The 62,963-nt window shown below is 36.5% G+C and overlaps 4 protein-coding genes, 2 long non-coding RNA genes, 2 other non-coding genes and 1 pseudogene across 14 annotated transcripts; 2 read left to right on the forward strand and 7 right to left on the reverse strand.

Moving 5' to 3' along the window:
• Window positions 1-901: 901 nt before the first annotated feature.
• Window positions 902-2,130, reverse strand: LOC103328384 (transcription factor bHLH162-like). The gene is made up of 3 exons (XM_008230776.3): window positions 1,859-2,130; window positions 1,267-1,611; window positions 902-1,172 (listed from the first exon to the last, which is right to left on the reverse strand). Exons 1-3 carry the CDS (start codon window positions 2,036-2,038, stop codon window positions 1,023-1,025), a joined length of 675 nt encoding a protein of 224 aa, XP_008228998.2. The 5' UTR covers window positions 2,039-2,130; the 3' UTR covers window positions 902-1,022.
• An 11,864-nt stretch (window positions 2,131-13,994) lies between these two features.
• On the forward strand, window positions 13,995-14,101 carry LOC148917676 (small nucleolar RNA R71). The gene has a single exon (XR_016126501.1). It is a non-coding gene; the product is annotated as a small nucleolar RNA R71 (small nucleolar RNA).
• A 7,836-nt stretch (window positions 14,102-21,937) lies between these two features.
• LOC148917677 (uncharacterized) lies at window positions 21,938-23,715 on the forward strand. Its single transcript, XR_016126283.1, has 2 exons — window positions 21,938-22,195; window positions 23,408-23,715. It is a non-coding gene; the product is annotated as an uncharacterized LOC148917677 (long non-coding RNA).
• Window positions 23,716-24,301: 586 nt separating this feature from the next.
• On the reverse strand, window positions 24,302-25,832 carry LOC103328386 (uncharacterized). The gene is made up of 3 exons (XM_008230777.3): window positions 25,517-25,832; window positions 25,169-25,397; window positions 24,302-24,930 (listed from the first exon to the last, which is right to left on the reverse strand). Exons 1-3 carry the CDS (start codon window positions 25,739-25,741, stop codon window positions 24,512-24,514), a joined length of 873 nt encoding a protein of 290 aa, XP_008228999.2. The 5' UTR covers window positions 25,742-25,832; the 3' UTR covers window positions 24,302-24,511.
• Window positions 25,833-29,414: 3,582 nt separating this feature from the next.
• On the reverse strand, window positions 29,415-34,784 carry LOC103328387 (uncharacterized). 7 transcript variants are annotated; one of them, XR_016126356.1, is made up of 7 exons: window positions 34,620-34,774; window positions 34,331-34,514; window positions 33,606-33,728; window positions 32,169-32,825; window positions 31,827-31,979; window positions 30,679-30,787; window positions 29,415-29,820 (listed from the first exon to the last, which is right to left on the reverse strand). It is a non-coding gene; the product is annotated as an uncharacterized LOC103328387 (long non-coding RNA). The 7 variants fall into 7 exon arrangements; XR_016126357.1 differs by lacking the exon at window positions 29,415-29,820 and having other exon boundaries at window positions 30,327-30,787; window positions 32,169-32,386; window positions 32,660-32,825; window positions 34,620-34,782; XR_016126358.1 differs by lacking the exon at window positions 29,415-29,820 and having other exon boundaries at window positions 30,327-30,790; window positions 34,620-34,784.
• Window positions 34,785-34,792: 8 nt separating this feature from the next.
• TRNAG-GCC (transfer RNA glycine (anticodon GCC)) lies at window positions 34,793-34,863 on the reverse strand. The gene has a single exon. It is a non-coding gene; the product is annotated as a tRNA-Gly (tRNA).
• Window positions 34,864-35,808: 945 nt separating this feature from the next.
• Window positions 35,809-38,237, reverse strand: LOC103328420 (putative L-type lectin-domain containing receptor kinase VII.2). The gene has a single exon (XM_008230809.3). The coding sequence runs from the start codon at window positions 38,005-38,007 to the stop codon at window positions 35,920-35,922; it is 2,088 nt and encodes a 695-aa protein (XP_008229031.2). The 5' UTR covers window positions 38,008-38,237; the 3' UTR covers window positions 35,809-35,919.
• Window positions 38,238-39,422: 1,185 nt separating this feature from the next.
• Window positions 39,423-45,367, reverse strand: LOC103328388 (putative serine/threonine-protein kinase At1g54610). Its single transcript, XM_008230778.3, is given in 9 exon segments — window positions 39,423-39,859; window positions 39,964-40,437; window positions 41,765-41,873; window positions 41,948-42,048; window positions 42,279-42,506; window positions 43,175-43,264; window positions 43,266-43,493; window positions 43,746-44,030; window positions 44,251-45,367. Coding segments are annotated over 9 exon segments (2,124 nt in total). The 5' UTR covers window positions 44,671-45,367; the 3' UTR covers window positions 39,423-39,670.
• Window positions 45,368-50,463: 5,096 nt separating this feature from the next.
• Window positions 50,464-52,261, reverse strand: LOC103328421 (uncharacterized; annotated as a pseudogene).
• Window positions 52,262-62,963: the final 10,702 nt, after the last annotated feature.

A 62,963-nucleotide genomic window follows, 5' to 3' on the forward strand; every position in this document is an offset into this window, starting at 1 on the left:
ATCAGCCATGTTTTTTTTGTTGCAAGTGTAAGACCCCTATTTTGGGTATAATGCAATCATATTTGACTGAAAAACACTCAAATGTTCATTGTGAAATAGCAATCAGATTTATCAATCATAAGAGAAAGATATTAAATTCTTGATTTTTTATTTTTTTCATTTTATAGAAAGATACTTCATTAGAAAAGCCCCAGAAAGGCCAAAGGAGGAAACAAGACAGCAATAAACGATCATGCATAAATACAAAACACAAACACCAGGCGATAGCAACTAAAGCCGAAGCCAAAGAAAACCATAAGTAAAAATACATGACACCAGCAAAGCCCTCCAACCATCGAAACAAGAACCGTTTGGTTTTACACTTTTGAACTTCATTTTCAAAGCAGCCACTATCTCTTTCAATTGCTATAGTTGCTATAGTTGCTGAGTAGTGGTGCATGTGAGGTGGAGAATGGTGGAGGGAGTTGAGAAAGGAGGAAGAGAAATTGGTTATTTGGAAGATTGAATCTATAGGGAGAGAGAAAGGAGATGGAGGAGATAGAGATTAGGTTAGGTGCTAGGAATTTGGGATAGTGAAGGAGGGAGGATTTTGAGATTTTGGTTGCCCATTTTCGCAACCCGGGGAAGAGGTAGAGACCAGCTTTTAGCATGAGGTTTTGGTCGGACAAAATTGCCCCTTCACGTGAGTGGCATGTGGTTGCTTTGTTAAATAAATTGATAGAAATTTTGTCTTGTTCTTGAATTGCTACAAATATAAAACTATAGAATCAAAAGTGACGGAATTGAACTACACTGTCAAAAAACAGTGACTTTTGACCTAGATTATTTGTTAGCATGCAAGTTTTTTAATTATTTTTTTCCGTTTTGGTAGAGTTAAAAGTGTGATTTTGGATCTTCAATCTCCACTGTGGAAAATAGTCACCGCTAATTTGATTATTCAAAAAGTACATATCTGTGTGATTTTCTAATAACTATTCAATCTGGGAAATACAACTGTTGATTATAGCTAGCAGTACCAATATTCAGAACTGATCCCATATTGTCTCAGGATAGATTTCGAAGTCCCAAAGGTACTCTCGCTGCAGTTCTTCATCGCTGGTGGATCCATCCACAAATCTTCTCAATTTCTCAGTTATTTTTGCAGCCCCAAAATCAAGCATAGACTTGCCCATCTACACAAAATAAAACCCAAATGCATAATTCTAGTAAATATCAAAACAAAACCCAATTGATATCAAATTTCTTGATAAATTTCCATTGCTCTACCTCTGCACGTATAACGTGAAATATTGAGTCTCCCATAGTTGATAAGCTCGCATGCACAACATCTGCTTGTTCTTCGTGAAGTATACGAATTATTTCTGTGAGCATGAACTGGTGATTGTCTAGCCCACTGATCAATACTACCTCCAGTGTGGACCCTATCTCATGGATTTCGATTTGCGGTGGTTTTGAGCTCCTCATGCTATCAAAGTTCGTGCATGCAGTGTGTGATCTTTTTCTATTTCCCCTTAAGCTATCCCTCTTCTCCTTGGACTTCTGCAGCTTTGACTCTAGGCTTTTTATGTAGTTTATGGCTTCATCTATTTGATCAGGCAGACTTAGTGGCTCCTATATTTAATTGGTGTCAGAACAAATTAAAGCATTATTTACTATAAAATAGTTCGACAAGAGAATATATGTAGTGATACGTATTGTATATATACTCAAGTAAGAACCAAAATCTCAACTTGTTACTAGCTATAAGAGAACATATATGCGGTACATACGTTGTAGCTAGTTTTCGAAGTTAGTGTACACGTATGTGCCATAAGATCGTAATCTAGAGGTATATACATAGAGGGAGTGAGAGAGTGACCTGGGAATTTTGGCGAGGGAGGAGAGAGTTGAGCTTGGAGTAGAGGACTTTCATTTGGTTTCTCCTGTTTTTCTCTATCACCCTCCTTTCTACCTTGGTCGAAGAAGACTGACTTCCTTGATTATGATCCATTGGAATTTGATGATCTCTCTCTTCCAAGTTGGCAACAAATGATCCCATGAAACTGAATTTCCCAAGTTTTTGTAGTTTGAATTGCTTTTGCTTTGAGCAATAAGCACATGTATTTATATTCTAACAAGTCTCTTCTACCTAGTCTCTAGTGATGATAAAAGTGCAAAAAGGGAAGAAGTCTTCAAGTGATGAGAAAACAGAGGGAAATTAATGAGTAGGGTCCGAGTGTGAGCTGCTCGTCGTCATCCAAACTTAGATCAGCAATATGACCAGAAAGCCGTCAAATTTGAAAAAAATCAGCGTTTGTAACAGTTGGCACGTGGATTTATTTAGCTTTCTCTTTTCTTGGAAATTAGGTCCCTCCATAAAGCCAATTTAAAGTCAGAGAGGCATGTACACACTATGATATGACGTAGCTTTTTCTTCTGTTGGTTTGTAAAAATATCAGTGGCCATATGCGGCAGTTTTTTCTCTGTTACGCGGTGTGCGTGGTATTTTTCACGTTCTTAATTCTTACATGAGTCCGAGTCAAAACCCATCCACCCCTCGCTAAAAGAAAAAGAAAAAGTTAAAAACTCGTGACTCAACCAGCATTCCTATTGTTGAAGTTTTCAAGTGACGTTTTCTTCCTTATCCATTGTTTCCAGCTAGTGGTTTACGTTTGAACTCGGATGGATAATGAAAGGGAGGAATTTAATTTCGTAATCTCTTCGAAATTATGAACTGGAGCATCTTTAAGGGAAATGTTAACTTCCGTTCACAACTAATAGCTTGCGAGTTAAAAGATATTCCGTTTAGAACTATTCGTTAAAAGATACAAACTATCACAAAATTTCTTTGAGCAAGTACTAGGAAATGAAATTCCTTTATATACTTTTAAAATTTCCCCAAGACCATAACTCTATCTCTAGAAACCCAAAATGAGCCTAGTTTATTCTTCTCCGATTTTACTGATGACTTCTTTACCGCGTCACATGATAGTAGTTGCATTATGATGAAGCCCAGGATTGTCTACCCTCTCCCAATCTTTCCAATCCTTCCTACCATCCTCCTCAACCATAGCATCCCCTCTGTGAAAAGCACTTGGAGCAGCTGAATAATAAGACAAAGAATAAGAAAATTCAAGGAGATCAGACAGAGACAGATTCCAATAATCCCATGAACAATTATAAATAGAAAGAGGTGAAATATCTAAAATTTGATTCTCTCTCTCTCTCTCTCTTGGGTGCTTGCTCTAAATTCTTATGGATGGTCAAATACGTTCTTTGTGAAATGAACGAAAATGAAAAGTTTGTGTTTTGTAGGACAAGCCTAACAAGTTTGTAATTGTCCACTGTTCCAATGGTAAGACAAAGCAATTTTGCTTTGTTGTATTGAAAGATGTTGAACATTTCTAATTTGAGTGAGCAATTTGTGTATTTGCATAATTTTCATTTATACCCAGTTATTAAATCTAATTCTGTATGTATTTGTGCGAGTTTGGTTGAAAATTTTAATTTTAGTGACCTCATTGTGTTTGCATCACGTGAGTGAGAGAGACAGAAAGAGAGAGATGAGGAAGTGGCAGTGGTGGAGAAAGAGAGAGGTGTGTTGTTGATTTGGGCGGTGGAGAGAGTGGCATTGGTTTTTGGCAATCCTTATAAATTTTTTTGAAAAAGAAAATACATTGGACACAAATGAATGGTTTGTATGCGTGTACAAAAGTCAAATCAAAAGTAACAATCGATGTTATCAGATATATGCCATATCTATACCCAAAAGTCTTGAGTTTAAGATACAAAAAGTAAACTCATGCCCTATAAACAATGGAAACTTCCTATAAGAAACTAACTATTTTAAAAGTGACTTCATTGTAACTATCAATATAGAACACAGATAATTGTGTCTTTTGCATCAAAGAGCACAAATAACAACTTGTGCTCAAAACTAGATATCGTACTAGTGAACGCTCTGAAAAAAATAAATAAAAATTTTAAAGATTGTATGTATTTGTAAATTTTGCATGCATGATCTTAGGTCATCATATAGTCACCGCTTCTTTTGATAATCAATTCATGCACATGGGGTAATGGGTCCAATCAGACCCACCCGGCGCCAGGTGACACTGACAAAACCAGATACATTTTGCCTCACAAATATGTGGTCTAGTTTGGCCCTTCATATTATTGATGAGAGGATAAAGCTTCCGGGGCCTTCGCTGTCTGAGAGAAGTGGATTTTAGTGGTGTGTTTAAATGGGGAATGGGAATGGAAAATGTGAATGGGACTGTGTAGATCCCGGCGGGTCCAATGAAAAAGACTTTGACTTTCTAAGTCTTCAAGTCTTTCCATTAAGGACTTTCTAATGTTACTGTTTACGTATTTTTAGTCACCCATGGCCAGCAAGTCAACAAAAATCGATTAGGGTTGTTAGGCTTCTCAATGGAAATATTTTTGCTCATCATTTTAACCCAAAGTGTATTCTCACAACTATTTTTAATATTTGACATGTGTTTATGGGTATAACTATGGTTAACTTTTTACGTTATATTTATAGAATCATAGTTATGCATATAAACACGTGTCAAGTGTTGAGAATAGTGATAAAAAACACCTTAGGTTAAAGTGATGAGTAATAATGCTTTCGATTCTCGATACCTAAAATTTTCTGGATATGACAATATGGTGTTTAGTTGTCAGTGATAATATTATCAACCCAATGCAATCTTTATGTAAGTTTCTATATATGCACGTCATGCAATAGACCATTGATATATTTATTTATCCCTAATTTTATGTTTGTTAGTACATATTCGTTTCATTTATTTGAGCTCATTAGGTTATTTTTCATATTTTCCCTATTTTTGTAGGTCTACGAGTCAAGTCTGTGGAAACATTGCAAATAACTAATTTAAGTCAAGAGTCAACTGGGAACGCATACATCTTTTCAAAGAGATTCATCTATTTTTCTTATCTATTGGATTTATATTTCATTTAAAAAATGATTTTTTTGTACCATTTTTATTTCATTTATGTGCTGTCATGATCCGCCCCCAATGCAGACAAGGCTCTACTATGGTATAGTCACATACCAGACAAACAAAAAATGGTATAGTCACATATACTTCAAAAGTTGTTTTTTCATTTTTAGTCAGTAGGTCGGAAGGGGGAGGGGGAAGTAATACATATGGGGCTTCTCTTGATGTCACCTCTATGGTTCGAATCTGTGCCATGGGGAAGAGGGCAGCACCTCAACCAGTCAGCCCTTTGCACAGATACTTCAAAAGTTAAGACAATGCAAAAACTGATAAGAGCTTTTATGGTGTTCATATACTATTACAAAATTCAAAATATTATCCACAATATTTCATTCTATATCAGCGATATTTTTCATTTATTATGGTCTTTTATAGCCAAATAAATCCATGTAGAAATTAAAAATATTTTTTCAAATTTAGAAGAAAATATAAGGGTTCATGTGATATTCCGTTCCTATATTAATATTTAATTCCTAAAATTTTCAAATAAAAGATGATTTTGCCCCGAGAGTATTTTAATGTGTTTAAAAATTGAATTTTTGTTTGGGAAAGAAGTTGAGAATTTGAATAGCATTGTTGCGTGAGTACATCGATACGAGTTCGTAGACACATAGTGGGCTCAAATCGGAGTTTTAACGAAGAAATTATGGTCAACGGAAGTGTAATAGCACAACTGTAAGTATTTCAAAGTCAGATTAAAAAAAAGATTCCTTCTCTCTCTCTCCCCTGTTTTAGCCGCACGATGTCATCATCTTCCGACGACGATTGAGGCGTCATCCGTTCACCGTTGGCCACAAGACCACTTGCATTAAAACCGGCTCGACTCCCTCTACCTGTTCCTCCCCTTCTCCGACGATCTCACCGCTTCTTCGCCAAGCTCGATAAATTTCCGATTTTCTCAAAACTTTCCGTCATCGTTTTCAATGATTCCAGCCACCAAATTTGTAGTTCCAGGTATGCTTTCTCATCCTTTCAACATGACTTAGCTAATGGTTTGGTTGGTTAGGATTGATTTTGAAGCTTTGGAACTCGAATTACGAATCAAAGTTTTGACCCATTTTCTGCTCGAAATTCCGGCAAGTTTCGGCCACTTTTTGGCCGTGGCCCAAGAACAAAAGTTGTTCCACTAGTTGTCTTCTTTACGTAGGTATAGGTATTGTTGGGTGTTTTGAGAATTTTCAGGTTGCCCGAATTTTCTCAAGTCACCCACGCTCTGTGGTTGCATGTTGCGGCGCGTGGGCTAATTTTGGGTGGCCCATTTGGTCCTAAGATGATCCTCATGTCGTCCCGAGTAAGACGGTATGCTCGGATTCAAATTTGGTTATCGTTTGACGGTCGAATGGATTTTTACATATTAGGCGACATCCGGGTTCGATATGTTCGGACCGTTGGATTGACTCTATTTCCAAGTATGTTGATCCATAAACCTCTAGGATCGTGTAGGAACTTATGGATCTAGAATCGGAGTCCCGAATGCTCCGATTCAATGATTGAAAGATTATATAAAATGATGACCTTCCTATCGTGAGAGATCCGATTGCTCGATCGAGACCAAACTTACAGAACATGTTTAGTAGACTTGGCTAAACTTGTAGGAACTTTCGGATTGGAAATCGGAGGTCGTGGGCCCTGCGGGCCCAATTGACCAATATGGGAAGTTTGATCCCTCGGTTGACCAAAAGTCTTCCTATGTAGTTTTATCATTCGAGAAGTATTACAACGATCTTATAAACGAAGCTTGACTATTATGTGAGTTATTTTGATTATGTTGGGATTATGAGTTTATGTTATAGTATTTTAGGGTATTCTTGGATATTATTTTGATATTTGAAGTTTATGCAATATTGAAAGTTATGGGATATATGAGTATGGGATACTGTTGATGGGTTGTGAAAGTGAGTCTCGGGACTCGGGACTCGGCTTTGATTATTGGGAAATGAGTGGACATATGTTTTTAAGTGTACTTCATTCTTCAAATATGGAATTTCTTACATAAATGGGTTTTAATTGAAAATTAATTTAATTTGGGTTAATAAGAATTATGAGATTTCTAAGGGTTATTATTTAACACTATTTAATATTATTATTATTATTATCATTATTATCATTATTATTAAAGTATATGACTGAGTGATATTGAGTTGTTTATGAAAGTTTGTTGTTTTAATTATAGAATATAGTATTTTATGGGAATTATATGTAAATAAGTTTTGATTATTATTTGAATTATTTTGGGGTCTTGACGGGTTTATGAAATTATGTTATGAGATTATTGGACTTTAATTTGATATTGAGGTTTGTGAATATTTATGGATTTTTATGAACTTTATGCTTGAGAAGGGATTTTGGCTACCCATTTAAAAACTAATTTTTCAAAAGTTGAGAAAAGCTTTGGAAAGTGGATTTGTGGAATAAGAGGAATTTTATGATAAGTTTCGGAATATGGTTTTCAAACCCACCACAGGAGTACCCCCTAGTTGCCTTTGGAAAATTTTTGTCATTTATGATAATGCCTCATAAGTCTTGGGGACGCTTGAATCATGTGGTGCGAGGATATGTGTTCTCAGGCTGACTACATGTCCCCCAAATTCTACGAGGATGTTGGTTCTCGGGCTGACCATATATCCCCCGAGTTATGTGAGGTTGTAACATACATGGTACTTGGAATTGACGGAATATTATTTGAAATTAATGGAATATTAATGGAATTGACGAATTATGAATGGGGGTACACCTAGGTGGAGAGTAACTGAGTTTTGAGATATTTTAAACTAAAAAAATTGATGATTCTATCTTGGTACTTATTGGTAGAAGGTTTAAGACATGTTTTCCGAATTTATGAGACAAAGATTAAGAGTTTTCTAAGTTTTAAGGATTTTATATAATTCCAACCACTTTCTTAAGTGATGAATTTGTTTTTACACGTAGGCAACCTATGATAACCTAGGTGCAGCCGCAAAATTAATTGTTGAATTATGCTTGGAATTGGTTTAGTTCAAACCGAGCAAATTTTGGATTACTGTAATTCTTGTTTATAACAAGGTGAATGTTAGTGTTTTGATTATGTTGTTCAGGCTTGAGTTCCATTTGAATCACTGTTCAATTGTGTATGGACAAAATTCTTGTATGTTGAAACGATTGGGACTATAGAATTGTGTTTTCGATAGGTGAAAATTTATTCGAAATCAACATTTTTCATGGGAGACTTTGCCGGTTTTCCGGAAGAAGTCAAATCCTAAAGCAGTCTTTAAAAAGTGTAGGCCAACAAAATCCACACTACAAAAATTTTGCAATGGTTTTCTTTACAGAAAAATGACCGCCACATGCTTTATTATGACAAAAAGAAATTACTGCATGGATTTCATTATCAGGTACACACATCCTAATGACTTGATCATGGCAATATTTAAACAGATAGGGGTCATCCCAAAAGAAATTTTTAACCTCTGTAAGAAATTTCCTCTTCTCTTGAGCAATCCAAACAGATGGAATCTTACCTATACCAAGAAAATTAACAATGTTAGCAAATCAAGGTAATTCCGAAATAGCAAATAGTTGCTCATTTGGAAAAGAATCATTAATTGGCAATGTTCCAAAGAAATCCTCAAAACTCAATCTAGACAAGTGATCAACCACTATACTTTCTACTCCCTTTTTGTCTTTGGTTGTGATGTCAAATTCTTGAAGTAGTAGGATCCATCTAATTGGTCGAGCTTTAACATCTTTTTTTTCGAAAAGGTACTGTAAAGCTGCATGGTCAGTGAAAATAACAATAGGTGATCCAACTATATAAGCATGAAACTTATTGTTTCCCTCTTTTCGACTAGGGCAGCCGACGGAAGGAACTTTTGGTCCTTCTTCTTTTGAGTGCGAGGCATTGCCACCATCAAGCCCTAAATTTGATCTTGAATAGGAATGTGAGTAGATGGATATGTTGCGTCCGAGATCTGACTTTAATCAAACGAGGAACCTCCTCACGGCCTAAGTTCTTTCACTACCTTGGGGGTCAAGGCTTTATGTGAGTAGCGACCAAATGATGTGGAGTGGGTGGAGGTGAAGATTGAAGGTGAAATGTAATGAAAACAAAGAACACGCGCATAAAGTAAAAGGTGCTTGAATTTAAATATAATTTAAAGACAAATGCGTAAAGTAAAGTGCGAAAGATAAATAACGTAAAGACGAGAATTAAAGTGCGACAAAATAAATCAAAGCAACAAGTAAAGAAAGAACGAAATGAAAGCAATAAGAAACGATAAAGTAAAATGAACTTGAAATTAAACTTAATTGAAGTGTGATAAGAATGAAGAGTAAAGCAATTGAAATAAACTTGAATTTAAATGACAAGAAAATAATAAATTGAACAAGAATTTAAACTTACACTAAGAAAAGGAAAAACTCGCTACACTAGGTGCATGAAAAGTAAAATCCTAAGTCTAGGAAAAGAAAAGTACGAGACTAAAAAATAGGTTTGTCTGTCTGATGTTGTGTGTCTTATGCCTTCGTTTGGTGAGGTTTATATAGGGCATCCATCAACCCATGGCTGGCCATTGAATGGCCAAATGTCAACTCTTTTAAAACTCTTTCCTTTTGAAGCCCCTTGAATTCGTGGGATCACATTGGTGGAAATATTCTGATTGCTTGATTCTCTCATGTTTTGGAATACATTGAACTATCATCAATCTCCTTGATTTGTTTCCTTGTGAGGCCTCTGTCACATGCACATTGACCTCCGAAAATCTTGGGTGTAAATCTGTGGCTTGGGCCTTGACCTTCGAGATTTCATCTTGACATTTGGTGGAACCTCATGCCCCTTGAGTTTTTATAATTCTAAAGTTGGCTAATCATCCACCAAGGTGGGTGGTATGGGAACTCCAAATATTTGGATATTGGGCTTGGCCCTACTTGGACTATATTTGAGTTCTCAAATATTCGAATATTGGGAACTCGGCAGACATACCTCCCACCGAAACTCCCTCAGCGAAAATACCTCCCATCAAACTTCAACTCCTTTGGCCCAACTTTGCTTGCCCAAGTGTTGAGAGGAGGGCGCCAAGGTGCACAAGGAGAAAATTCTCCTCAGCCCAACTTTTTGTAAGAGAAGTGGCCAACCAAGGTGTTTAAGGAATTCCCAGCACAACTTTTTGAAAAGGAAGCATTTGGCCACTTTTGCAAGGATACGTCCGGCTACTTTTGCAAGGATATGCCCGACCATATTTTTGAGAAGACACCATGGTCCTTTGAAGAAAACACATCGGCCGCATTTTTGAGAAGGTACTTCGGCCTTTGAAAAAAAACACATTGGCCACCTTTTTGAGAAGGCATTGTCGGCCACTAGGAATTCTTCGGCCGCTAGGAATTCATGGACCGCTAGGAATTGCCGACCGCTAGGAATTCTCGGCCGCTAAGAATTCTCAGCCGCTTAGGAATTCTTCTAGCTAGGAATTGTCGGCCGCTAGGAATCCGCTAGGAATTTTTCACATGAAATATGGCGCTTGCATTTTGGAACCTGCCCAACTTGATCGGACCCAGCTCCTCCTGCCATGCCCTACCGCATTTCTTTGCCCAGCTCTGCGATTGAGAGCCCAGTCGCGACTCTACTAAAACTTGGCGCGTCTTCCAGCTGGTATGACCGCACTCTCCAACCAAGCTCAAACTCAGCCTGGCCCATTCTTTCAGCCATGTAGGCTTGCCCATTCTCCTAGCTACGTTGCCCGGCTGCATATTAGCAATTCAATATCCAGCCGTCTATTCTCCAAATCTTGAGCCATTCCGACCGCAATATACTATAGCCCGGCCGCTCGCAAATGACAAGGAGTAGAAGAATAATTCATCTAAGCATTGTTCAAGGTTCTGCTTGCATAATGGATGACGTGTGGCTTCTTTTCCTTTCTTTGCCCCAACACAGCCTCAACCACATAATCACTGGCATCACACGTAATTTCAAAAGGTGAAGTCCAGTCAGGTGGTTGCATAATTGGAGCAGATGTGAGCATTTCAATTAATTTCTCAAAAGCCTTTTGACATGAATTAGACCACTCAAATTTACTATCTTTTAATAGGAGATTACACAAGGGTCTAGATATTTGACTAAAATTCTGAATAAATCTCCTATAAAAACTAGCATGACCTAAAAATGATCTGACACCTTTAACAGTTTTTGGAACTGGCAATTTTGAAATCAATTCAATTTTTGCTTTATCCACTTCAATTGCTTTAGATGAAACAATATGACCAAGAACAATTCCAGAAGAAACCATAAAATGGCATTTCTCCCAATTTAAAACAAAGTTTTTCTCATGGCATCAAACCAATACTTTTTCCAAATTACTCAAGCAATTATCAAAAGAATCACCAAAAACAGATATATCATCCATGAAAACTTCAAGAAATTTCTCAACCATATCATTGAAAATACTGATCATGCATCTTTGAAAAGCAATAGGAGCATTACATAGTCCAAAAGGCATTCTACGAAAAGCAAAAGTACCAAAAGGACATGTAAAAGTAGTTTTTTCTTGATCTTCAATGGCAATTTCAATTTGATAATAACATGTGTATCCATCTAAGAAGCAATAAAATTCATGACCGTCTACCCTTTTTAAGATTTGATCAATAAAAGGCAAAGGGAAATGGTCTTTTCTAGTTGCAAAATTTGGCCTTCTATAATCAATGCACATGCACCAACTTGAAACAACTCTAGTAGGTATCAATTCATTTTTATCATTTTCAACTACAGTTATGCCAGATAATTTCTTAGGTGCAACTTGAGTAGGACTTAACATTTACCATTAGAGATGGAATAAATAATACATGCATCTATTAATTTCAACACCTCAGTTTTAACAACATCTTTCATGATTGGGTTTAACCTATGTTGTGCCTCCCTAGATGATTTGGCTTCATCCTCTAAAAATATTTTATGAGTACAAACAAGAGGACTAATGCCCTTAATGTCAACAAGAGACCAACCAATGGCAAATCTGTGAGAATTCAACACATTAAGTAACTTACCTTCTTGCAAAGAGTTAAGTTCAGAAGATATTACCATTGGAAAAGTGTTGTTGGACCCCAAGAATGCATGTTTAAGTCCCGTGGGTAATGCTTCAATTCTAGCTTAGGAACTTCCACATTTGATGGCAATGTATTTTCCTTCCGAGGTGGAAGCGTCTCAAACCTTGGCCTCCATTTATCAACCTGCAAGGAATTTAACAACGAATTAAGATCAGCAATTTCTGGATCCTCAAGTAATTCAGATTCTTTAGAATTCAATAAAAGAGCCTCTAAAGGTTCAGAAATACTAGTCTTCTCAAATTGATCCTGCATAAAGGCTTCAATCAAGTTCACCACTGCACATTCATCATCTTCATAAGGCCACCTAAAAACATTAAAAATGTTAATTTCCAATGTCATATTACCAAAACTAAGTTTCATTACCCCACTTCTACAACTAATGTGTACGTCACATGTAGCAAGGAAGGGACATCCTAAAATGACAAGAATTTCATTTTCAGAATGCAAAACAGGTTGTGTATATCAAAAACAACAAAGTCAACAGGATAGTAAAATTTGTCCACTTGGACCGAATACATCCTCAATTACCCCTCTCGACATAAGTACAGAACGATCAGCCAGTTGTAACTTCATTGTTGTGGGCTTCAATTCACCAAGACCTAACTGCAAATATACTAAATATGGCAATAAATTTACACTAGCCCCCAAATCAAGCAAAGCACAATTTATGTAATTTTTTCCAATTACACATGAAAGAGTGGGACTTCTTGGATCTTTGTATTTGGGAGGGACCTTATGTTGCAATAATGCACTCACATGTTCGGTCAAAAATGCAGTTTTCTTCACCTGATGCTTTCTTTTAAATGTGCACATATCTTTTAAAAATTTAGCATGAGAAGGGATCTGTTTAATAGCATCTAACAGAGGAATATTAACTTTGACTTCTTTAAAGACATCCAAAATTTCAGAATTTTGATTCAATTTCTTTGGAGGATTTAAAGCTTGGGGAAAAGGAGCAGGAAAATGATATTCTTTTGATTCACTCAATTTGGACTTGTTTAGTTCATCATTATTCCTAGACTTTTCAACTTCCTTTGGTGAAGGTGGGTTATCAATTATTTTACCACTTCTAAGAGTAATGACAGACTTAGCATGTTCAATTGAGGTTTCACATGAATTAACATCCTTTGGATTTGGTTGAGTTTGAGAAGGAAATTTTCCTTTTTCATTTATTGCAAAAGAATTTGTCAATTTAGAAATTTGGCTTTTAATTTCTTTATTTTCTTCAACCAATTGACCAAACAAGGTATCATACCTTTGATTTTACTTCTGTTGTTCCTGCATAAATGCTTGAAGAGTATCGGTCAAAGAAGGTCTAGCATTAAATGCATTAGTTGCACATGAAAATGATGATTGAAAGAATTTCTATCACTTACTTGAGGTTGTGGCTCATTGCTCCAACGAAAATTTGGATGATTCCTTGTTGCTGGATTGTAAGTGTTGGAAGAAGAAGAATATTGTTGTTTAAAGTTTCCAACAACAACACAACGCTTCTCATAAGCTCCTTTCATTTCCTCAAAAATTGGGCAATTTTTAACAGTATGACTAATTACATAACAAGAATTACATACTTGATCAACATTAGCTTGATAAACAAGTTGAGGCAAATTTGATTTTTCCATTTTCAAAGCAGCTATCTCTTTAGTCAAAACCTCAAATTTTAATTTCCAATCATCTTCTTCTTTTAATTGATAAATTCCTTTATTAGTAGAAGATATGGCAATTCTAGACCGATCAGTGGTCTCAACTGGACTGGGGACAGTCCATTGATGAGGTTTTTTAGTAATTTCATCCAAAAATTCTAGGGCATCATCAGGGTCTTTTTGCATAAAATTTTGATTACACATACACTCAACAAATTGGTGATCATGAGGGAGAAGTCCCTCATAGATATAACTAGCAAGACATCATTTTTCAAAGCCATGGTGTGGGCACAAATTCAAAAGCACTTTAAAATTTTCCCAAGTTTGATATAAAGTTTTATTTTCCTTCAGAGAGAAATTGGAGATTCATTTCTTAAGAGCAATTGTCTTGTGATTAGGAAAATATTTGTTAAAAAATGCTTGGGTCATCTCCGCCTAAGAACCTATGGACCTAGCCCTTAATGAATATAACCAACTTTTCGCTTTCTCTTTTAAAGAAAATGGAAAAAACTTTAACCTTATGAAATTAATCCTATCAAGTTGTGTTCACTCGTTTTGTTTTTGTTCCTGTGATGGTAGGGTAAAGTTTCCATTGCCTTGAAAACCATTAACTGGTCAACAAGTCAACTTTCTTTAGTGTGCGAGCGTGCCACTGCTAGTAATAACAATTCTAACAAGACTTCTTAAAATAGATAACTTGCGCCCCAAGTTACTAATTTCTTAAACAAAAGATTGTGAATTTGGGTGAGGAATATCTCTCAAGTAAGTTCTTTTCCTGCCTCAGACTGATGAGGACTTCACAATTTATCTCAAGACAAGATTGGTAGTTCGGCCGAATAAATGATAATAAAATGGATTGTTTAGGCAGAACTACGCTTTTACAAAACTAGAAAGGGAAAAATCAACTCTAGAAAGACAAAAAGGTGGTTGAAATTTCATTTCGCCTAAGCTTCTAATCCGGGCTGCATATGTCTGGATCGAAGCAGCTTCAATCGCTAAGCTTCACTGTAAATCGATACCAAAGTTTGATTTTGGCATAGCTTCAATCTATTTCGAGCCCGAAGGCTTTTTGAACGGGCAGTAATCGCAACTTCTTTGGTCTAAATGGGGCGTATGGTTGGACTTGAGGGTTACCGAGCTGCACTATGGTACCTATTCTGCTTGGTCGTGGCTCTCCATAAACTTTATTGAGGTTTTCATATTTGTGAAAACTCGAACTCTTCTTGTTTTGGCTTTTGCTAAACCAAATTTGTAATGAGAGAAGTCTCGTTTTGAATGACTTATTTCTCTAAGTCTAACCTGGAAGTTTCTTGATCTATAACTGGCTTCTTTTATAGCTCAAATGAGCTTTTGGTTGCTTTAGTTTGCTTTGAAGGTTCTTGATTAGGTGATCATTTTGAGTTTTTGCCTTTGGTTGATTTTTGATTGTTTCATTGATTGATGATTTTTTGTTGTCCCTTTGCCCTGTTCACTCCCTCTTATATTTATAAGAAATGCTTAGGAATAGGGTAATTCTTTTCATAATGGGCGGAAAAATTTCTCAAAAGATCTCTTAATTTTAAATACAAAGAAAAAGGGATTTTATCAGTTCTGGCAGATAGGCTTTCAACGGTCAGCTCCTATGACAATCACTTCCATGTATTTTGAAAGAGAACCTAACCCCTTTCTAATCCTAACTGCCCCTTGTGAGAGCTCAAATCGTGATGGTTAGTTTGATTTTCCAGTTTTGAACAACTCCATGTTCTTCTGCTTATCTCTGTTTTGAGAACATAGCCTGCTTATCTTTTTGGGAGAATCACCCTCTTTGGAGTAGAAGAAATATCTTTGAATATATATATATATATATAAATTGATCTTCTGTTTTGGCAGAGTTTTTCAGAGATGTCATCTTTCTGTACCTATCCCAATTTTAGCTCTCTTATCACTTTCAGTTGATATTGTTGACTTTCAAAGTTTTTAGATAGTCACGTGGGCTTCTGGTGGGCTCCCTTGAGAATAGTTCCTTCAAAAAGATCTGTTGATTTGCTCCTGGGCCTTTGAGAGAGATGGTAGTAGATTTTGGCCCAATCTAATTCTTTGATTTGCCTAAAATGTAATTGCCATTTATTTTGGCATTTTTTACATTTCTGCCACTACTGAAAAGACGTGGGTTGGACTCACTCCTGATATGATAATTTGAAGCCCCGCTCTTTTATTCTTTTTGTTTCATGGGCCTTTCTGAGAAGTGGGCCGGTCGTGAGATTTCTTTTGGCCCAAACAAGTTGACCATTGTAAAAAGTGCCAGTAGCCTCTTCAAATTCCCTAACATGCACGTAGGATTTTCACTTTCCATACCATGAAAAATTGGTAGCAATTGAATCATTCCATGTTTGAAATCATAATTTGGCACATTAGGTGGAAACATGATGCATGAAGGATTTGGTGCACGAATATGATGCAATAATGTCTCTAAAGTTCTAGGTGCAACTACTTCTTCTCTTATTTCATTATTTACAATCTGAGCATTAACCTCTCATTCATTATTCACAATTTCTGTCATGCTTTCAGATTTGTCAGATGTTTCAATTGAAGAAGTTGAAGCAAAATGTTCTAAATTAACATTTTCAATCTTTTTAACAAATCTACCTAGATGATCTCTAGGTTGCATAAAGAAAATAAATAAATAAACAAAAAAAAATTATATATATATATATTAACAATGAGATGCGTTTCGACCAGATGTGAAGAATTTCAGATAAGCAGAAACCTCCGACCACGGGATCTCTGTACTCTTTGACAAGCCGCTCCCCGACAACAGCGCCAATAATTGATTTGTACCACTTTGCAAAACCCAAGCGAAGGTGTTGTATAGCAGTGTAGCTCGGAAGTCCAAATGTCGTATCCACAGAGAGCGGTGTAAAGAAAATAACAGAGTTGAAAAAGAACAATTGTGATTGAGAAGTAGATTTAAGCAGGATTTGATTTAAAGAAAATTTAATTGATTAAAACACTAAGGCATTGGGGTTCCACTTTTAACATAAGCATGCAACTCTTATTAATTTGATCTACAAAATATTTTTCATTGTAGTTGTTCAAAATAATTAATAATTAAAGCTCTTTTTAATTTCCTTTAGTAATATTCTAAGCATAACTTGTACCATTGGCAACAAACTATCAAAAAATAATCTTCGTCGAAATTCTATTAATCTTAGTAATTATCTCCTCTTTTAAAAGCATGAAAGTTTTTACTGCACAATGCAAAAAACATGATTAAACCCATGAAATAGATTTTCAAACATTCATCAATTAATTAAAAAGAAAAACTACAAATTCATATTAAAGCTTAAATTTGGATCAAACTAATAAAAATTACATACTCATATTAAAAGCTTTCTCCCTAGCCTTAGCTAGGAAGTTAGTTTCCCATAAAATAAAACTAAAAGAATTGGAGGAAGGAGAGTGAGCTCAAGAGAAGATTGTGAGCTTGTTGTGTGTTTTCAAGCTTGAAGACTTCTCTATTTATAGGGCTAAGAAGGAGAAACATCATGATGGATTCCAACACCACCATTCCTATTTTATTGCAATACCTAACTCCCACTTCATCTTGCCTATGAATTGACATTGAATTTGAGCTTCTTTGGAGTGGATGACACTCACAAGCATATGAATTCAATTTCTTCTTGTTTGCTTCCATCCCATACTTCTTTTCCTTTCTTTTGGCATGAGTGTGGCACTTCATGCATTCTTTTCAATTCTTTTCTTATTGTGCTATTGCACTTCTTTCTTCATCATCATTGCTTCATGGATATGTTGAAGTTCTTTAATTGGCCACTAGTACATTATTTTTGGGTGACACACTTCTTGGCATGCAAATTGAGTTGGTTTTCACAACACACAAGCCTACATAGGAAGTCATTGATGAAAGTTAATAACATTAAACCAATTTGACCAAGTAAAAATAATAACATTATTTAATTACCCATTATAATTGCTTTTAAAATTAAATGTTAAGGGAAATAAAAATGTATTATTGTAATATAATCACATAGCCAAGACCCAAGACTCACTTTCACAACCCATCGATCAAGTATCCCATGCTTATCCATTCCATAACTTCAATTATCAAACTAATATCCAAGAATTCCATATGATGCAAAAAACAAAACAAAAAATAAAATAAAAAACAATCTCATAATCCAAACATAATCAACATAACTCAAATAACAATCAAGACTCGTTAATAGGTCGTTCTAGTACTCTTCGAAGGGCGAAACTACCTCGGAAGACTCACGGTCAACCGAGGGGTCAAACTGCCCAAACTTGGTTAACCATGCCCACAGGGCCCACGACCTCCGATTTTTGATCCGAAAGTTCTTACAAATTCAATAGAGTTTATACATGTCCTACAAGTTTGGTCTAAATCGAATAGTCGGATCACTCACGGTCGCACGATCGGATGATTACCGTTTAACCTAATATTTGAATTATTAAACCGAAGCATCTTGGGCTCCGATTCATGATCTGCAAATTCCTACACGATCCTAGAAGTGCCTAGATCAACATGTCTGAAAATGGAGTTGATCCAACAGTCCGAACATATCGAACCCGAATAACACCTAATATGCGTAATCTAATCGACAGTCAAACGGTAACCAAATTCAAATCCAAGCATACCGTTGTGCTCGAGACGACATGGGGATAATTTTAGGACCTAATAGCCCGCCACAAAGTGGCCCACGCACCGCCACACGCACTGGTAGCTTGTGGATGCCCAGAGTAAACTCCCGCAATCAAAAATTTCCAAACCACTGGTCAACACCTATACCTACATGATTAGAACAATGAGTGTAGCAACTTTTGTTCTTGGACCATGGCCAAAAAGTGACCGGAGATAGCCGAATCAAAGCTGAAAATGCACGATTTTCATCGAACTTCCCGACCTCGATACGGTGGTGACACCACCAAATCTTTTGCACAACCTAGGAAAAAGTAAGAGGAGGGGAGGGCTACCTATTGCAAGTGACGGAGCAACTCAAGGTGGCTGAACGCCGCTCGACGATGGTTGTTTCAGATTTTTCCTCTCAAACCGCCAAATGCCGGGTTTTTGGTTGGAGAAAATGGATGGGCTGGGTAGAGAGAGAGAGAGAGAGAGAGAGAGAGAGAGTTTGCAAGTTGTGGCACCGTAATTGGTGGCGGACAACAGAGATTTCGTTGTTTGAAAAACCGGTTGGCGTTGGAGGAGGGAGAAACAATGAGGAGGGAGAAGGAGAGAGCGAGAACCCACTTCAAAATATTTACGATTGTGCCATTATGCTTCCGTTGATCGTAACTTTTTCGTTACAATTTCGATTTGAGCCCACTACGTGTCTAAATACTTATCTTGACGCGATCTACATCATGGTGCCATTTATTTCCCAAAAATCCTTCCAGATTAAAAAGTAACCAAAATAACCCTACCCATGCGGGAAAAATTGTAATTTCATAATTAAATTAATTAAATTAAACGAATAATTAAAATTGGGTCGGGATGTTACAGAGAAGTTGGGAGAGAACTCTTTGGGAAGAGGAGGGAATAATTTGTGTGGGAGTCACCAAATGGAGTCTAACCAATGGGAGAAACAAAAGCAACAGGCGTGGGAGGGTCTAACCTTGGGTTTTTTTAAAATTTTATTTCTCCAAAAATTTCGATTGTGCCACTACACTTCCGTTGACTATAACTTCCTCGTTAAAACTCCTATTTGAGCTCACTATGTGTCTACTAACTCGTGAGAGCGAGGTCTATGCAATGGTGCAAATAAAATCAAAACTTTATTTGTGACTGAAGTGTAATTCGTGCATGCGAGTATGGTGTATAGGTTTGGTAACCCAATTACAAAGCATGAGCAGTAAAGCAACCCAAGCCAAGAAAAAATGTGATGACTAGTCGGGTTTTGTGTGTGTTTGTAATTTTGAAACAAATACAATAATAGTTTACAAGTATTAGGAAATTCACAGTTAATCAAACAAAATTATAAGGGTTATTGCCCAAAACGGTCCCCCAACGTTTTCTCCAGTCTCATTTTGGTCCAGAACTAAATTTTTCATTTAAGTAGTCCTTCAACTCTTCATTTAGTATCAAATTGGTCCTACCATCAAAGTTTGTCAATTTTGTTGTTAAATTGAGGGGTAAAACCGTCCATATAAATTAAAATCTTAATAAAGTAATTTTTTTGTTGGAAAAGAAAAAGTGTAATTAAAAATTAAAGAAAAATCTTGCAACATCTACTTGGACTCAACTCCAAGCGGCCAGCACTTGCTCCTAACCCCACTGCCCATACACTCCTCACATACCCATTCCTCTAAATTCACAGCTTGGCAGCCGCACATTCCAGTGCAAGTGAGCTGAAAGCTGTGCTCGCAACTGTCGCAGCCAACCACATGGCCATGAACCTCAGGCCTGCAGCAGAAGGGGCAATCACAGCAGCCATACAATCACATACCTAAGTATGTAGATGAAAGTGAATTTAAGATGAGTGATGGTGGATAGATAAAAAGACTTTCTCGAAAATCACTAATTTTAATACTCCCCTTTAAAGCGATTTTCTAGAAATCAATCCAAGCTGAGCACGAAAGCCTTTAAAAGGACGTTTGGAGAGTGACTTTGTAAAAATATCAGCAATAGTTCTGTCAGCCACGGTTTCCAGAATGAAATGATGCTAGATTTCAATGTTCTTCGTCCTCGCATTGATTATACTTTTTAATTTGATGGTATGTCGTGTTTTAATGAGAAAACAAAAAATCTTATCACTTTGAAATCCCCTCACTTCAAAATCTTATCACTTTGAAGTCCCCTTACTTCAAAGTCCTTCATCCAAACACACCATTTAATTGCTGATTGACAGTCTTATTGAAAAGACCAAGCAATGATTAAAATTGAAGATCTTGTTTATTTTTTTCATTCGACGTTTAGTGGAACTAGCTATATAAAAAATTAGTACAAAGGCAGTGGTGAAACTACATACATGGCTACCGTGGGCTACCCATGTAGGTTCTTGAAGAAGAAGAAAAAACCTATATTGCCCATCAATTTGTTGTTCCCACTTCTGGTTAATGCTCTAGTTTTGTGGTCTTTTTGGCGGTTTGCCCACTATTTCTAAGAAGGCATCTTTCTAGAAGGAAAAAAAACTACAACACATTAATAGGGAATATTAAACTTAATTATTTATATTTTTCCTTTGTATTTGTGAAGCTTATTTTGCAGATGCCAGGAAATTTTAACGCATTTAAATGTGCAAAGGTCAGATTTAATTCTTATTATACTAGGTCGTTATATATCTACTATAATAACCTCAAAATTGGGATTTCCGTTGACTTCTGTGGAAAATTCTGACGGAGGTGATTGACACCACCTACCTAGATTGGAAACCTGACACCTCACAAGCCTAACCCAACAAGAATCACGGCCATCGGACCAAAGTGCAATGCGTGGTGACACCGTGAAGTTCGTTCGTCGCTAGGAAAAACCCTCAACTTTGATTGACTTATGTTGATATAATTCTTGACAAGGGATTCTAAGTTTTTTTTTGTCGAAATTTACTATTCACACCCACCGACGGTGGCAATGCAGTGGTGATAATGTTTTTAGATCAGGTTGTAGTTCTCAAGGTGGTGTGTTTGGATTTACGATATTCCATCGTTTGACCGACCATCAAAACCTGGCTAATTCTGGATAATTGTAACGGAGATGATCGGACCATTGGATCACCTTCAAGTTTCAATATATGGTAGCTAGTATTGTACACTTTGTAGGTTTAAACTGATCGAACATTAGACGTTCATGATTTTACATTATTGTGTTTCAAAGTATGAGGTGAACGATCGTTGTTCGATCATGCGTGATCATGTGATCTAGGATGATCTGACAATTGGATCAGGCCCAAATTTAGACGATTGTGATGTCAAGACTATTTAGAATTCATTGGTGATTTCAGATTTGAAAGCTGAGGTTGTGGGTTCGAGGCTGGTTTATGGAGTGTTGGTTGGACGTGTGGGACCCATTGGACCCAAGAGTGACTTTTTGGACAATTGGTGTTGTTTATGTTGTTTTGACATCAACAATGTGTATGTCACAATTTTGAAGTGTTGTGGACGGAAATTGATCGCTTTCAACCACAGGTTGGTTCGAAGGGCATTTTCGTTATTTGAGCAATTAATCTTTAATTTGCGCAAGGTTGAGGATAAGATTGACGATGTGTTGGTCATGACATTTTTGGGAGTTGTCGGTGACTTTAGTGAGTCACGGCAAGGCATGTCTCGAGAGACATGTACCACGGTTTATGTGCCAGTGCACGATGAGTTGAGTTGCGCTAGGAGCTCTACCATTATTGGATTTGTTTAGCAGTTGAGTTGCAAACTTTACGTAGGTTTTGTTGAAGTCCAAGTTTCTCATTGAGGTTTGTTTGAGCCAAAGTTGCTCGGTTCGTTGAGCTTAGCAATATTACGCAGCTTGGAGAAGAAGTGAGTAAAACCTTCAGATTGTGAATTAAATACGAGTTGTGATATTTACTACTACGTCGATTTGTGGATGTTTTCGTGTGTTTGTTATTCATAGTTTATTTGTTTGTGTTTGTTGTTATCCTTTGTGGGTGTAGTGTGCTATGTGGAACTTTCATCCTTTATTAGTGTAGTGTGTTGTGTAAAACTGCCATCCTTTGTAGGTGTAATGCGTATGGCTGTGTGGAACTACGATCTTTCGTGGGGTATAATCGTAGTGTGTAAGTGTTTGGGATGACTTGATTGTCATGAGTACCTTGGTAACACAATGATTGTGTGGTGCTAATGAAAGTGCATGTTGTTGCGTATTACGTGCGAAATTACATGTTTATACTGATGTGATTTACTCATACGAGCCGTAAAAGCTTATTGGGTTTGTGTGTGGTGAACCCAGTACACTATTCGACGGTGCAGGGGGACCTGCAGGTAATAGGAACCCTTGAGCAGGTTTGGAGCAAGAGGCTCGGTTGTTGCTGTGTAGATAAAGTCGCTTGAGTGTGGTGTGTTTTGTAAAGACTTCTGTTTTGTGTAACAAGCCCTGGGGAGCAGATTATGAAATATGTTTGAACTTTCAATTTATTAGGTGATTGTGGGATTCGAACAGATTGTCTTGTATTAAGGAAAAAGAAAAAAGAAAAATTATTCTTCTACCTTTGTTGAAGGTTCCGAGCTACGCGTGCCGGGTTGGTTTGCTTGTAATAATTCGAGGATTATTTGTGGTTGAGAATTCGTGGAGTTTTTGGTTTGCTCTGATAGAGAGACAAAACCTTTGGTTAGCTCTATGAGAGTGGTAAAGCGGTTGGCTCTGGAGATGAGTAGTTGGTTGGCTCAGAATAGCTATTGGTTAGTTTGGTCAGAGTTATAGGTTAGCTCTAAGAGAGTCGTTGGTTGACTCCGGAAGAGTATTTGGTTGCCTACGAGGAAGAGCAATGGTTGATTTAAATTGAGCTTCTAGTTTGCTCAGTTGAGTCGTGAGTTGTCTCCGAGAGAGGTCTAGGTTGCAGAGTAATGGATCCTCTAGACTAAAAGTTTGAGTAGGTTGGTGAAAACCTTGATTTCATAAGAATGGATCCTCTGATTGTTGTTCTTCTTTTCAAAATGATGTTAAATTAATACTTGTTTTGCCTCAAGTTGGTATGCATGTATTTAATGAACTGTTGTCTTGTCTTCTGCGAGGAAATGGACCTCATCAGAGACGGAGACCGAGGCAGGTGTGGTTGTAGAGTTTTATCATGCAGTTAAAGTATACCAGATGATACCGAATTTTGAAACCAAAGGGTTGGTTTGTACTGATGTTGAGAACAGAAACTTAGTTAATTTCTCTTGCAAGCCTTAACTTGTGAGTGGTGGGCGGCTTCAGTCCTTTTGACTCGGAAGGTGTTACTACTAGAAATGCCAACGTGTTCGTCAGATGATTTTTCTCGTTTCAATTTCTTGAACATCTATTGAAAAATTCATTAATTTTAAACCTTAGCATTCTAGCATTTTAGTCCAAATTGATATTAAACTCACTGAATTCAATTATTTTCACACCAAACCAATTTCATAAAATTCCTAGAAATATTGTTCTCCTTATATGATTTTTTGTAACATTAATCACAACAAAATCTCAATTTTGAGATTATTACCCCAAAAAAAAAAAAAAAGTTAAATTTTAAGCTAAAAATTTTTGCTAGCCCACCAATCTTAAATTCTTGATTTCACCCTTGTACAAGGACAAAGATTATACATGGAGCTATCTCATTAGCAGTATAGTGAACATAGTTAAAAACTTTCCTCAATGACCTGAGTCAGCCGAATAGCTGAAACGATCTAAAGAGAATCACTCTCGAAAATAACTACTTAATTATTTTGTTCATCTCATTTTATTGTTCAAAGTGGCCCCCAACAAAATTATTTCATGACTCCATCCCTCTTTGAAATGCAAGCTATGTGAAATCATCAACCTCATGTTTTGGTTCTTCAATTCGCTTATATAAAACAAATAAATATAAAACACCAAAACATGAGGTTTAATGTCGAAAAACAAATAGGAAATAAAAATTTCATCACAAATACAGGCTAACTGAGTTAAACAAAGGGAAGGGATCATTTTAAGTTTTTGAACCACCACACCTTTCGAAAAAAACTCAACAGCAATTAACCTCTCTACATATATACTTTGTTAATACCTCGCAATCTCTTCACACATGCATATAGATATATAATTTGTTACAATTGGCTAAAGCCTAAGAGAGGCCTAAAACCAAAACCGCGTGCAAAACTTTTTCCTTCATCATATCACACAACTTCAACTGCAGTGCAATGCAAGCCAGGCATGGCCTCCCGCAAATCAAAGGTCAGCATGGAAGCCTTTGGCTTGGGAGGCCCGTTTGCAAATCTGACCGGCAAGGACCCTGGCGTGGACCGCTCAAACGTCCCGAACCACTTGGCTTGCATGTACTTGTGCTTCCTCCATGGCCCCAAGTGCATTTTCTTCTCCTTCATACATTTCTTGGCTGCGCAGCACAGAATCTTGATCAAGGCTCTTAGTCTTTCGGCTTTCCCGACAAACACTTCGGGCAGCCAGCTGATTAATCTGTTGTAGTTTTCGCTGGCTCTGGCCATCTCAAACTCAGCTCGGAAATTCAGCTCAATCACCACCCTAATCTCCCCTCTCTTTGAACTTGTGTCCAGCACTTCCAAATAAGTATGCTCTCCTGTTAATTAATCAAAAACCAATTTTATCCCCAAAACAAGCACATAAAAAAAATATGCATTGTGTCACACATCCACAAAAGAAGTTTTTTTTATAACTCCGGCAAGGCGGTGAGTATATGTGCCTTTACAACAAAGTTCGAGTCTTGTAAATTAGATTAATTTAGAATAATTTACACTGTCGCTTGTATCAAAATAAAAAATTGAAAAAGTTCAAATTAAATTGAAAATTGAATATACCTGCTGGGGTACTTGTTGAGCTTCTCCATTTGGACTTGCAAATGGCACAATTGTACCCAAAATCTATGAGCCGATTGCATAATTCGTTGCGCAAACAACTCCGGCAACCGCCAAACACAGGCTTCGAGCACACGCAATATTCTGCGGCCGACGAGTTTATGTCCCGTAACGCCTCCTTGGTGGCCTGCCGAATTTTGGTCTCAATGCCACTGCTCTTGCACAATGTTGCCTGCAATTCCAAGTACCCCATATACATTAAATAAATAAATAAAATGCCAATATTTGCGAAGTAATTATGAAATTAATGGGTTTTGACTATTAGTTTTTTTAAAAAAATTAAAAATTCACCTGGAGAAGTTGGTCTTGTTCTTCCCAAAATGCCTTGTTCTCTTCCACACTGAAGGAATTCTCCTCATCCTCATCGGAGCCAGAGGTAATATTCTCCGGCGACACCTCGACTTGCTCGATGAAACCCAAAACCATGTCGGCGAGACTTGCAGCGCTGCCGGGAAATTCCAAAATATCGTCGGAGCTCCGGCGCATCACCGGAATTCTAGCCATTGCTCCGGCCATATTTTATTTTTAGAATCTCCCTCTCTCCTCTCTCTCTCTCTCACTTTGTTGTTTGTGTCAAAAAACTAGGTAATGGTAATGCACGTGGTCTTGAATGGTTGGGAAACCTGTGGTCCAATTTATAGGTCTATGGTTGGGGCCCACGTGTCCTACATGGACTAACAAGGCGTCGCGAACATAACATCTTCGTGTTACGTCTGTGGGTTGAAGCATTCGGTCTGTTTCGGGTTTGGACAGCTAATGTCCACGTACGCATTGACCAATAACGTTGAAGCAATTGAGCTCGAGAGTTATCCGAATATTCCATTTATTGCATTTTTCCTTTTCTTTTTTTTAAATTTTTAGTAATTATAATAATAGTGTCTTTTTATCGTGATTAAACGAGTAACAAGATGTGGGCTTTATCCTAATCTCTCTGAGGTGCTGTGTGGTGGGGACCACTGAGGTTAAAATCTGCCCGCGGTCAGTGGGCACAATCAAGCACAAAATACACGTGGCTTTTTCTAAGGATTTGATGGCCATAGGCTTATCCCATTCTAAGTGGGACCCACTATCTGTCCATAGTTGTTGTGAAATTGTTCCCATATTCCATGGTTGTGCAAAACTTTTATAGGGAGGTATAATGATTATTAGCATAAAAAGCACCAAGGTACACTCCCTATCTCTGGAATTATTTACAGTGATAGTTCTTAAGGTTCAAAAATCATGCAGATATGGCTAGTTAATCAGGATAGTGAACTCCGCTTTATACACCTAAATTAGTATTTTGTAATAAAATTAATTTAGTTTAGTTTAAATTATCACTTATATCAATAAAAATAAAAATAATCAGAAACGACATTAACATTCTTTGAGGTTTCAAACTGTTTTCATAAAGCTTCTACCATTAATTTTCTTATCCCAAACTTACTAACGTCATCAACAAAATTTCTCCAAATAACTAGTTCAACAATAGAAACTAGATTGTACATACACTCCTAAGTTCTAATATTAGAAGTTAATTTTGTTATATGAAAAAATAAAATAAAATTATAGCATAATCAATTTTCAAACTGAAAACTAACGAATTAGGTTTTGTGAAAACGGTTTGAAACCTTAGAGATTTTTAATATAATTTCTTAAATCTCATGTAAAGTCACCTTTTCTTAATAATTGAACTCGAGTTCATAGACTAATAAAACGATTAACCCAAATTTTTAAAATACATTTTACACACATTTTTCATGTTTGTTTTGACTATTGTGTACGCGGTGAGGTCCACCAACGTTGATAATTGCCATGTTGGCCAACACTGTCATCTGCGCCATGGCAAAAATTATATATAATTAATTCTGTTCTTATCTCTAAAGATTTGGTGCAAGGGTAGCATTGTAATTACAAATTTTATTAAACAAGAAGTACTGTGAACAGAAAAGTAGGTACAAATTCAAGTTCGGTGTCAGAAAATCCTTCTCTTCCTGGTGCCGATTTCATTGGGTCAAAATGTGGTGGAATTTTGAGTGGTTTCCCATCTATAACAAATCATAATACCAAATTATATTGACCAAAACTATACCTGAAATTTAAGAAGTGGGTACAAAAGGAAGCGTCTTGACACAAATCATAATGCCGAGTTTATTGGACAAATATATATACCTGAAATTGGAGCTTATTACAACAAGAAGAATTTGTTGTCAAGGGCTAACAAGAATGCTACCAACCTTCAAATTACCCACAAAGAAAAAAAAAAGTTAAAACAAAAACTGCCAAACTTGTTACTAGCTTACTACACAATCAACCCTCAAGCATTCCATTATCGCAGTTATTTACACTAACATTTTTTGAAGGTTTTTTTTTTTCACAAAAATTCCTGAAGTTTCAGATATTACATGAACACCCCTTGAAGGTTTTAAATTGTTTCCCCTTTACATTGATTTTTTTTGTGCAAAGATTGATGATTTTATATATACAAAAATTCTCCAAATGACAAAGTTAACCTTTGAGATTATATTGCACATATATTCATTTAATATAATTTTGTCATTTGCATAAGTTTTTTTAATATGAAATCATCAATTTTTAGACAAACAATCAATTTCATTATAATTGCAATCCAACTAAACTCAAGTGAGTTTTTTCTTATTTTAAATTTAATAATTGTTGTTCAAGATATTTGAACTGAAGACTTCCTCAAATTAAATGTAGACAAGGTGATATTAGACCAAATGATCAACGGTAAAACTAATTAAGCAACATTTGGATATGTAGATTTAGAAGGAGGGTTTTGGCTATGGTGGTATTGAGTTTAATTACATTATTACCCACTAAAGATCATGAGCCTCTAAATTTAAGAAAAACTTAACCGTTTTACTATAGTGGTATTTCTTTTCAAATATTGGAAGGTTCTAAATTAAAACCCCCTACTCTTTTTTCTTTTTTTTGTTGTTGAGAAATTGTAGGATTGCATTCATAATTCAGCCAAAAAAGTCACTAGCTACAAAGGGCCAATACGAACTAGCCACAAAAACCCATTACAATAACGGAGCAGTCTAACATCAAAATTAAGATAATCTAGTGCGCCTCCACAAACGAATCACATAGGATCGAAGAAACTCTAGCTTAGGCATTCCAATTAAAGTTGTAAACTCAGCATAATCAAAAAGAGATGAAGCTTGAAAAAAAAAAAAACCAAGCCATAATAATATAAATAAAACTCTCACAAATGAGAGATGAAAGGCTCTCGCAAATGAGAGGTGAAAACTACACATAAAGAAATCGCAAAAATGATGGTGGTGGAGATCCGACACAAAAATGCAGGTGAGATTCAACCCCAAAACGCAGCCTCCTGTGATGGTTGGAGGAAAATCATAACAAAACGAAGACAAATAGGGAAAACCTTTTGTCTCTGAAAATGAGGGGAGAAGAGAGGGAGGAAGAGAATAGGGAGAGGAGAGGAAGAACAATGGCTTCCTCCCCTCTCAAAGTGAAAATAGCTCTAGGAGCAACCCCCTACTCTTAATAAATTGTTTTTCTTGACACAAGCAATATTGGGGAAGGGGGATCCAAATGCAGGACCTTGAGTGCAAGAGAAACTTTCTTAACCACTTAAGCTACCAGCCCCTTCAAATTATTTTTAATTTAATTGGCAGTATCAAATATAAATGAATAAATAAAACATAAAATAGCAGTTTGAATACTTTTCAGTATGAAAACACACCATATTTAAATGATTTATGGAAGCATTGCGATGCTACCTTTTCTTTATCAATAGATTGAGAAGATAAATACCTATAGCAAGAACTAGTTGATTCCTCTCAATGCCAGTTAAGCTAAAGTTTTAGGCTATCCAAATACAAACTTAAGGTATGATTAAAATATAAAAGGTTGCACCCTATAATTTGGATTACAATAATGTTATTTACCAAGTTCCGTCTTCATATTTTAAGGGCCCAAGGCGAGACATCGGAATGGGGTCCTCAACTCTCCACACATCAGAAAGGAAGGATTTTGTGAAAACATTTTAAAGGGTGTTAGTGTACTTTCTAAAATCTCAGGAGTTTTGTATGTCGGTTTAATAGTGAATTTCACTTTCACCTCAATTTCAAGAGACCAAGATTTTTTTATTTTTTATTTTTAGACAATCAGACATTTGAAAAAATAATGGGAAAATGTTGTGCCAGATTGGAAAAAACGGACAACAGAAATAAAGTTGTATCATTAAATGGTTCATAATATCTTGTTGGTAGGCTTGTGATCTTGATTAGGATTGATGCTAACAGCCAAGGCCTCTCCTTCGATGTTTTGGCATATTCTCAAATGGGAATCTTATGTGGCACGTATCAGCCAAGGCCTCTCCTTCATATGAGTTTTCTCCATCAGGTAAAACCATTACTGTCGTCGTCAGTTGATAGAACGTAAATAATAATCTTCTTGGCTTCATTGCAAAACCAGGGTGGTACATAGATTCCCTTATAATATCTCTCTCTTCAAACAAGTTTACAAAATCACAAATACTGGGTGTGATCTTGTGAACCGTTGATTGGTGTGGAACTTACTGTGAAGCGCACACTAATCAACCATTGTCAATCATCCATGTGCATCTAAACGATGAAAGATGACAACATACCAGTTAAAAGATGATATGCGTTCAACGATGGAAACAAATCTCTATGATGCAAATTAGATCAGTTCTCTTAAAATTTTGAGTATATTATATATTTCATGCTGGTGAAAAGTGCGTAGAAACAACTTTCATCAACTTGTTGGAAAAGAGAACTTTGATGTAGATTAATAATATATGAAATGTTAAAAGAAACAAAGATGACAACGGACTGAACAGATACACTTATCCAAAAAGTCATATAATCAGTAAAATAAACAGATACTTATCCAAAGTGCCTTCCTATGACAATTTACAGATTAGTTTTTTTTTCAACTTGTCTAATTATTTAGCTATTAAAAACAATGAAGTCAAGGTCTTTTGGCACTTTTACAGCTTGGAGAACGACTTTTCCCTTTTAAAAGAAACAGATACTTTGTCTCCTATGCCTTCCCATGGGACACACACAAAGCTAAAGCCTACTTGCAGCTCAAAGAGATGATCATAGATGAAATAAAATAAGATATTCTTAACACTCACACCACAAATACAGCATGGGATTTGCTCAAGAAATAATATATAGCAGAGAAAATCCCAAAAAAGGAAAACCTAAAATTAGATAGATTTAAAGATTTGTTTTACTGGCCATATCATAAGATCCACAAACTGTAAGCATCAGTTTGAGGATAGACATGAACTATAAACATCATGTTTTTACTATTCTTCTCCCTAAATATATATACCCTTTCTTTAACTCTTTATTTACCCTGGTTTGATATTCAAAAAACACTTCATGTCTTTCTAACAGAAGGTTTTTGGGTGCATAAGTATGCAAACCATGGTAGTGGATTATCCATACCAGTCGGTAGAGGACGCGAACTGATCATGTTACCGGCGAGTTGATCCCGAATGCTGAATTTCGAATCAAGATACCAGAAAAGACACAGCTGTATATAGTCCATGGAAGCCTGCTGGTACAAAGATAAGAAGTGATTTAAATAAGTTATTGATCAGTGACACAAGATAATGAAGAGTAAAAAGTGCAAATGTAAGAATAGATCAAACAACACCACTTGATATTTAAAATAACAATGTTTATTATATGTTACCACTTGAAAGCCAAATGAAAAGATAGCTGCAAATTGACAGGCACCACTAGCTTAATAAACTTATAAAACTTGACGCTAAGCAAGTGGAACATAGCAGAGAATATTATTGAGGTCCACTCTGATGTCTATTCAATAAGGACTGGTGATGATGATGAAGAAGAAGTTATGATGCCCCATTTTATTGATGTTGAAATCATTATAAAGCATACCTTCCACTCTCAGAACACAAAATATCAGACAGGCTTTGTCTTTACATGGCAATTACAGCAAACGGACCACACAGTTTGTAATTGTTTGTGATTATTTCTTTATTTTCATTATGAAAAAAAAGCATATGTTACAAAAATTGTAACATATCCAACTGAATCTATTGGAGCAGGATATGCTAATGTTCTCTAGATGCAGAAAAAAGCTACCTGATTAAGAGAAATCATATATAAACAAGTAGGCCATTGAATTAAACTCACTTTGTTTTTACAAATTATCCATTAAAAAATGCATGCCATCTGCTGCTCATTATTTTTAAGAGACACTTTCAACAAGTTGTTTTATGAAATCATAATAAAAATTGCATGGGGAATAAATTAAGATAAGCAGCACTAGACTAATGTTCTTGGCGTGCAAGTTGCGACTGGTTTTATATCATAACAAAGCTAAGCCTTGGAAACATAGAACAGAACCCAAATTGAAACGTCATGCGAAAGGGGAAGTGATAATAACACAAAAATTTCTTCCTTAAAAAAAACACACAAATTTTGCAACCATGCTTTATACTAATTCCCCTTTGCCAGCCTCCTCCTGTGTCTCTCAATGTTATTGTTAAGCCATATGAAATGGGCAGATAAACTATGGAAAAAATTCTACAGCATGCTTTGTCCTAATTACCACTCGCACTCACCGTCTCTGTCCCTCCGATGTTTTAGCAGTGTTTTTGAAGATGACATGCTTATTTTCGAAAGACGTCGAACATATTAGTTGAAGAGTGATTCCCTTGTTGTCATCATTCAGTTTTCGATAGTTTTTTTGTCACAAAATGCCAATAACTAGCATCCTGACATTACAAAAAGACTTCAAAAGATTAGGTTATCTATCATCAGGAACCCTTCCTTTGCAAGCCGACTTTATAAGGCCATTTCATACTCAAAACCAAAAGATGATCTCTTATTGAAAATCCCAAGACAAAGAGAACATTATTTGAGTATATAAATGATATCACTACTTGAACAATGAGAAATCATACCCAACAATAAATGGAAAAGTATCTTGCGCTGATAATCTGTTTATGAGAACTTAGCAAGGAGACTGAAACCAAGGACAGCATGTGATTTATAAACAATGTTACGCATGAAAAGATAAATAAATTTACACGAATGTGATCAAAGAATAATAATTCAATGGATTGGAAATACTTATCTTCAAGAGGAAGAGTTAGGATAGAATGAAGGTTTGAGAAACTGACTGTGAAGACAACAAAAATTTACATGATGATGGGAGTGTTTATGAGTTGATGATGACAGACTAATCATGTTCTACTTGTAACTATTTGTAAAATATATATAGATATAAGTTAATCAAATAATCCCTTGAAGATAAACTGTTCTTTTCAGTTTTTTTTTTTTTAAATTTAAGAAACCTCTCAAAATCCCTTAGAATGCTGAAAAGTAATACTTAATTACAGTCATGAAATGATGAAGGAAGCTGCAACAATTAAAATACAATTTGGTTACTTGCCAATGAGCCATGGGAAGGGTTCTGCACCATTTGCAGTTGTTCTAAGATGTTAGTTGTGCACCATGATTGGATGGTTGTGAAGTTAGTACAAAATAAGATCCAATCCACCATCCATTCATGTCCAGCCAGTAGCATGAGCCCACAATCAAGTTTCGACATACAGTTTCTGGAAAGTAAACAATTTTCCAATAACTCTTTCAAGAATCAGATTAGCTTGCAAGACTAAGGAACTACACAAAACTACATATAAGAAATAAATGCATTTATTCTCATAAAGTTTGCAATGTAGTCTGCCTCTTGCTTGTTGATTATTCCAACAACAAAGGACTTATGCATACACCAGCAACATTTAACAACGATTAAGATTCTTGATGTCTTCCTATAAACTTAATCAAACATCAACCCATATTCCTTCCTTCACGCTCTTTCACCAACCATGGTAGGTATTTGAACATTATCCAATGTATAAAATGAAAAGACCTGATTTTGATCACAGAGAGTCAATTACTCAATTCCAGAGGACACTTTTCCTATAAGAATTATGTTTTCAAAGAATTCAGGGTGCACTAACTTCAATTGCTGACCGAAAACATGAAACTCCTCAATAGTATTAGGTCACCTCAGGGTAAAAAGTCTCATATGGTTAATAGAAAAATTATAGTCACTGCAATGTTTGAATCAAACTGGCTGCCTCCTAGTATCCATAAACCCTAAACACAATGTCTTGGATCTCTTAAATGCACTTAAATGGCTGGAAACCCTACAAGGTCTGCTCAACAAAAAAACACATGTACCAATCATATTTTAACTGGCTAGGGTGGGACAAGTTATGGAAAATTAAGCAAATAAGCACAAACCTAGCAGAACAAGAATTCAGAAGATTATCAGAAGTCAAAAGAAATAAATTACCAACTGCTCTAACAGCTGATAACGATAAGAGACTTACTTTTAATTTATGCCTTGGATTTCTTAAATGCAATTAATAAACCCCGTTCGCTCTCTCTCTTTCACCGATGAAATATATTTACCACAAAGACTTAAAAGTACCATACATTCCAAGGTAAGAGTCCTGCATTGCCAGTGAGAGACAATTGAAAAACACTTCCATTTACAAATGAAGTAATGGATGGCTGATGGATGAATTGATAGGAACTCTGAATCTATACTTAATTGAATTGTTAGAACTTATTCCATTTGGTTGAGCACTTGAGGAAGTGTACAACCATAGCCAAAAAGATAACCTCGAAAAGTTTAACAGACACTAAAGGAGGCAAGACTAAATATGTGTAGAACACTCTACTGAAATGTCCATCTTTTCAGATAATTGTACAGAAGTTAATCAACAATAATTGACAATTAATTAAACACAAAAGTCGACGAGAAACTGCAAAAGTGGAGGGAAGATTCCCAACCTTGGTGATATTTGCTCTGTTTTCTTATTTAAAAGTATACACAGAAAAAGATTAAGCAGTCCTTCTTGCACAGTTAAGTTTTTTCCTTTCCCTTAAAACCAAGAGTTCCAGTTATATCACAAAAAATTAAAATTGTTTCATAATTAAATTGACCCTAAACCATGTTCTCCCCCTACATGCTTTCATTTTGTCTTCTTTGTCTTACAGTATAAACGTAAAAGATTAATAAATATATAAAAAAATTAAAAAAAAAAGGAACCTATTTCTTATATAGAAGAAACAGAAAATTCCATCCCCTTCTACTGTACTTGTAAAACCCAAGTTCCAAATGAGCCAGCATTTGCAGCAGCCATCAACCCTTTTGCCAACCAATGAAAGCAGTTTCACAGAAATCATTGAACTAAAGAAAGCAAGCAACGCATAAACTGCTACATACAATCAGCCTATTGACAGATAAACAATGACGACCCACGTCAGTTCCAGATTCAGAATGTTGTCTAATTCAAAAGATTTGTACCATGGAACACAGTTTTGGTTTGGAAGCTTACCTCTGAGCTCACCAAAAAGGAAAAACCAATTTCTTCAATGCAGAAATGTCGGGAAAGAAGGATCCCGTGTTTGGTTATGGTTTCTATGTAAAATGGAACAAAACAAAGAAACCTCTGCTGTTTCAGGTTTCGGTCACAATGTCGGGAGACAAAAAAGGTTTGTGAAAAACAAATGCACCAGCCGGGAATCGAACCCGGGTCTGTACCGTGGCAGGGTACTATTCTACCACTAGACCACTGGTGCTTGTTGTTCAATTGCTCTTCCAGATCATATAAGAAGAAATGCGCGTCGAGTTGGTGGCATTTTCCCTTTTTAGGCCAAGGCGATGTTGAGACTCAGGTTTCCATCAATTTCACCCATTGGTGATTGTTACTTGAAGGATTTATTTGTGTAAGGATAATGCAATGAGTGGCACCTATGAAAAGCTAACTAGTGTCTAAGGGTTTTCAACCGTAGTTGTTCGTAAACTTATACCCGAGTTTTATTTTGATTCTTCAACTAATTTCCTGTTATTTTGATCTTCCAAGTCTCTCATTTTTGCTATCAATGGGGTGTTAGTTGGATTGGTCTCCTCGGTCACATTCTGTAATCTAAAAAAACATCAATTTGAGTACAAGTATCTTCTAAAATGACCCCGTATAAAATATATATATATATATATTTTAAAACATCTTCTAGAGCTTTTTCAATCTCATTTTTTTTGAGTTTCTCTATGATGTAATTGCCTTTGGCTTTATATTGAATGAAACTTGATTCCGACCAAAAAAAAAAAAAAAAAAAGGACCTATCCAGCTCTCTTCTACCCATTTCACCCAAATTGGAACCATAATTCACCTATCTATCCCATTTCCCTGAAATTGAAACCCTAATTCAAAAAAAAAATCTCTAAGTTAAACCTTAACCCGTCAACAGAACCGCTATTCAATTTTACCCTAATGCTTGCTGTTTTTTTTTCCTTCTTTTAACCGAATGCTTACTGCCTCAAGGTCGTGATTAGAAAGACACTCTGCATGTATATTCTTCTTTTTCTTTTTCTTGTTTTCTCTTTCTTTTCAGAGAACATTTCAGAGAGCTGTGTTTGACGTGGTTATGAAAACTGCATTTTTACCCTTTGTGTTGTATGTTCATAGAAAATAATATGAACTCAAATCTGCTATAACATGTCCTAACACTACTTGAGCACAAAAATGAACAAATGATTTGTATTTAAAGAATATAAATAGTCCTAATGTTTGTCAGAGCACACAAAAGCAGACCAAACAAATCAAACTATCATTATGATACATGAACTGCAACTAATCATCTACCAACTCTAATTATATCTGATCCAGACAAAGATAATGAAGAAGATAAGGAATTTTTCATGTCTTCAAATGTAGGGTGTCCCTGTCCTCTCATGTTCCAGCGATAAGTAGACCACATTGGAGTTGTTCTAATGTTGTGCAGCAAATTTACATTCATCCCTTCCCCTTCAGATTGATCATCAGTGGCATCACTTGCACCTTCAAGTACCTTCATAACTTGCTTCATTGTTGGCCTTCTATGAGCTTCAGGATATGCACAAAGCAAACCCAAATGAAGCAATCTCTCAACTTCCTCAATGCTATATCCACCTTTAGTCTTCAGCCTCTCATCAAGAGCAAATGCCAATTTACTCCTCTCCATTAGCCTCCAAACCCAATCAACCAAGCCTGGCTGCCCGGCTTCAATCGGTCTCCGGCCACACACCACCTCCAGTACTAGTACCCCAAAACCAAACACATCAACCTGAGGTGAGGCTCGCCCAGTTCGAACCACTTCTGGTGCCATGTACCCTGCGGTCCCAACGACTTGAGTGGTGGCGGTCATTTCCCCATGTTGGTGCATTCGAGCCAATCCGAAATCCCCCAACCTAGCATTCATATCCTTGTCAAGTAGCACATTGCTTGCCTTGATGTCTCTATGCAAAACCTTAGATTCCCAACCCTCATGCAAATACAAAATCCCAGAAGCCACATCCTTCAAGACCTTAATTCTCTCTTCCCAACTCAACATATTGCTCTCAAACAGCCTCTTGTCCAAGCTCCCATTTTCCATGTAATCATAAACCAAGATCAGGCTACCCTTCTCTTTTTTACACCAACCTCTCAATCCTACCAAATTCCTATGCTTCAATCTTCCCAAGCTTGAAACCTCAGCCAAGAACTCTTTCAACCCATGTTCACTCTCATGTGAAATTCTTTTAACTGCAACTTCTACTCCTGCTAAAAGCCCTTTATAGACCTTCCCATTCCCTCCAATCCCAATCACATTTTTCTCTGCAAATCTCTCCGTTGCTTTTCGAATCTCTTCGTAATCAATCCGGTGAGGCCAATAATGCATTTCCCAATCTTCAATTTCCTCCATCTCCTCCCCTTTTTTCCCCTTCCTCCTCTTTCTCCTCACCAAAATCACATACACCAAGACCACACACCAAACAACTAACACACCCCCAGCACTAACCCCTACAATGAACCCTTTTGATCCAAAAGCAGAGTCCCCTGAAGCCACAAACGAAGGCAAATTCTGAGTCACCAAACCGTCACCAATCGAAAAATTTGAATTACTAAAACTCCAAGCCAATATCCTATGGCTCTCAACCAATGCTCCAGTTGCTCCACAAAACCCCACATACATTTCATCCAAAAGAACCCCAGAAAGATCCACAACCTCGCTTATCAATGGCTTCCTGGGCTTTTTCACACCAGCAAGAGCCATGGTAACATTAATTTTTGAATCCAAAAAATCAATCCACACTTGATAATTGACCCCATTGTTAAGCTTCAACTCATTGAAATCCTCATCAAACTCACCACTCCAATACCCTGCAGTGTATGAAGCATTAGATGCAAGTGAGTTCAAGTCCACACCAACATGGTTAGCATCAGGATCCTGGAATTCCTGGTTTTTGAACACATCAAATTCAACACCAAAAATATGGTTATTGGGGTCACCATTATTGGTGAAGTTGAAAACACCCAAATGCTGAGCTGAGCTTGCACCGGCTAGACCCGGCAAGGGTAAGAAGACAAAGACAAAACCATGGCCAGGAAGGAGGTTTTTGAAGGGTGCAAGGGAGAAAATGAAAGAGGTTGAGAAGGGAAGTGGGGTTGAACTTGAAGAGTTGGAGGGTTTTGTGGGGATTTTTTGAGGGTACAAGGCGCGTCCCAAAGAGAAGGTGGTGGTGTCATTTGTGAGGCTGAGAATGGAGGATTGGATTGTGGCGTTTCCATAGAGACTGAGGCTGGTGGAGTTGAAGTTGGTGTTGAAGATGAACTCTGTGGTGCCTGAAACTGAGTTTGGGCTGAGGATTGCTATGATTAGCATGATCCAAGTGTTGAGGAAGACATAGAGGATTTGAGAAGACATATGTGAAAGAGGGAGATTTCAGAGAACACTGATTTTTTTGTAAGGAAATAAGAACATCGGCTCTAGCCGCCTTTCGTCGAGGGGGTTCAAATCTCATATACAACAGTCTGTGTGTTGTGTTGTGGAAACCAACCAAAAAAGAACCTGTATTTCAGAACAAGCTTGTTTCTTGGAAACATGCTTTTGTTTTTGTTTGGAATATCCTTTTTTTTTTAGGTGCTTTTGTTTTTGTTTGAAACATCATCATCATGGTCATGGGGTACTTTTTTTAATTTTATTATGATATTTGAAGGTACCTTAATTGACTTCTATGGTGAAAAGGTACGTGTAATTGCACTTGTGTCTAGAAAGATATTTGTGTATTTTTGCTAACATGTAATTGCTAAATGTATCTTTAAAAGTGGTTTTTGTTTTCGTGTTATTGGCTAGATTTACTGGAAACAGTGTATCAAGTTTGAGGCGGTCTTAGTCTCCCAGACAACAGATCATGGTCATAGATTGCAGCCGGCAAATTGGTAATGGGAATATTTGAATTTGAAGGTACCTTTATTGACTTTCATGCCCATTGACGGCTTGCAAACGGAAAATCAAACAAGTTGACCTTGCAATCAAGAAATGAAGAGTAGTAATGTCCATTCAATCTAGTTGTATTAGAGTTGTGTCAAAGTTCAAATCTGCGGATAGGATTTTGATACTTGTTTAGCACTTTATTTGCGGAAAGATAAATTCAAAATATCCAAACTACGAAGATATAGACAAACATCACATTGTGTAGAGACCATCGCATTGCTTTGTTTGTAATTCTTTCATATATAACAGTTCTTAATTTGCTGCTCATCGCACGAAGAAAGTCTCTGAACAAAATTTTCTTAGTTAATCGCCCGGCCGGCATGCAGCTATCTGCACTCGAGGATTACCTTCTAGAGAAATGTAATGTTTAAAGATAAAATCGATGATGTCCTCTTTCGGGTGCCCGATTTACTGTAAACTAATTGTTGAAAATAATATATTCAAAGTATAGATGTCTAGATCCTTCAAGGCCCTATAAAAGACTTCAGATCGCATTTGATTCTTTAAAACATGTTATAAACTGTTTCATTCTTTAAAATAATTGTTGGAAAACTCTTTATTCCAGTTTGAAATGGAAATCATTTCAATGTTTTGAAGTTCAACATATTTTGTTTTATTTCTTCTGCAAATGCAAAGAGAGAGACCTGTTAAAACGAAGGCTAACCCTTTACCCTAATGTCAGGAAAAGCAACACACCAAATTAAATAAAGAGAAATTTTAATTTACATCATGAAGAATTTTGTATGTACGAAAAAAAATTGCCACAAACAGAATAACAGATTCATTCTGAAATGGCTTCCAGAGAGATTTGGACTTATATGTGGGTCAATATATAGAATATGGTCTAAAGCAAAATCCACTTCTTCAAAATTGGCCATTCAGATCAGATAAGTTATCTACCAAGTAAAATTGTGGAACTAAAGAAAGACTATCTCTTACACATGTGATCACTGTACAGGGAACAATACCATATTTGAGAGGAGCTTAGCTCCTTCTGTGTGTTTGTGTGTGTGTTTTACGAGGTTAACGGGTTCCAGGGATTCAGCTCCATGAAGACATGAAAAAATATGTTTACTTCCATAGCTTATCCACCTCAACGCCAAGAAGCAAATGTTGGATTTTCTGTCCCTTGCTTCCCAGGTCTAATCTTGTCAAGTCGTGCTCGCCGAGCATGTTCTTGGATCTGTCGGTCATGTTCTTTAAGCATCTTATCAACATTGTTCGACGGAACAAGTAATGGACCAGACACATAAATTTTGTTTCCCTTCGGCCCACGACCATGCTGAAAAGAATTTTGAAGAATAATTTAGGTTCAGCTAACAAAAACTGAGAATAATTATTTGTGATATGAAATTAGAAAATTTTATTAAGAAAAACGAAACTAACCATATTTGGTTCTTTAATGCAGGCTTTCTCATCTTCCATCTGACGAGACCTAGCAATTCTCTGGGAATAACGCATCCGCTCCTGATTTTTTGTGGATTCCTCCACATCAAATGACCCAGGAACCCCGCCAACTTGTTTTGTTGTTTCTGGCCCTGACGGACAAGGTTTCTCTTGTTGGTCTTCAGACAACGCAGTCCTAGCCAATACTAAACCAGATAATTTTGACAAGTTGGCTCTATTTGAACTCATAAGAGAATCATTACATTCCTTCCCAGACTTGGGCCATCCGGGCCCATGGACTAGTGGTCCCGAAACTGAAGTCCTCTTATTGTGGTACTCTGATAAATCTTTTCTAGCGTCTTTATCTGTTCGCAAATGTTTAGTTGGATCAACCAGAAAACCAGAAACAGCTTCCTCCCTGTGAGGGTTGAACATTTCACTTCGCATCTTTTGGTTAGAATGGCCTTGTCTTCTCTGTAGTTAGAGAGCAAATGATGTCAGAAAGAACTAAAATGTATGTAAACAGAGAATAGAGACCTTTGTTATCAAAATAAAGACCAGAGAAATTATAGTTATTTGCAAATATTGGAAGAGAAAACCTCCATGGCACTGAACATAGACTAGAGAAACATGAACCGAAAAATTAATTTTTCCTAAAGCATGTCTTAACAAGTTTTATGTAAATGTACATCCAAGCAATTCTGTAAGAATCTTCCGTTAATATGAACACACAATATCGAAATAGCAGTTCATAAATTCCTCCGCCTGCAAACAGATATAAGCTACTTGATTTTTAAGTGTATCTAGACACTCAGTACAAATGGCAATCTAGGCCAGTAGCCCTCCAATGTGATTTACTTAAATACAAGCCTCAGATCCCTAGTTATTTCTGCTAACATCAGATATGAATTTCAAATGTTGTAAATTTAAAGATCCACAACCCTGAAACAATTGTAAGTTGTAAGTGAAGGATTCACTGCTTGGAAAAATACAAAAGACACGAAGCCCAAAATAGAGATGATTAAGCCATCAACACATTCACCAAGTCTTTAAGTACAAAATGTAGAAAAATAAGAAGTCCAAGAGTTCAGAAAGGAAGGGGCCATGTTCTATTGGCAGTCACCACAAAACTTAGCCTAGCATGGCACAAAAATTAAGAATTCATTTGGTAACAATTCTGTATTTGTTTTAATTTTTTATCAAAGATGTAGTAAACAGAGAGAATGGTAAGAAGAAGGATAATAGATGTGAAGGAGGGAGGACAAAATATATATGAAATGATTCATAAAACGAAAAACAAAAACAATTCTGAATCGGCTTTTCTTAGATTTTCGTTTTAAGGATTTTCCTTCATTGGTTCATCACATCACATGTCTCCTATCCTATCTGATCTCCCTTTCTCCTCTTCCCATATATTTTCCCTCAACCAAAAGATAAAACTAAAAATCAAACACACAAACACTATCGAACGGGCCCTAAGTTATCTGACTCATGCGCAAAGTAAAAATACTCAAAACAAAAGTCAAGCCAACCAGCACTGTTGCAAACTGCCATAATTTTTCATCTGAGCGGCTTGAATCAGTAGACAGATAATCTTAGACAGCAGAGTTAAAAGTTCCAATCCGACGCTCAAAATTCCAAAATAAGTTCAAACATCATTTTGCATACAAAATTACAATTTCAATTTTCACCAGAACTTACAAAAAAATCTTTTGGTCTTTGGTAGTTCACTTCAATGTCAAACAAGATCAGACTTTAAACCAAATTGAAACACCAAGATTCAAAACTTATTTGAAGTTACCTGGACTGACGCAATTAACTCAGCATTAGCATTTGTTCCTGTAACTGCTGGAGGTTGTGGTCTCCAGCCCAGGTCTACCTTCTGACCCCTTCCTCCAATTGCTCCTTTCCTAAAAGAAGTGCACAAACAAAGGTTAACCTTTGCATCATCTTTGTCCAAAAGAGTATTAAGAATAAGATGTACCTTCTAGCTTCTTCCTCTCGCAATTTGGCATCAATTTCTTTGCTGGGAGGGTACTTGGGTAAACTTGAAGGATCACAGGGAAGAGGCTTTGTGGTGAAGAACTGTAGAAACAAAAATATATTAAAACAATTTCGAGGAAGAGGCTTTTTGTAACTATCAACTAGGAGTAAAATGAAAATTAAAACAAAAACATATATACATATATATAAATTTCCTAAATTTCCGGGGTGAAAAATATGAATTTAAGAATGCCTGCAAACATTTAGGAATCTCATATATCAGCATTTCGTATTACTTTTGTTGCAGTTTTTACAAAATAAATCCTGCACACCTCACTCTCAAGAGCAATAGCAGCAGTTCCTCGATCAGTAGGATCAACAGAAAGTAAAATTTCCATAAGATGCACAGCAGCAGCAGGAAGGTCCTTAAAAGTCTCTGCCAAGCATCTTCTATAAGGCTGTGGAGGCTTGATCACTGTTGAATTTCGTAAGTGCAATTTACGCCAATACTCCTCAGATGGCGAACCACAGAGCTTGAAAATTTTATGCAATTGTTCAACCTACAACAAGAAAATACAAAATTAATAGACAACATCTGAATATCATACTATTATGATACATTTAATGAAAGACGTAACGTAACCAAAATATTTCTTTACGTATGTGTTTATGTGTATCTCAGAAGACACAAGAAGAAGAAGAGGAAGTTCACTTTAATGTGAAAGAGACAGTGAGGAGAAATGTAACTGGAAGAACAGGAATTGTTGCCTATGCCTCACACTAACCCATGGAACATGTCAGACACATGCCACAGACATAAGCTTGCTACCCAAATAAACAGTAGATATACATCCCTGAGAAACATCAAGACCCATAAAATCAACTTAAAGTTTCTGGTGTAGTTAATTCAGGGGTAGGGTGGGGGGATATGAGCATATAGTGTCCAATCTGAAACTTCCTAAAATAAGTTGTCATCATATCATAACAATGATTAGTTTCGTACGATCAAAGAATTGGGCATAATTAGTCATATACTCAATATCATCTGCAATTTTGAAATAGAAATCAAGAACTCGAAGAGATCTTTCAGTTCTATTCTCATTTTATAATGATTTAATCTGTAATAATTTTATAAGAACATGAAAGTAGTCAAATAATAATTCGATGTGGCCCATAAGGGTATGAAGAATGCATGGACTTCAGGGGGTAAAATTCTTAAATATCTTACCTCTGTTTTTCCTGGCAGGATAGGCTTTCCAGAATACAATTCTCCTAGTATGCAACCCGTACTCCACAAATCCACTGCAACCCCATATTTAGATGGCTCCAAGTAAAAGTTCTGGAGGTCGATACCAAAGAGTCACCACACGGCTTGTCAATGGAACACTGTGATGAGGATCATAAAAGCTTGCCAAGCCAAAGTCCGCAATTTTCAAGATGCCACTGTTGTCAATTAGAAGATTTGACCCCTTTATGTCACGATGCAAAACACCATGACTATGACAGTGATCAAGTCCACTTAGAAGTTGCTTCATGTAACATTTAACCTAAAATGAAAAAAAATTTATAAAAAAAACCCTAGAATTAGATATCAAGTAACAGGCTAAGTAAACCTTAAATTAATTTCTGTGATAATCAATTATACAGGGGCCTCTTTTCCATTCTGTGTTAATAGGCTATTATATTTGCACAGATATATGGTAGAGGGTGCATTAAGAATGCTCTATCCACATTTCTCCTTTAAAAGACAGTACCACAAAGATAAGAACTGTAAGAGAACTGTAAAAGCAATAGACTACCTGAGGTTCAGAGAACTTAATGCTTGGGCTTGATCCAAGTCCTGTAAGATCATGTTCCATATATTCAAAAACAAGGTACAAGCTGCTAGATGTCCGTGCTGTGATCAATCCTTGCAACTTTATTATATTAGGATGATCAAGCCTACGCAAGAAAAGGATCTCTCTTGCCATAAATTTGACACTCTCAGGATCAAGATTATCAAATCTGACTTTTTTTAAAGCAACAAATGTATTGTTCAAGACATCACGAGCCTTGTAAACACTACTATAAGTTCCTTGGCCGATCTGAAGGAAGGAGATGCCACAACATGCACACAAAAAAAGGCAGGAACTGATAAATACCAACACGAACAAGAGTAATTAATCAAACAATCGAAGTAACTAGCAAAGAATAATCATATCATTTAGAAGACAGACCAATTTTTTTCCAGTTCTTGTAAGCTTATTCCCCACACAACGCAATATTATAAGATACATCTCGTAACAAGTAAAGAATCAGACATACTTTATTTAACTTCTCGAAAGTATCAGCACGCCGTGGTATCCATCCATTGATAGCTTCACCGGCAGCTGCAGAGAGCCAAGCTGGCCATCCTGCAGCAACTTGCTCAGCCACTGTAGCATTCACAATTCTTCTTGAACCCGGATGATCCAGAACAGCAACATCAGCCTTCTCTATCTTCTTACTCTTATTCTGATCATACAATCGCATTGAACCACTGACTTTCTTATCCATCAACATAACTTTCACATCACTACCACCACCCAATTTATCTTTAGTCCAAACCGCCGCCTTTCTTTTTGAAGAATTCAATCGCGAAGCCTTCCTCTCCGAGCCTTGCTTACTCAAACTTGAAGATGATCTCTTTGGTGGGCTTTCCCGGCTATCTTCAACGGCCGAAGGCTTGGAACATATTAAACCCATTTTGCTATATAAACAAAAATACACACCCCCACAAAACCCTCCTTGACAAGCAAAATCTACCACTCGAAAACAATCCAAACCTTCACAAAACCTCCTTCTTTACCCAACTCCATTAGAAAGAATCTAAGGGATAATGAACTATGCTTAACCTTCCCAAAACCTCATCCTTCACATGACAAACATTTGACTCAACTTCACACCTCCAATAAACTTCTATTATTTGAAAAATTCAAATTTACGCAATACCCAAATTGCCAAATTCAACAGGACCCTTAAAAATACGAACTTGCAAAAGAACCTCGATTTATTTTTATTAAAAATTAAAAAAAAATGTGAGCAAACCCGGAAAATTATAGGCTCTGCTTAGTTGCTATGGATTACAACTACACTAAGTGTATGTATGAAAATTTTGGATTAAATGAGACGAATAAATACATAATACCTTGAACAGTGAAATCCCAGAGAAGCGATTGAGAAATCGATTGACAAAGGCTTGAATTACCTAGAAGGAGACTGGCTTTGTGTGGTTCTGGGTTGATTGTTCAACGCGTATTCAAAAGTTAAATATTTATAATTAAAATTTTAAATAATAGGGGACGGCAATTGCCGGCTATTTTCTCAGTCAACAAAACACACACATACACACACAACACAAACACACTCCTCTTCTCTCTCTCTCTCTCATTGAAAAACACTCTCTCTCTCATTGAAAAACAGTTGAAGTCGGTTGCGTTCAAGATGCTTAATGGGGGTTGTTTGGCACTTGAATGTTTACATCAACGCGTTTTTATTGAAACCCGTCCGTGCCCGCTTCTTAACGAATAGCGACCTTCAATAATAAATAAATAAATGAACGATCATAGTTTCTTTCTTTCCTTCTCTTTACCCTGCGATATTTTCATTGGGGTGACTTATATGTTTCCAATTTTGGCTCCTGTTTTTTTTCAAATTTGGTCTCTATTTTTTTTCAAATTTGCTATTTTCAATCTTAAGACAATTCAAAATTCTGTCAACTTCATTCTCATAAATAAATAAATAATCCTGTCAATTAATTAGATGTGATTTTGGAAACAACAACTCGTTTGTTTTTCAGAAAAATACTTTCTAGAAATTGCAAAGCCATCTTATAGAGAAATCAAGCTATAAAGAATTTGTTCAGTTTTTTTTTTTTTTTTTTTCTTTCTGAAGATCAGTCTAAACCCATATTGACCATTTTTGGTAATTCTCCAGTGAATTTTATGAAACAAGTTTTTAGTTGTGAATTACAATAATTCGAGACAAAAAATATACATGTTAGGTGAGGTTGGTGACCCCCATCTTTGAAAACTTATATCTCTCATCATAGCTCATGGTTATGTGCAACCTATTCTCTATTATTATAAAGCCAGACCATAATCCATGGTGTCGCGAGTATGCTTCACCAAAAAACATTATGACAAAAATGTCCACAAACCAAAAATAGTGAGACATCCAATAGTCTACAAAAGGTTATCATTGTATTTTTGACCCCAAAAAAAAAAGGTTTGTCTCTGACAAAGTCACTTTTAAGATTAAAAAAATTTGAGACAAAAAATAAGGGTTAACCTATGAGGGTGGATTGCACACATTTAATGAGGTTGATTTTGTCATTTACAAAAAAGTTCTATTTACGAAATCATTAATTTTTGAATGAACAATCAATGGAAAGAGCTTTTGTGAAAATAATTTGAAATCTCAAATGGTGTTCGTGTTAGTTTTGAAACCTCAAAAGGTCCAGTAGTATTAGTGTTTATAAGAGTTATTTACATCAACACGCCATGAGATTTTTGGTATTTTTAGATCAACAATCAATGGAAAGGGCTTTTGTAAAAATAATTTGAAATTTCAAAGGGTGTTCGTGTTAGTTTTGAAACCTCTAAAGATTTTGTGAAAATACCAAAAATCTCATGGCGTGTTGATGTAAATAACTCTTATAAACACTAATACTATATATGGAATTTTCTCATTTTCCAATTATCACCAAGATTTCACCATAAAAAGAAAAGCATTAATTATCACCAAGTTTTTGTCTGCTAATAATTGGTCATTTAACTTATTGGGACATTTTGAAAAGGAGAACCAACCAAAAGCATACAAATGAGTTGTATTCTTTTTTTCTTTTTTTTTTCTTTTTTTGGTCTGAACCACGAGGTGGTCCTGGATAGACTTAAGTTTACAAATTTCTTGGTTAGAAAATCGAAAGAAAGAAAGAAAAAAGGAGCAATATGAAGTCAACTCACACCACTTTCGACTTTGATAATACAGCCAAAAGAAAATTTTTGTCAAAAATAATTTTCTAGAAGAAAAAGAAAATGAATATTTGGGGGTTTTATTTGTCTTTTTCTTATAGGCAAGTTTTATTGCAAGCCTTTGTTGATGTCCGAAATTGGATTCAATTTAGATAGAAGAAGTGTAGAGTCATCAGCATGACTAGGGGGTTGTGGACCTTTGGAAAGGGAGATCTTCAGTCACAAGGTCATCCTGCAAAAAAAGGATGGAAGAAGCAATTGTCTAAGCTTCCGGGTACCAGTGTGGTTGTAAACACGAATTTCTGCGACAAATGAGACAAGAACACGTGTACAAAATAATATTTGTATTAATGAAATTTAGGGTTACAATCTCCATATTGAATCCTCTGATTCGATCTCCAAAGTGTTTAAAGAAAATTTGTGTTTGATACAAGGGTCGTAGAGATTTGATCTTGATCAAACGGGTAGCACAAGGCTTGTTTGGTGTTTGGATTTTTCTAGGGTGGAGGAACCGGCACGTATTTGTTGTCCTTAGTGGTTCTTCCAAAGTGAGGTGAAGAATGCAGAGAATTTTCTGTTTCTTCTAAATGCTAGGTTTTTCTGAACCCCTTCTTTCGTCTTGAGGCCTCCTATTTATAGGCTCTTGTAGGATGCTTGACCTAATAACTTTCCCTATTTAAAACCTTGTTTTGTGGGATTTTGATTTGATTTAAATCAATTCCCATAATCTAGCAATTTAACCAGATTATCTTCAATTGATTGACCTGATTAATATTTGAATTTAAATCAAAGTCAATCATAGAAGATTCTTTCCCTTAATTTTGTCTTCATCTTGAATCGTTTGATGCGCTCCGTCAGATGTCGCCACGTGTCACTTTTTGACAACTAATTTGACTTTGATGAGTCAAACGCCTCACATGGGCGAATTATGGGGCCCACAATTTAATCCACCGAACCCTAATTATTTTCTCGTCCAATAAAATTTATTACACCAAAATTTCTTTGTCTACAGTGGTACCTGACGAAAGCTTTTCAATGCTTAAGTCAGCAAGTGTGGGGTACACAATAATTTTAACAAAGTAATAGTAAAGGTGAAAAGTAATTATCTTTTTACTTGAGCACTATTCCTCTTTTATAAAGAAATGAAAGTGGTGGTTTACCCAAAGTTTCGATGTGGGACTTTGTGCAAATCACAGTGGTGGCGACATGTGTCTAAGGCTTAGGTTCTATAATTGAGAGATTCAACAAACAATTTCCACATCAAAGGAAGGTGTCTTCGGTAGCTGAGATCATGATGGTGTCATCAGTGTTCAGAGATTCCCAGAAGTGTCTTGCCTTTGGCAAGCTATAGGTATGCATGCGGGGTGTTCTCCAATGTAAAATGTGCTTGGTTGATTATGGTATAAACAGTAGTCCCACAAGTTGCCTATCAAGAAGTGGCTTCTGGGTTGAGAACTTGTAAAATATAGAATAATCAGACCGAGTGTTTCGACATGGCAAATGCCGTAAGCAGTCCCTCAATCCCCCAAGTTTGCAACCAGGAGTCATTTCGGCAAGGACATAACTCGATTAAGTCATAAAGTGGACATTGGGCAAGTAGGCAAGCGGACATTGGGCAAGGAGCCTATCAATCGATACAGAGCTTGAAGATAGGTAGGGGCCTGCGTAGTTCCGTAAGAGACGCCCCTCACACGATCGACATGGAGCCTACCGATCTGTTAGGGGTTGCTTGAGTCGCACAAGAGACTGCCCTCCACACAATCGGCATGAAGTCTACATATCGGTAGGCGGTTGCGTGAGTTGCACGAAGGAATTCCCCCCACATGATAGACATAGAGCCTACCGATCAATTGGGGGTTCTACATATGATGTAGCCATTATTTTTGTGCTTCGTGTTGTTGTCATATTGGTGTGGCCGAATGTGAATAGACTTCGTTGGTGTGGAAACCGAGGTGTTCGTGGGCGTAGTTTGTAACGTAATAATGAACATGGTGCGTAAGTCGACGCGTCATTAGTGTGTAAAGGCATAAAAGCTCGTTGAGAGGTTGAAGCAAATATACTTGATGTTTGGAGAGAGATTTTGAGAGAGTGAGTTGGGAAATTTCCGATGGGTGGTCTAGGCGGCAACGATGATTTTCGGCAAAAAGGATCTCCTAATTGGACAACAAAGTCAAAATAAAATGCAAGATGGCGTGACCATTCTCTCTAGACTCGTGTTTCCTCCTTTGAGTTGGAGAAGATTACCTCCTCAAGTCTTAGTTTCTTTTCTCCTTTTCTAAATGGATTTATTCTTTCCAAAAGCCAAATAGTACTTTTTCTCTCTCTGCCGCACCCTACTTTTATTTTCCTCCTCAGTTTGGGTTTTTCTTTTTGGCCTTCCTATTATTCCTCTACTTCCTAAATAATTATTATTTTCTTTATTTCTGGACAATTCCCTTTGGCTTATAAATACTAAGCCTTAACCTAAGGCTGGGGTTCTTTTATTTTCTTTTTCGGGAGACACAGAGCATAAAGCGGAGAGAGAGTTTTCGTGAGAAAAAAGTCGACAACCTAGAGCTGCTGTGTTGCAGAGATCAAATCTTCAATTGGTTTTTCTTTTCTATGACACTATTTATCATGGTTTTTATTAAAGTTGTCATGAACTAATTCATTTTTGCTAGGGCTACGATGTAGCCTATCCATGAATACTCAATTTCTTAGTCAATGTTAATTTCAAGTATTTTTCCAATGTTGAGTATCTATTACTATGCTTAATGCTTTGAATGTTTGGCCAACATTTAATTGTTTTGATGCTAAATTGACGATTGAGATATCCAATTTGGGGTTGCTTCTTGTAATAGATGTCATGGGTTACATGACTAGACAGAGATGTTTGTCATTACTTATGTGGTTGTTTTGCAGGTTTTCCAAGAAATTTAATGGGTTCTTATTATCTTAATTTCATTACTAGGGATAGAGTGGGTTGGTAATAAGAATACTTTTGGTATAACCAGGGATAGAGTATCAAATAAAGTAGGGAAAATTGACTGTCAACATGGAGAATAATTAGGATTAACATGCTAATGGTGTGTTTGGATGAAGTAATTCTAATTTCCATGGAAATTGTAAATGACGGAATTTCCAATTATATCATTTAAAATTCCATCAATTGCAAATTTCAGCATTTGGATGTCATATATGCCAAATTTAAGAAATGACAGAAATTACAATTTCACCTATTTAGATAGTCATCACATAATTAGAATTTACGTAAGAACTTTTTTTTTTTTTACAACAGTCTTGTATATAAAATTTGATAGGAATAATTAGCATAGTTCAACACATTATTATATATATATATATATATTATATATAATTAGAAAGACTTGTACAAAAATGTCTAACATCACATACCTCAATTGTTACTAATGTAAAGAATTGCAACTGTAGCTTGTCTAATTTTAAAAAAACATAAATCACGTAATTAAAAAAATTGAAGCTAATCATCCCAACCAATGTTTCAACAAAATAGCAAAAATTAAAAATGTCAACTGAATATAAAATGTGTCAATGCTTTTGGTGAAATAAACATCAACACCATTCCCTTCTTTCTCTCAATTGGAATTGTCTTTAACATGAGAAACTGTTTCTCATTTTCTATAAACCAAGAGCATGCCTTCAGTTGTTCATCTAGGAGTAAGATCTGGAATTGCAATGACTTCATTATATACTTCTATTGGATTAAGCTTTTGTGTAGTAGAATTGATCAAAGTGTTCCAAAGATGAAGCCATTTTAGCCACTGAATCAACAAGAACATTAGTTGTACCTCTTTTTTTTGGTGGGGGAATATCAAAAGGTTTTTTATTTCTTCTCTTTAGGACAACTAGAGCTGGGTGAAACATCATCAACCTAACAACTCTCAAAACCTTGAGTATCACTTTCCAAATCAACAATATTATTGGGATCACTCTCAGGAGTCATAACCTCAGTAGCTTCTGCACATGTTTCAGCACCCTCTCCCGTAGCTCTATCTTTGCCACATAAATCCACTATATCATCCCTATTTGCAATCACTTTAAATTGAAAAGTTCTAGCATCTTCATGAGACTATCAAACAAAAAATCAAAGTTAACCATTTATTTACCACAATTTTAGTCATACAAAAAGATATAATTGCATTATATAATACCTTCACATACTCATCCCAAACATTGTCTTCATCTACACTGATCATCTTCTTTGTTGCATCCCAATTGAATCCACTCTAACTTAATATATCACTAACTATACCATAAAACCTTTTCCAGGTTTTAACATGATTTATTATGTTATCAGCACTTACTTCAATATCAAATTGTGCAGACAATATGGCAGTAGCTAGGGTGGCAATTTCCTACGACGATTACATGACTCGAACCCGCATGATTAATAATTGGGTACTTTTCGGGTCAACCCGTTATGACCCGTTTATTAAACTGGTGGGTTTCGGGTCAACCCGCCAATCCGTTAAAACGCATGTTTAACCCGTTTATTAAACGGGTCGTGTCAACCCGTGTAATGCACGCCAACCCGCGAAAAAATGAAGAGAAATGGACACCTTATCCACCATGCTACATACAACTTTGTGATTATATACTATGCCTTTTGATATTTATAATGTTTCTTTTTCTTCTTTTGTTTTTCTTTCTTTTCCATATATCTTCTCCTCTCTCTTTTTTTCTTTCTTTTCCTTCTCTCCTCTCCTCGGTTTTTTTTTTCTTTTCCTTCTCTTTAGTTTTCTCTCCTCTCTTTTTTATTTATTTCTTTCCTTCTCTCTTCTCTCTCTCTCTCTCTCTCTCTCTCTCTCTCTCTCTCTCCATTTTTTTTTTCTTTTCCTTCTCTCTTCTCTCCTCTCTCTATCTTTTTTTTTCTTGCTTTTCCTTATATTTTCTCTCCTCTCTCCATTTTTTATTTAAATTTTTTCAGTTGTGAGTTTTGTAACATGCATGTTATTTTATTTATGAACCCGTTACACGACTCAAACCCGCACGATAAAGATGACCCGAACCCGACACGACACATTTATTAAATGGGTTGGGTTCGGATTGAGCATTCTTGACATGTTTATTATCCCGACACACACGACCCATTGCCAGCCTTAGCAGCGGTGGTGTTATAAGCAACTGCTTTCCAACCGCCATCTCCTTAGTGACCAATCTAACGCTCTTCTCTAAGTATATCCACTAATAAACGCTCCATTTGTATATTCCATCAAAAATAGGCTTTGTCATCTCCTTCAATGTCATTAATTTGCTTGTCTTTTCTTCTCATCTGCTTTATTTTGTTTACTTTTTCTGCCATCTTATGTATTTAAAATGATTATAACAACAATATTAATAAATATGATTCAACATATATTTGCATCAAAAAATGATCAACATATATAACAAAATAGACACATAAAGCTGAATAATAAGAAGAAAAAAAAAGATCAATAAAGAATACACATTTATTAAAACTGATAAGAAAAAACATGATTCAAATGTTTACAACTCCATACATAAATTTAACTTGAGACAGTTCCAACTCAATTAATATATAATGACTGAATATCATGAATTAGTAGCATCTCGTGCTTGATAATCAAGAAACATCTGCATTACTAATGTGTCACGAAAAGTAGTCCATTGATCAATGACTTGAACACTTGTAATCCTATTTGCGTTACCCTCTACTGTAGAATGATTTGATATCTCATGATCCACAAAAGCTAAAAACTCCATATCTTGATCTTGTAACATGTAGGAGTCTTTTTATTCCAGCAGCCTGACTAATGGGCTTGGGCTGCCGAAAAGAGAAACAGGTGAAATTACCCCCTGTGTCTGAGTTCAAGAATCAGGCCATAAGAATGCTTCGAAAGGGTAGTGAAGCCTTAGGAAACACCCTAGTCACCTTTACCAACAAAAATAACAAACAGCTTATAGGTAAATTCTTAGCTTGGCATGAGAAGCTTGTGGCATGGGAGCAAAACCATCATGAGTTTAGCATAAACAAAGAGAGAGTTGTGAATTCTTATGAAAAACAGGGGTTTTAAGACAAGGGGGAATGGATTCTAAGAGGATTTGATAAAGAGGGAGAGAGATAGAGGTAAGATGGGTGTGTTGAGTAGTTTCCAGCACCTTGACGAAAAATCTTGTCAAGCTCTAGAACTTTTTAACAGAAGAGAAAAGGGGAGGAGATGGAGGAATAGGGCAAGAAATTGCAAAGTTTTGGAAGTAAGAGAGGAAGCTTGCTCTCTAGATTTGGTTTGAGTGAATTTCTAGTTGCTTGACAAAGCTTGGTCGCACTCTGGATGATGGTTTTTGCTGGGTAGAGGAAGCTCCATTTTATAGGCACTTAAAACCCTAATTATGTCAATCAACCATTCTCCACTTTTCCTTTGCTTCTTTCCATTCACTCCTTTTTGGTGAAATTTCTTTAACCACAGCGGATGGAGCTCTTTGGGGTCCTAAGGTTTTTTGTGAGGTTGGACCTTCCTATGAGGATGAGGAGCCACCTGCTTTTCTTCTTGGTTTCCCTATTAGAGCTCGCAATGGAAAAGAGAATGGATAGAGATTTTGCCTAATGGGTATTCCTTCTACAAGTGTATGAATTCCCTTTGGTTTTTCTGATGGCTTGCGTTAGGTTTGTCTTTAGCCATGTGCTGGAGTCTCCCAACAACCTGAGCATACAAATCTCTCCTGGTTTTCTATCGTGGTTTCATCTCAAACCATGTGCTGGAGATTTTTTGGATATTTTCTAAGCCACTTGGAATATTTGGGCCTTCCTAAGGTGATGGGTTAGCCCATTAAGAGAATGGACTAATTTCTAAAAGTCATGGACTAACTGCGTGGCTTATGCCCACTTAAGCTTGTAGCGTGGCTAGGTGTAATAATAATGATTTTTCGCTTGGCATTGCATGTCGCTTGGCGTGCTTGAATTTTGTAGCTTTGAAGAGGGATGTCAAGTCTTTTCTTAATAAGACATTGCGTTGGGCAGAGAATTTATTTGGGCCTAACCCTGGATTTTTGGGCCTCAACATAACACATGGTCATTGTGTTGCACGATTCGAATGAACTTATGCAACACAAAACATGCATTTATAATCCTAGTTTGTGTTTTTATGTTGAAAAATGAAGTTGTACGTAGTATACTCCATCGCTTTTTCAACAACCCAAATGACCTTTCATTTACATTCCTTGCGGGCAAGTTAAATAACTCTTTGTAATTTTTAGGACGATTGTTTCCAGTCCATTCATTTAAGTGATATCTAGTTCCTCGATAAGGTACTAAAAAACCAAGTCTTATTAGCACAGCCGGCATCCACAAGATAGTACTTATGTACAATATAAAAAGTTTAAAAGAAAAGTTAGTTATTTATACCTAAGTTTTTGATTATTTAACAACTAGTATAAAAAATTACCACTTGGAACTTGAAACGAATTATCCCTAGCCAAAGCATCTCTCAGAACACGAGAATCAGAAGCAGAACCCTCCCATCCAGATAGTACATAGATGAATTTTAGATCTAGATCACAAACTCCTAAAACATTGGTGGAAATATCGCCCTTTCTATTTCGATATCTTGGTCTATCCTCAGCAAACACTGTTACTGGAATGTGAGTTCCATCAAGTGCTCCAATACAATTCTAATGACATTGAAGAAGAAAAAACAAAAATAATTTTAAGATAAGTGGTAACATTATAACAATAACATATTTTCCTAAAGTTATAAGATTACCTCAAACCACTTCCACTTGTCTCTTTCTGAACCACCAATATCACATGGCTGAAGTTTCAAACATTCTTGACTAATTCTCATCATTGCACGCAACACACTATTAAATTGCCAGCTAATTGTTTCCTTAGAACGATAATAGTCAAAACCAATGATCCTAAACTTCAAGTTATGAGCAAGTATATTTAAAAAGATAGCAACGGATTCTTCAATTGAAACATTTCTTGTCCGAGCCAATCCACCCTTTTCATGCAAAATAGTGCACAAACTTTGAAATGCTTTCTTACTAACTCGTAGTTGTTCAATACAATCAACTTCCTTCCCATTATACAAACGATTCAAGCGACATCACCTTTCTTCATCCCAATCACGTGAGGGCTCTTTAACCAAATAATTTTCAATATACCATGCTCCAACAATGGCAATGATGCATGTAATGGTACTAAGAATAATTGTCATTTTCTTCTTATTTTCTTCTTCGTCTCTAGCACGGTTGCGACTTAAATGGGCCAAAAAGTTATCCACATCATCACTAGTCATGCATGTTTATGTGTATAATTTTATTATGTAAGTAATCTACTTCACCTAAAAAAATATGACTCGACATCAACACACATAAAAAAAGAGGCCAGCAAGATACCAAAAAGAAATTCTTTGCTTTGAGGAACAGCAGGTTCCAATAAATATTGGAGGATGAGTTCAGTGGCATTTGTGGAGAAAATTTAAAACTAAGATATCATTCTTCCACACTTGTTACTATGGACAATTTAAGCTCTCAACCCATAAATACGACAACAACAACATATGTTCAGGGGAAACAATTATTCAAAGTTACTAGGATGTCCAAATCACAGTGTAGCTCCTATGATTAACACTATGCAATGAATTGTGTCCTAAACATAAGACAACTCAGAAAGGATATGCCTAATGATGCTGAAACAGGTCTCAAGAAGAGGAATGTTGCACTACAATATGTTCCTTTCACTTCTCATCATGAAACTATCAATCCCAATTACTAGTAAATATTCCACAATTAAGTTAACTTAACTTATAGGCATTAAGGAACAAAATGAAATATTAGATTATGAAAATTAATGACTTCATCATTACCCCAAAAAAAAAAAATCTTTAAAGCATATACAGGGTATTTTCTGAACCTGTTATATATGTAACATCTCTTGCTTTAACAATTTTGAACTGTCAAGCTTATAATTATGTTTAAGTTCACTTTATTCAAGAGTTTGAAATCTCCTTCTTCTTTTTTTTGGTCTGAAATTCATATTCTATTCAAAAAAACCCCAAAATAGGGAATAGAGATACAAATAGAAGGCTAATGCCACGAGGAGCCAACAGAACACAAGAACAAATAACAAAAGCAGGGTCAGACATAGCTAGATTCCAACGGAGCCTAGAACAACAGTCCCTACCCAGCAAACTAGCTACTAATAGGAAATTAAAACTAAACAGCAAATGCAAACTCTTGAAAGCAGTTTGAAATATCCTTCAAGTTCTAATATTTAGCATATAACCTGGAGAGTTTTTTCCTTAGTTAGTCTTCTCCCTTGGGTTTCTGCTTTAGACTGATTTTCCACAAGTAGACCTCTATATTGTTCTTGGTCCTACCTAGAGACCAAGCGTAATTTCATCAACTTGTTATGAATATGATCATCTGATCCGTCTTTTTCATTGGCTTTGTAAAAGGAGCATATATCAATATTTCTAATAAGGAGCATATATCAATATTTCTAGAACGTGATAGCAACTGCTTTCCATTCCAACTAATTAACAATATGACCAATACAAACACAAATATAACACAAAGCACAACCAAGCACATAGCAGGGTCAAGCACAAGGAGAAGAACAGAGAATTATTATCTTGTAAATAAAATTCAATTAACTGAAAAAGGAAAAATAGATAAAAATATGCAAAACCCATGTCCTGTTTTCGACAATGATCAAGAAATAGATTCAGTTCAAGGAAGAATTAGAGAAAAAGCAAAGAGGAATTCAAACTAAACAAATTTTGAATATGGACATCGATTCAGAGAAAAATAGAAAGAGAAGCCCGAAGAAAACACTTGAGAGAGAGAGAGAGAGAGAGAGGACTTACCGAAAAGTCGGAGGCGCTTGAGGAAGAAAGGCGTTTGGTGAATGGAGGTGAGAAAGTTTGACCTTGCGTATGTATATGTCTCTACACTCTGTCTTTCTTACCTTGATTGGAAGAGCAAATATTCTTGATAGATTGAAAGACAAAGAGGAGAAATAAAATAAAAGCAAAACCCTGGTTCCACAGATAAAAGAATCAATATAGCAGACAAAAAAGAGGCCAACGACAAGGAAAGAAATTGAAAACTGAAACTCACCAGAAAACTTAGCAGAACACCATCAAGAGAATCCCTATGGCGCGCAAGCTTGTTCTCTTTGAAGAAGATAGGTTTTTCCTGAAATTTTGGTAGGCAAAAGATGAAAATTTTGGCGGGCAGAAGATAGGTTATCGTAGGCAAAAGATGAAAATTCCCTCTCTATTGGGAATTGTACAATTCCGCCTATTATCATGGAATTTCAACTCGGGATTTTAGATGTGAAATTCCCATGATATTTTCTACGTGTAATTTGGCAAATCCTGAGTTGATTTTGCCAAACGCTGAACTTTCCCTTTTCCAAGCTCCAAATCCCGACTTTTATTAAAATCCTGAGTTATTTTACCGCATCCAAACACATTGTAAGGGAATTGGGTAGAATTGGCTATGGTGAAATCGGAAACTCTAGTGCTCTCATAACTTGAATCTCACTACTTTATTTTTCTATGCTTGCTTTTATTCATTGTTTTAGTTAATTAATCAATCAAATCTCATCATTCAATTGTTCAAATAAAGTCTTGGGTTAATCACAATCGGTACTTAGTAAATTAAATCACTCTTCGAGAGAACGACACTTCACTTATCACTATATTACCTATGCGAATTGTGCACTTGCAATAATATCACATCACCAAGGCTACAACATAAGCTTAGTCTTCACTTCCCTATATAAATTTGTCCTGGAGTACGCCCTTCACTTCAACTTCCACACCTCCAACAAAGTGGTAGAGTATAAAGCACTCTTAGCTGGCAATTAGCTAGCCAAAGAGATGCAAGCTAAGTATATTCAAATATTCAGCGACTCCCAGCTCGTCGTTCATCAAGTCAATCAAGACTTCCTTGCCAAGGATACCTCCATGACAACGTATCTTCACTATACCCATCAACTTCTGAAAACTTCCAGTGATTATCGCATCAGCCAGATCCTACACGCTCTGAAAACAGCTATGTTGATGCCTTGGCAAAGTTGGCTTCAGCAATATATCACAACATCGATCGCAATATCCACGTGGAACTCCTAAAGACACCCAACGCCCAAGTGCCAATCATTTGCACTATTGACCACTATCCCACGTGGATGGATCCTATATTCTAGTTCTTACAAAATCAAACATTACCTATAGACCCTGCCGAAGCACAACGTGTTCGTTATTGTTCCACTCGATACTTGATTATTAACGGCACCTTGTACAAACGCAACTTTAGCCTACCCTACCTCCGATATCTTACCCCAGAAGAAGACAACTACGTCCTTTGGGAGGTCTATGAAGGCATTTGTGGAAACCACTCCAGTGCTAAATCTCTTGCCTACAAGATTATTCAGCAAGGATATTTCTGTCTCTTTATCCACACCAATGCCCAAGCTTTCACCCAGAAATGTGACAAATGTCAAAGGTTTGCCACCATCCCACAACTCCCTGTCGAACCATTGACATTGATGGTCAGCCCATGGTCATTTGCTCAATGGGAACTCAACCTCATCATACCTATACATGAAGGAAATGGCCAAGTTAAGTATGTCATTATCGTTGTGGTCTATTTTACTAAGTGGGCCAAAGCTGAAGCCCTCGCTACCATCACAACAGCTTGCATTGAGACATTCGTTTGACAAAACATCGTTTTTGCTTTATCATACCCTAAGCAATTGTCACAAACAACGGTAGCCAATTTGATAATGCCAAATTCAAGCAATTTTGCTCCAACCTCAAGACCCGCCTTTGCTTCGCCTCTCCAGCCCATCCCCAGTCCAACGACTAGGTAGAAGTTGTGAACAAAATCATTAAAAAGACTATGAAGACAAAGCTTAACAAAGCCAAGGGTTGTTGGCCAGAATTATTCCCAAACATCCTATGGTCTTACCACTCCACCTTCCGTACTTCTGCAGGCGAAATGCATTTCTCCCTTTCTTTGGATAACAAAGTTGTTATTTCGGTAGAGATCGATCAGCCCTTCTACCGAACATTTGCATATAAAGCTGAAGCAAACGACGAGCAATTGGCCTTGAACTTGGACCTCATGGACTAGCTTTGTGACCGGGCCAACGTGCGTAACTTTGTCTATAAGCAGCAGTTGCCAAATACTATGACTCTTGCATGATGCCTTGCACCTTCAAACTTGGAGATTGGGTGCGCAAGGTCTTGCTGGCCACAAAAACTCAGTCGAAGGTACCCTCGGACCAACATATGAAGGTCCTTATGAAGTCATCAAGGTTTGCCGCTCCAGCACTTACAAGCTTCAAGGTCCCAACGGAAAATCCCTGCCTCATCCTTGGAATGCTGATCACCTTAAGTACTACCGCAAATGAACGAGCCAAGATCTTTACCATCATCCCCTATTATCTTGTATTTTCCTATGCCTTCAGTATTTTTGTTTTATACTTTACTAAGCTTCATGTGTATGTGTGCCTTCGGCATTTAGCTAATGACAACAAACATGCCTTCTTTCCACCTACACAAGTGCCTTATCACAAAAAAATTTGTTATGCACACAAAATGCTAGGATAAAATTACTAAAATTACCTTGCCCTATGGCTAGGCAAAATATTCATACACAACATGAGTACCATCGACACTCCCTAAACCCTTTTAGTCATCTCACGGCCTTTTCCTTGCCACCCTTTCAGCATCGCCTTTGTCGACTTCTTGGCCCGTGCCGCCTTCTCCTTCTCCCTCCTCGCTCTTAGCCACCTTTGGTTCTCGGCCTTGTCAATTTGCACCACCACTTTTCGTTGTTCCCTTCACAACACTTGCCACTGCAAATGCAAACACAATCAGTCAACTCAAACAATATAAGCACAAAAAAAAATTCTTGTAGCTTCGACAACAAAGAACAACAAATTCTTAAAATAAAACACACAAGCGACAAAATCCATAAAAGTTGCGACCAAAGACCTATCGACTGAAAATGGCTAGGAACATGTTTGGTCATGGTCTTTCCCAAACAGTCCCTAGTCGTCTAAGGCCAAACACCACCAGTTCCTCCAGGACTTTTGTGAAGAACGCAAAGCCCTATAAAGTAGCCTATCTCCCCTGCCTTTTGGCAATTTGCTTGCACCCAGTCAAAATTCCCTTGTTACCTAGACACTGAATACAAATGCATGAATTGCCCAAAAGTTGGTTCCCCCAACTTCGCCAACTACCATGCAATATAAACCCTATGAAGAAGAATCCAAATATTGGTATTATATTGCCTCGGTGCATTATCCCAGGTTTGACAACATTATTTGTACCCACGGATGAAGCGGCAGTCTCAACCCATGTTTATACATATTTGTGAAAATCAACACGTAACCATTTGCAAGATATCTCACCACATCTGTCGCAGTAGGTAGCCTCAACCCTACTAAAGGCGGAATACTATAATTGGCCCTGAGCTCTACAATCTCCTCGTCAGTCATCATGTTCTTCTTCTGTAAAGGGACACCCACTTGTACTTCCAACCCTACCAAAGCAAACACCACAACCACATCAGCTAACCTTGATGGTCCTGCTCATTACTTGAGCCTAAAGAGTATGAGGCCAAGAACCCGATATACTATTGCTTCTAGCACACTGTAGTTCCTATGCATCTCTCTATAATCCTCCTCCTGAGAATCTACTCACTGCTTATCTTTCTCAGCCTCACATTCCCACCATCATACTCTCTATCAAACCCTCTACAACATGCTCTGATTCGGTACTCTCATCTTTGGAACCAATAGAAAGGCTACACTCATCACTTTCAATCTCTTCCCCACCGAAGGCAGGGGAATCCTAACTTTCTTTACCAAAACTCTCGGACATCTACAAACACAAAATATAGAAAACTATGCACAAGCGAAAATCAAAAGCAGGATACCTAAAAGGGATGAGATGCCTACAAGTTTCTTACTCTATGAACGATACTCAATGTTTATACATTCATTCAAAAGGTTCATGAACATAATCAACAAAAACATACATTTCAATCCAAAACACAAGGGAAAAGAAGCACAAACCTTGTTTTTGCCGCTGTGCAGAAGGATCAGAAATAGCTCCACTACATAATTGTTGCAGGAAATCGCCTCACCAAGAATAGGCAAATCGCTCCACCGTGCACACGCCTCGCTGAAAATCTCTCCACCGCAAGAATTTTCGCCGGAAATCGCCTCATCTCAATTCTCTAAAACTCATAAGTGTTTAGCCTTCTTTACCTCGCGGTACTATTTATAGAAACTCGAGGTGCTAACGTCTAGACTTACGTGTCAAAACCTTAAAAACAGTTCAAATGGCCACATCGATATTCGCGAGACAAGTGCGACACAGCCACCCTGCTGATTGGCAAGGCCCGTGCCGATCCTGCTTGATGATTGCTTATTCCCTATTTCTCCTGCATGATCTCTCCTTGCCAAAGATCCGCGACCCTCTTGTCCTGTTGAAAACTCAACACTTCTTCCACCTAAGTTCACACTCGATTTTGGGCATCAACAAATGTTTAAATGATCTTTTCAGCTAAAAAAACATGTGTAAATAAACATGGATTGTTAATTGAAAGCAAGCACAATTAATGTCAAAATAATCCAAAGTTGCTCATTGGAGAAATGAAAACAAAGAGAGACTTTAACCATCTGTTGAAGGTGTTGAGGTCAATAGCCTTTTTGTAAAGATTATAAAGTCTCATTTTCCTCTTACACCTTTCTCATCGTATATATTTAACAATAAACCCTATAATTAACGAATGCCTTTCTATTTTGTTTAAGATTTCAATAAATTGAACTATTTTGGCATCTATTGAATTGAACTACAATTTTACTTGCAATGGTGTAGTTCAATAGCTTCTGATAAATAGTTATATCGTTTTCCTCAAGTTAGGAACTATTAATTTAATTTTTTGAAAACCCTAAACACTCTATGAGAAAATCGTAAGGAAAAAAGTCTTAATTGCCACTCTTTTTAGGGGTTTGCGGCCTCCTTCTCTACCTCCTCCCTTCTCCTTTCATCCGTCCTTTTCTCCTTCCCTCCCTTTTACCTCAAGATGTTTAGCTTATTTTGTGATGTGGAAGGAGTCCCTATGAAACAATGTCGTCGCCATGATATAGTCACCATATTTTGGCCCTCGTACACATAGAGTTGGCTCCTTCGGACATAGTTTGGAGCTCTAAAGAGAGGAAGATGTCTGGTTGGGTTCAGGTTTAACCAGTGCGGGACTATGGATTTAGCCTGTATGGTGCTATGGGTTTCTTCAAGTTGCTCGGAAGATGTGGAGTAGTGGCCATGTTTCTTAGCTTTTATTTTAGACAAATAATTTTCAAAAAGCTTTGATTTTTTTTTTGTTTAGGATTTTTATTCCTTTTTAGCTTTTAGCTTTTAATACGGATTTTCCATTTCTGCCGTTGTGAGTCGGATTTGTATTGTATGCATGTGCTTCTGGTTGCTGGATCGGGGATTTAGTCATTGTTTGGGTTTTGCGTGATTCTCTCAAGATCAATTCAACGTGTTGTTGTGTTTGGTCACTCGAGAAGATTTACACATATTCGGCACATAGTTGCTTTGTACTTTTTTTATTCATCAATAATATACTATCACTTATTTTCAAAATAGATAAATAGTTATATCTTCTTACATATTTTTTTACATACTCAAATAATATAAAATGGATCAATTTAATAATACTAAAAATTGTACCATTGAAACATTCTTAAAGAGATCTTTAAAAAGAGACTAATTTTGCATTTATTTGAAAAATAATAATAATAATTTCATGCCAAACTTGTATATTTGGATTTTTTTTCTTTTTCAAAAATATAGGCAAAGAAAAGTTCGAGTATTCACCCTACACATATATTAATTGTTGTATTAATGGTATAATGTATTAATTGTTGTCTTTTTTCTATTTTTTATTGGCAAGTGGGTCCTATAGTTAGTTTATTGCAATTCAATAGAGGGTTCGTCACTTAATACCTTATATTGC

The sequence above is a fragment of the Prunus mume genome, linkage group LG4 (assembly GCF_029339155.1).
Source record: "Prunus mume cultivar Tortuosa linkage group LG4, ASM2933915v1, whole genome shotgun sequence".
Taxonomy (NCBI): Eukaryota; Viridiplantae; Streptophyta; class Magnoliopsida; order Rosales; family Rosaceae; genus Prunus; species Prunus mume.

What these genes read in the sequence shown, in the direction of transcription:
- LOC103328420 (XM_008230809.3), bottom strand. Translation starts at nt 38,007, where the DNA reads ATGTCTTCTCAAATCCTCTATGTCTTCCTCAACACTTGGATCATGCTA.
- LOC103328386 (XM_008230777.3), bottom strand. Translation starts at nt 25,741, where the DNA reads ATGGCCGGAGCAATGGCTAGAATTCCGGTGATGCGCCGGAGCTCCGAC. An exon ending in AACAAGACCAACTTCTCCAG is followed by an intron (nt 25,398 to 25,516) that starts GTGAATTTTTAA and finishes TTGGAATTGCAG; the next exon opens with GCAACATTGTGCAAGAGCAG. An exon ending in CTCAACAAGTACCCCAGCAG is followed by an intron (nt 24,931 to 25,168) that starts GTATATTCAATT and finishes ATTAATTAACAG; the next exon opens with GAGAGCATACTTATTTGGAA.
- LOC103328384 (XM_008230776.3), bottom strand. Translation starts at nt 2,038, where the DNA reads ATGGGATCATTTGTTGCCAACTTGGAAGAGAGAGATCATCAAATTCCA. An exon ending in TCCCTCGCCAAAATTCCCAG is followed by an intron (nt 1,612 to 1,858) that starts GTCACTCTCTCA and finishes AATTAAATATAG; the next exon opens with GAGCCACTAAGTCTGCCTGA. An exon ending in TTCACGTTATACGTGCAGAG is followed by an intron (nt 1,173 to 1,266) that starts GTAGAGCAATGG and finishes TATTTTGTGTAG; the next exon opens with ATGGGCAAGTCTATGCTTGA.